Below are 72,089 nucleotides of genomic sequence, written 5' to 3'. Positions count from 1 at the left end.
CCTGAATGCGGTGAGGGTGACAGCTACATAAATCTCCACGTGTGATAACATTCCACCCAAGGCTATATATGTACACATGTACATGAAGCTAGTGAGCTCTCTCCCTAGTGCTCAACCCCACTCTGTTATTATGTAAGAGCTGCCCAAGAAGGAAATAAGTGTCTCTGTGCTACTGTGTAACTTTTGATGAATCTACTTATTTTCAAATTTAAAAAAAAAAAATTAAAAAAAGATACTGTATTATAACCACTTGCCCAATTCAGAAGTATCCCCACCCCTGCAAGAAATAAAATGTGGCAATCATCTACCCCCTTTTAATTGTAGAGCCCCAGAAAACCAATCTGGCCTGGCATGTGCAGCCCTATTTTACCTTTCATATCAACACACACACACACACACACACACACACACACACACACAGCACAGGATTCACTTTGTTTGTGTTCTAAGTGTGGTGCCAGATGCATTACCCTGAAACTTACTCCAGGTCCTTAACAAGACAGCCACACCCCTGTGCTGATCGATTTCTGTGCTGGTCATGTCTAACATAGTTCACACGTTGGCTAGGCCAGTCTGTTCATTTCTTCCCTTCTTGATGGCCCTTCAGGTTGTTTGGTTTTTTCACACTGCCAATCAGAATCCTGTTTTATTTGCAGTATGCCAAGTCTTCCAGCATTGACTTTCAAACTTCATTTTAGTAATGGGATTTTCAAGTCCAGTCCACCCATGCAGATTCGGGAGGGAAAGCGGAGCTTGCCAGGGTTGGATGGAGGCAGGGCTCTTGAAGCCCATTTGCTTCATCAGTGGTCCTGGGGGTATCCCCTGTGAACCACGAGGTCTTAGGAACTCATTGCCATTTGTTTGTCTTGTACTGCCTGGCCTACCTCTGAGTTGGCCATGTCTGCCAATCCTTTCTGAGGTCCTGCCTCAGCCTCCTTGAGAGCTGAGATTACTAGCATGTGTCACTACACTTGGAGAACTACAATCTTCTGACTCTGTGTCCTGACCTTACTGACCCGCATGGGTGCCCAAATCAGTGTCACTCCAGATCAGTGTTGACAATGTCACATCTGCCTTCTTAGAAGGCCAGCCTCCCAGCCAGAAGACTATTCAGCCATCTCTTCTGGACATACCACCTCCCCTCTCTGTACCACAATTCCATCCTGACACCAGAGGCCTATTGTGCGTCTCTACAGAGCCCTCCTTCTGCACCAAGGCCCCTCCCAGCTTTTCAACATTGCTGTCCCTGCAGTACTCCTTGGTCAGCTTAGGATTTCCCGTAAGTTCTGCAGCCTCTCTCCCTCTGCCTTGGCTCTCACACAGACAGGACCTGAAGCAAAGCCACCTCAGCTGTCCGCCCTATGCAAAGGACACCCAGACCTTCTTTGGGGTCTGATTCAGCCACATTCCTTGACTGTCCTGCAGCTCCCCAGCTGTCACTTGCTAGCCCCTTGCTAGTCCTCATGCTTAACCTGCTTGACAGTCTACCATGAGCTCTGGTCTTCCATCAGCCAGGGCTGGCTGTCCACAGTTCTTCACTTGTGTCTTGACTCTCCCACTCTGCCAATACCCTCGTCTCAGTGTTTCGGGTGGAGTCATGGCAACAGTCCTACAGGGACTTCTCTGGTCCTTCTGCTACTTCTTGTTGAGTTCCCTGCAAATACCAGGGCCACCGTCATTTCCCAGCAACACCCCCTTCTACACACCCTTTGTTTGTTCAAAAGCTTCCCGAGGAGGACTGTGCTGTCTAAAAGATGAAGCTCAAACCCTCTCCATACCTTTCCACCCCTGCCTACTGTTCAGAAGCCAAATACAAAATAAATACAGAAGCCAAATAGGCTGCTTGGTGCTCAGGCTTTAACCACACTGAGCCAATTTCCACCTCCAGGTGAGTTATTGCTTCTGCCTAAAATTCTTCCTGTCGATTTTTCTGTTTCTTCTCCAGTGCCCCTCAGTTCAGCTGTGAGTCACCTCCTTGAAGCTGCATAGCTACTGATTTACTTCCTATTCTCCTTGTTGGGAAGGCTGTCCAAATTTTCTTTCTGTCTTCCCGTGTTCCCGTGTGTGTGTGTGTGTGTGTGTGTGTGTGTGTGTGTGTGTGTGTGTGTGGTGCAGTACTATGAATATGGTAAGTTTCTTGAGCACAGGGATAGGGTCACAGCCACACAAATGCAGATTTGACCTTACTTGGTGTTGTCCTTCAGAGCTAGAATGCAATCTCCTCTCTCTCTCTCTCTCTCTCTCTCTCTCTCTCTCTCTCTATCTATCTATCTATCTTTATCTCTCTCAATCTCACACACACACACACACACACACACACACACACACCTGCATATCAGTGAATGGACCCAAAGTCACGTAGCCTATATTGAAACCACAGAAGACTGGATAGGAAGTGATTAACACTCCTGTTGACCAGCTGATGCTTCCCAGAATCATTTAAAAGGAAGCACGAGGGTTTGGCTGAGTGGAGGCCTTTTCCATCCAGTCTGGGAAGCCAGACGCAGCAAAACTGGAGCTCAGACTTCCAAGGGGTGCCAACTAGCAGGGCATACAAAGCTTTTACGGAAGTCACTCCGGTAACAATTCAAGGTGTTAACGGTGTGTTCAGTGTGTTCAGTGGCCAGAAGGGAAGACCGAGAGGACGGTACTCTCTTTTTGGAAGTAAGTAGAGACAGCAAGAGGAGCCCGCCAGGGTCGAGGTCCACAGAATGTGGCAGACACACATTCTGCAGTGGCCTTATATGGAGACAACTCTCTAGTCCCCTGTGGGGAGAAATGGGAGTTTTCTAGCTGAATCCTGCAGAGGTCACCTCACAGAAGTGCCTGAATGCACTGTGCCTGTGGCTTTGGCCATTCTTTCCTACCTTACATGCCTTTGTCATCTTTATAAATGCCCAGTGGGAGGAGCTACCTGGATGGAGGGTCCTATGAGGGCCCCAGAGGAGCCTGCAAAGCCTGCATGGCCTCTCTTTATACAAAGCCTCTGATGATGGGATTCGCTTCTGCCTGTACAGCCGTGACACGTGTGAGTCTGAAAGAGACAGAGACGAAGACAGACAGGCACCAAGAGCGTGACCTCTACAAGGTGTTCCGTGGGCATTGCCTGCCATCCACACAGAAGCCCTGCGAACTGAGTGACCTCCTTATACAAATCAGGACAGTGAGGCTTGCAGGGGGAGCCACCTTGCTGACAGGAGAGCTGGGAAGCTATGAAGCTGGACTCCGTGTGCGCCTACAATACAATGTGCAGAACACACAGCGACGCTCCTTGGGAGGACCCGTTTGGCCGCAGCACCATCTGCTTAGGAGCTCCATAACCTTGGGACCTGTGTTAGCTGCTCTTCCCGCTGGCCTAACACAATAGCTGACAAAGGTAACAGGACAGCCAGAAGGGAGGGAGGGAGGGAGGGAGGGAGGGAGGGAGGGAGGGAGGGAGGGAGGGAGGGAGGGAGGGAGGGAGGGAGGAGTTATGTGGGCTCACGGTGTGAGGGTAAGCTACATTGGCTGGGAGGTGTGGTGGGGAGAATGAGAATGGCCCCAGCTGGCAGTAGGAGTGTGAGTAGGAGTGTGATGCTGCATCCACTCACGAAGTAGGAGAACAAGAATCCTTGCTTGCTTGCTCTCTCTCTCTCTCTCCTCTCTCTCCCCGCTCTCTCCTCGCCTTTCTTCCCTCCTCTCCTCCTCCTCTCTTTCTCCCCTCCTCTCTGTCTCCCCCCCCCCCGTGTGTGTGTGTGTGGCCCAGTACCCCAGCCAGTGGAGATGGCACCACCCACATTCAAAGGGGCTCCTTCTTCCTCAGCAAAACCTTTCTGGAAACCCCCTTGGAGGTGTTTCCATGGTGATTCTAAATCCAGTAAACTTGACAATAACGATTAACCTTTACAGACCCTCTGAGCCTGAGACTCCTTGTCTGAAACCAGGCCATTGTAAAGAGTAAGCCAAGTGTTTAATATACGAGAATGTATTATGAACCGGGGAGTTTATATCAACACAGTGCATAGCTATTGGAGATCAAAGTACTACTATGTATTTAGAATGATGACATCATTGCTCAGAGTACTAATTAGAGGTTGTGGGGTGTTAATTGTACAATCTCCTTGAAAATACAAAGATATTGCATTTTTATGCCCTGCCTGGGTTAGTGTGTGTGTGAATAAATTTTGAAGTATGTTTATATTATGTGTATGTTTGCATGTGTGTGTGTGTGTTTGTACATGTGTATGTTTGTTTATGTGTTTGTGCTTGTATGTGTCTATATGTTTGTGAGTATATGTGTACGTGTGTGTGTGTGTGTGTGTGTGTGTGTGTGTGTGTGTGTGTGTTTTGCTGGGAGTTAACACCAGAATCTGGTACACACTGGGTATGTGCAAGTACTCTATAGTGAGTTACCTTTGTCTTTTGATTTTGGAGACTTTATAATTCCACTCTTGCGCCAATCAGGAGGAAATGCTACTTGTTAACATACTAATGTATGAACAATAAACTATAAACATTTAGGCCAGGGCCCAAACCTCCAGATAGAGCCTGAGGTTCCAGACAGCCCAGAAGACAAGAGACCTGAAGTGGCCAGAACTGGTATGAAAACAGCCTCAGACACACACACTTCCTCTAAGACTGGAAAACAAACATGGAAAATCCATTTGCAAGGCTTCCATAGACACATAGGAGAGATACTGGCTAGACTCTATGCGAAGGGCATCCCAACTTGTTGAAACTATTTGAGTGGTACCTACTTCTACTCTAGGGTCTAGCCCAGACCACGTCAGAACAGAAAGGAAGGGAAAGACAGCTCCTGACTGGAACACCTTCCATCTTCCTCAGTCAGTTCTCAGCGCTCACCTGTTCTCTGAAAGACCTTGGGCTGTGTTTTATTGAGAGATTCACCTTCCACAGGGAGGTTCTTCCCTGGAGCCTGGTATACAAATATATTTACTCCAGAGTGGTATACACAGCCGTTTTAGGATGTCAGAGGAAAGACGCTGATGCTGATATTATTCAGAAGCTGCTGACAAAGTGGATATGGTTAGCAGCTATCAAGCTCTTGAAATATGAAAATCAATTAAATTCAATTTGGTGAATGAGAAGCATCACCTCAAATAAGGATAATGGGGTGGATAATCCCTTATGTAAGGAAAACAACCTCCCTGTGCCTCGGTGCCTCATTTTGAGGACTGCTGGGATGCAAACAACAAGTTCATGGAGCAAGCAGTATTCATGACAACCACGACACAGTCTCTGGCTCCAACACGCTCCAGCAAGGGATGGAAGCCTAGATCTGTGGAGTTTTGTCTCAGGAACATCTCTCTGCCCCAAGCTACTTGGTGGGAAAACAGAGGAGCCTGAATGCCCCACAGCTCCCCTTTGTGGTGGACAGTGGTATATCACCTGCACCAGCCCTAGCCTGTAAACAGCAAACTTGTGATTGTTTCTCCTTTGGCACCAGTCCAAACACTACACTGCCACCCAGGAGAACCTTCCACCGCTGAGAGCATTTTTATTCCATGAAGGTTGTCTTAAAACAAAAGATGATGATGAACAGACAGGCCTGCTGAAGAAACCAAGATCAGGAGCTGGGAATGACTCTCAGAAGAGTACTTATCTATACCTCCGCATGGCATAAACCAGGCATGGTGGCACATACCCAAGATCCCAACTCCTGGATGGTTGAAGCAGGAAGATCAGGAGTTAAAAGTCATCCTCAGCCACATTCTGAAGTAGAGGCCAGCATAAGATACACCAAGACTCTGACATGAACACATGAACCAATGAATGAATGAGTGAGATGTCTTATTTGCTTGTTTTGATGAATGGGAACAAAATTAACCTTCAGAAACTTCAACATGTGATTCTTCTCCAGCTGAGTCTGCTCCTTAGAGCTATGCAGATTCATTAAGCTCAGCCAGGTACTGGCCAGCAGCTCCCAGCATGCAGGACATGCTAGGTAACCTTGACCACTGTTTCTGCCTACTTCAGCTGCTGTGGGAGCAGTCAGTGAAACCCCATCCCTTCCTGAGAATGTCCCTGACACACTCTGTCCCTCCCCAAGGACTCCAGAGTCCCTCTGACATCTTTGGATTTCTTGCTCCTACACTCCATCGGTTGAAAGTTTCCACCTGGCCCAAGGTTGCTGGCCCTGTTTCCTCCTGTGTGGCCATCGAGCTATCAAAGTGTGGCATGCGACATCCCACAGCCTAAGTAACGGTGATGAGACCTTCAATGGCCCAGACGCAGCTCAGCTGATGTATTTTCTGTTGCCCAGAAGGTGCTCAGCAAGGTTCCTGCTCCCCAACCCTATTCCAGGTCTGTTCTCTCAGAGCTTCTGCCTTGGGGCCCCTGGGGTGAGACTGGATGACCCCATCCAGCTGAAGGGAATATGAAAATCACACCCCCCTCCCTCTGTCCCAACTCGGTGTCCTCCAAGAACACAAATCCAGTTTATCATTTCCAAAGTTTTTTTTTTTTTTTTTTTTTTTTTTTTTTAATGAGCCAGATATGGTGACTCAGGTCTTTAATCTCAACACTTGGGCAACAGGCAGGAAAAGCAGAGGTTCAGGTCCAGCCTGGGCTACAGCATAAGAACCTATCTCCAGGGTCAGGGAAGACAATTCCATTGGTACAGAACTTTATTTCATTGATAACCTCAGTTTGATAGCCCGAACCCACATAAAAAGTCAAGCGTGGTGGCTACGGTGCCAGGGCGGTGAAGACAGAAGGATCTCTGCGGCTCCCTGGCCAGCCAGTGGTCGGCCAGAGCTCCTGTTTCCAAGGAGGTGGGTGGAGTTCCTGAGAATGACACCTGACGTCCTCTGGCCTCGGCAGGACGGAGCACACACATGCAATAAACAAAGGAATAAATGGAAAAGCCTTAGCTAGTGTGAACTCTGGAAAACGGGCGATGATCTGCCAGGGCAGATTCGTTGGAAAATGGGTGATGATATGCTACGGTAGATTCGTCAATGGTAACAGCTATGCCACTAAAGCGCAGGACTTTCATCGTGGAGAAAGCCAGGACCAGGGAACAGGAGTTAGATGAAACACTCTCTCTGTAAACCTGAAAGTGTTCTAAGTAGCAATGTTTTCTAAAGGCCTTTATTATTCTTTGCATTTGTTTGTTTACTTATTTATTTATTTATTGTTTTTTGTTTGGTTGTGGGGTGGGGGACGGTGTATGGAGGGATGGGGGGGAGTCGTAGGCACACATTCTTCATCTTCGTGTGGTCTGTTCTCTTCCAGGGATTGAACTCAGATTTCCGGATTTAGCAGCAAGCCCCTTTACCCACTGAGCCATCTCACCGTTGAAATGGTCCTTAATGAAACAATGATGTAGGCAATTCTCTTAAAAGTTTTTGGAGTTTTGGGAACCACACCTGCACTGAGGGAGCTGAGAGAAAACCAGGGCTGCGCTGAGGACCCTTGCAGCCAAGACCACAGGCAGGAGCCATGACTTCTGAAGCCCGGGACCCACAGCTATCGGCTCCTCCGCAGAACAGGAACCAGAACCCAGCACCTTGCAGTCCTCCTCAGGGAACTTCTATAACAACTCATTTTACCACCGATAACCCTGGAGGCAAATGCTACTATTTCCATTTTAAACCGCAGAAGAATGCAACCCTGCAAGGTTAAGCAAACTGGCAAATTATAGTCCAAGGGCCTGGATCTGTATCTGGCTTTTTCCTCCCCTGATAATAGCAAGGAAGGGTGGGTCTTAATGTGAGTCCCAAGATCTGGAAGTGGAGAATGACGTGGGGGTAGGGGGTGGAAGGAAGCTCCCAGGGAGGGTAGCTGTTAAAGGCCACCTCGTGTAGTCATTTAAAAGCCTACAATCCCAGCACTAGGTGGGTGAAGGGGTGGGGGTTTCTGAGGCAAGCGGATCTGGGCGTTCAAAGCCAGCCTGGTCTACGAAGCGAGTTTCAGGTCACCCAGGGCTACACAGAAAACCCCTACTCGAACCCTTCGCACCCCTCCCCCCACAAAAAAAAAAAAAAAAAAAAAAAAGCCTACTTGCTCTCAGAGTAATCGCAAACCCCTGGTAAGATGAAGGTGGCACTGGAGCACCGCTCAGCTCAAGGGGGTGCCTATGCGAGGCAGTCAGGCTAAACCAAGCAGCTACCAGGGCAGAGACGAGCAGCAGAGGGCGCTGTGCAGACGTGGCTGGCTGGGTTGTTTCCATCCCCACCTACTTGCGGATGCTTGCTGCATCCAGAGTATGAAAGACTGAATGGGGGACCCAGAAGAGTCTTTTTGAACTAAGTCACTGTCCTTCCTAAGACACCAAGTTACCCTGGGGAATATGATTTGGCATTGGAGAATGAAATTTGCCTCTTGCAAAATCTCAACCGCTTTTGCTTTCTCTCAAGGCTTCCCTTTGCCACAAGTGTGTGCGCAGAAAAGTGGGTGAGTCAGAACCCATGATTAACAGAGGTGTGAATTTCTCTATGAGCCTTTGTGTCGTCTTCAATAAGCCGGAAATCACAGGCTCTGTGTCATGGGACTGTTCTGAAGAACAAAACAATAGTTAAGAAATGTGTCTGTTTCTGCAATTCTTTAACTCCCATCTGATGAGACAGTACCTGTCAGTAATTCCAACCCCCTTGGCCCTGGGATTAGAACATCGTAAATTCAAGGCTATCCTCAACTTCACAAGATATCCTGTCTCATCACACCTTTTTAAATTACTGAGGACTTATTTGAGCATGACAAACTAAATTTTATTTCATCAGGTTTCCAATTAAAATGCTATTTTGTTTTTTTAAAAGCACATTTTTCATTTTTTTGAAATTAAAATATGTAGTTACATAATTTTCCTCTTTCCCTTCCCCCATCTGATCTGTTCAATGTCCATACACTACCCTGTTCTCTCTCTCCCTCTCTCTATAATTAGATATAATTATATATGTACATGTAATATATATATATATATATATATATATATATATATTCCTGAATTTGTAAACTTAGTCTACTTAGTCCATATATTAGTTTTTGAAGCATATGATTCAATGCTAACCACTTGGTACTGGATGACCAATTGGGGAAACTATTTCCCCCTGTTCTCAGTGTTCCTTTACTGCCTGTAATAATACACACCACCTAGCCCCTGGAAAACTCTAGCATATGCTCAAGAAGGTATGGGAGTCAAAGACATAAATAGCATTTTGCTACATTATGGAGATAGCTCTGACCCAGAGATTCCATAAGCAGCAGTGATTACACAGCTCCCTGAGGGTTTATGAGAGAAGTTGGGGTTGGGCAGCAGCCACATCTCATGCTAATGTTCTAGACAGCAATTCCAAGAGGATGGCCTACTGAGGAGGCAGCTTCATGTACAGAGCAAGCCTCTGCTGTGAGAGAATGAAAGATTCTATTTGGCATTCAAGTCATCAACAGGGTGAATCAGACACAGCACAGTTGGAGCTAGGCAGATACAATGTGCTACACCAAGGTGTGGCAATCCCCAACACCCGAGAGCAGCTCTGAGAACAGTTGCTTAATCAAACACTTTATTTGGAATAACATAAAGTCTGCCTTTCAGTGGCTCCCCAACTGATTTATTTCTTTCCAGCCTTGGATGATGGCAGTGTTTACTCTGCTTCTGTCTCCAACCCAGCAGGTGTCCGTATCCAAGCCTGGTGAATCCTGTGTTGACACACTGTTGCAACCTTGCAGGAACCTGGGTATCTTCCGTGGAGCTGAGCTATTCTGAGCCTGCCCAGCACAAGCGTGGGTATGAGGATGTATAAGAGCATCCCTGGGCCTCCTTCTGCAGAGGGATAAGAGCCAGCCCTTCAGCCACAGTTCCTGGGCCTTTGTCAAAGCCTGGCATGGGTCTCGGTTATAAGAGTCCACCTCCTGTGGTGTTCATCCCCTACAGCCCCCTATGAGGAAACTGCTTCTCTTTTTAACCCTCATTTCTCCTCGGGTGTCTCCTCTGCTTTCTGTCTATCCATCCAGCTTCAGTGAGGAAGCAGAGAAGAAGGAATCCTGCTAATCTCACTCCTTTAATCAGGACCCCAGCCCACAGAATGGTACCAGCCACATTTACAGTGTGCATCTTCCCACCTCACTCCAGGCTATAAACTCCCTCACAGGTACCCCCAGAGCCTTAATTCATGGTGACTCCAGGTCCCATCAAGTAAACCATGAAGGTTAACCTTGGCACCCCACCCCTCCACTTTAGCCTTCTTCCCCATCCCTCCCCTACCCTGAACACTGTGTCAAGTCCCAGGGCCGTACTGAGCTAGCTCATATAGAACTGAAACGAAATCTGAAAGTCAGTAGCATGCTATGCACTTTTCTCAGATGAGAAAGTACAACACAGAAGAACGTACACTTGTCCTGGGATTCCCTAGTATCCCCTAGCCATTTCCTTGGGACCAGGGTATGACCCCACAGCTGTCTGACGGCATCTTTTACATAGCTTCTGCCCTTGGCACTGTGCTGTCCACTGGCTTCCCTTTGACTGGCGTCACCTCACCCTGTCCCCCACAGTGTGTCTGAAATGTGCCTTCTGGCTGCCAGAGTGCCTGTAATGCAGGAGGAGCTACACTACTGTGGTGCTAGGGAGGGGTCGGTGAACCAGATTTTATCTCACACACTCTCATTCCCTTCCTGTCCACACTGACAATGGCCTTGTTCAGGCACCTTTGCCCCATCTGCTGCCCTCTCTTTCTCCCAGAAACACTTTTATCTTGAGCAGATATGGGCTAGACAAAGTTTCCTCTGTGCGGTGTCCTATGCCCCCTCGGAACCTCTCCTCCTGCAAGGTCATGCCCCTGCCATTCTTCATTGTGTTCCGAGCCACTAAATGTTAGTGGGCCAGGAGCCACTTTTTTCTTCTCTCCTTGTCACCACCTGAGAAAGCCAAGCAATATGGAGGAATGGCATCTCACACATGGCTGGCTGCCCTGCCCTCCATTGTCTGCAAAGAGCTCAAAACACAGTGAGAGGACAGCCCCGTACATGCTGGACTGAAATTAATCTCCAGAAATGAACCTGACAGAGCTTTGCTTTGGGACTTCTAGCCATCAAAATTATGAGCATCTAAAATTAAAACTGCAGTTGATGGTACTGTGGTGGTGCTGCTGGTGGTGTGTGTGTGCCAATCTAAGAAGACTGATCCTCACTCCAGTGAGGACCTTCACTGTTTCTCACAGCACCACCGGTTCCCTAGCAAGCTTGAGCATGGCCATGCCCCCCTCAGACTGGGAGGAGGGTCCCCTCTGACTGCCAGTGACTGCCAGAATGGGCAGTCTTGTTTGCACAAGAGTTGGGCGAGACTCATGGGGAATCTAAGAAGACTTAAGTGCTGTTTCCCGATTCTTCGTATTAAACCCCAGAGAGATGACACCAGTATTTGGGCTAAAGTTCTAATAAAAAAAATTCAACTCAATAAATAAATGCTAATATCATATACATAAGACATACAGGAGGAGGACCAAAAGGTAACCCTTAAGGGAAGAATATGTTTTCCTGATATCGGTAACCATGTTACATGATTGGTGAAAACATACTAAGTTTATAGTTATAATGCTCTAAGTAGTGATCCTTTTTTGTTTGGGATTCTGCTGTAGTGGTTGCTGTAAATTTGGGTGGTTTGTTTTACTGTGCTTGTTGGGTTTTTTGTTTTGTTTTGTTGTTGTTGTTGTTGGTGGTGGTGGTGGTGGTAGTGGTGGTGGTTTGGGTTTGGTTTCTTTGAGACAGGGTTTCTCTGCATGGCCCTGGCTGTTCTGGAACACGCCTCAAACTCACAGATCCACCTGCCTCTGCCTACAAAAATGCTCATATTAAAGGTGTACATCACCACCACCCAGCAAGGGGGTTTATATTTGAGCCTGCCTAGCTTTAAGCTATACAGGTAGTTTAAGATAACTTTGAACTTATGATCCCTCTGCATCCTCCTACAGAGCACTGGGATTATAGGCACACACTACTCACCCAGTTAAATAAAGTGCTGGCGGTCTACCCAGGGGCTTTTTAAGCATTAGATAAGCAGTCTAGCAACGAAACTCTATCTCCAGGTCATATACACTTTCTCTTAAGACATTAAATTTTCATAATATAGTAGTACATTTGTGAATATGGTGTGACATTTAGAAATGGCAGGTTAAAACAAAAAAATATTAAATCCTGAGACATTTTCTTTAGTGATTTATTATGTGTGGTGATTTGATTGAGAGTGGTACCCATGGGTTGTTCATATGTTTGAAAGTTTGGTTCCCAGTTGGTGAACACTTTAGGGAAAGTTAGGGCCTTGATGGGGAAAGTGTGTCACTGGAGGGTGGGTGTGAGCTTTGAAGTTTCAAAAGTCCATGTTGAGCCTTGCCTCTCATTCTGCCTCTGTCTTTCAAATCAGATGTCAGCTCTCAGCTACTGCTCGGGAGCCAAGCCTGCCTGGCTTCTCCATGTTTCTACCCATGATGGTCATGGACTCACCCTCTGGAACTGTAAACAAGCCCCAAAGCAAATGTTTCCTTTTATAAACTGCCTTGGTCATGGTGCTTCTTCCAAGCAATAAAACAGTAACTAAGACTTAAAGTGAGTGGTTTGAGAATATTGCTAACTACTGTCAGAAAAATAAGTGTGTAAGATTCTTACTAGGTAACCAAAGGTGGGGCAGAAGTCAGGCCTGGGATTGCCAAGCAGGCAGATGTAGAGAGACCCTGGAACAACCACCAGGTATGGAAGCAATAGCAGCAAAGAGAGGTAGGGCAAACCCCTTCTTGCTATATTTTAAGAGAATTATTTTCTTGGACCTTTTATGTGAAAGATTGCAATAGGAGAGTCTAATTGCTAGTAATCAGTCTTTTGCTCCTGAGTACATTTCTTTTAAGGAGATGCCATATTATGACTGAACCACAAAACTGCCTGTCTTTATAGAAATAAATGTACAAGGGAATCCATGAGGTTATTAAAATGAATAATTTATCTTATATCATCCCAATAGACCCAAAGGCTTCCCTTCTCAGATTTTTTTTTATTCCCCTTTTCATGAAAATAGATTCTTTTCTCATATAGTATACTTCTTCGGTCCATTTGCTTGGAATTTCTTTTTCCAGTCCTTTGCCTTCAGATAATGTCTGTCCTTGATGCTGATGTGTTTTTGCAGCAGAAAGATGGAGCCTGTTGCCACGTCCATTTTGTTAACGTTGTGTCTTTATATTGGGGAATTGAGACCAAGTGATAATGAAAATTATCAAGGAACAATGCTGTTGATTCCTGATATTTTGTTGTTGGTAGTGGTGGTAGAGGTGGTGTGTGTGTGTGTGTGTGTGTGTGTGTGTGTGTGTGTGTGTGTGTGGTGTGGTGTGTATTTCCCTTCTTTTGATTTTGCTAGTCTGAGATTATTTATTCTCTGTGTTTTCAAGGCTGTAGTTAACCTCCTTTCATTTGAGTTTTCCTTCTAGCACCTTCTATAGGGCTAGATTTGTAGATAGATGTTATTTAAGTTTGACATGATCATGGAATGTCTTATTTTCTCCATTTATGGTGATTGGCAGTTTTACTGGGTACAGTAGACTGGGCTGGCATCTGTACTCTCTTAGAGTCTACAGGAATCTGTCCAGGTCCTTCTGGATTTTAGAGTCTCCATTGAGAAGTCAGGTGTAATTCTACTAGGCCTGCCTTTATATGTTACTTGATCCTTTTTCCCTTGCACATTTCAACATTCTGTATGTTTTGTGTTTTAGTTATTATGTGGTGAGGGAACTTGCTTTTCTGGTCCGATCTATTTGGTGTTCTATATTCTTCTTGTACCTTGATAAATAGCTCCTTTAGGTTAGGAAATTTTACTCCTATGATTTTGTTGACATTATTCTTTGGGTCTTTGAGCTGGTATTCTTCTGCTTCTTCTATTTCTACTAGACTTAGGGTCTGTCTTTTCATAGTTTTGTGTGTGAAGTTTTTTATATTTAATGTTTGGTGAATGTATGCATTTCATATCTTCAAAGCCTGAGATTCTCTCTTAGCTTATCCCCATTATTCCTGTATAAATTTCTAACTTTTTCATTTCCAGGATTTCCTCAGTTTGTATTTTCTTTGTTGAGTCTATTTCCATTTCTGCTCTTGAACAGATTTATTCATTTCCTTGTACTGTTTGTGTGTTCTTGGATTTCCTTCAGGGATGTATTCATTTGGTCCAATTGTCTTTGTTTTCTTGGCTTCGTTGGGGTAAGGTGTGAAAGGCACCTTGGCTAGTTGTGACCAAGGGGATGTTGCTCAGATCACACCATACAACATAACTAATGCAAGAAATTTAGGGGGTGGCATCTCCGAGTAGGGTTATAAGGAGAGAGACAGAGAGAACAAAAGAGATAGAGAACAAGGGAGAGTGGAAGAGAGAGAGCCATGAAGTCTGGAGGAACCTTTTAAAGAGTGAGCGTGTAGCTACACAATACTCAGTGAAAAGGAAATGCGCTTCACCTGGCCGCAGCAGGTGATGACTTAAGCTGATGGCACTAAGTAGCTGAAAGGCAGATTGACAGAGTGCCTAATGTACAACAGATTTCCTTAAGGGGTTTGTCAGTGCCTGCTGTGGTTAGATAGCTGGGCTCTGGTGGAGACATATCATCCTGGCTGTTGCAGATTGTGTTTAACACTGGCATCTAGTTGTCTGGGTTTGGGATGAGTACAGGTCCAGGTGCTGATTCCTGGGTTCCTCTCTATTGGGCGAGTGTTTTGTTCCTTGCTTTCTGTTTCCTCTCTGGACTTTTGGAGTGTGGTGGTTATGTGTTGCTTATTTTACTTGGCTGCTCAGCGGGCGTGTTCACAGGGAATGCCTGGTGGTGTTGGAGATTGGGATGCTGGGGTGAGCTGGGGGAAGAGAAGGTTGGAGGAAAGGTGATCCACTGGGCATGGGATCAAAGAGGAAAGGGAGACCACAGGAGCTGGGGATGAGATGGGTAGGCATGGATCTTGAGGCAATAGGAGAGACATGGGTCTACCTTCAGCCTACTTGTTACCCTGGGGGGAGTGGCCCTTGAGTTAGCAGGGAGTCCCTGCTGGAGTTGGGGGCTGGGACAAAGCTCTGAGTTTGGGTAAAGAGATTAGAAAAGGAATTTGCAGGGAAAGCTGCCAGGGTTATTCCACTGCAGAGCTGGGGGTGAGACTGGGGGACTGGGTCTAGGATAAAAGAACCCTTCAGGGAATTTTCATTGTAAGTTTATACATGTTTCCTTTTGACCTACAACTGAACTGATAGACATAGACAACTGATAGACAACAGACAGACAGACAGACCAACAGACAACACACACACACACACACACACACACACACACACACACACACACTGACCAGAGCTGAGGAAAAGTTTCTTTTCCATTTTGTTCTTTTTTTTTCCTTTTCTTTTCAAGACAGGATTTCTCTGTGTAGCTTTGTAGACCAGGCTGGCTTCAAACTCACAGAAATCTGCCTTGTGAGTGATGGGACTAAAGGCTTGCACCACCATTGCTCAGCTGCCATATTGCTCTTGTAAGTTATTCTGACCCTGTTTCCTCCTACTAAAACAAGGAAGGTTTCTGGAGTTCCCTGTAGACCCAGGGCTTTGCTGGTTGCTTTTACAGATTATGCCACTAATGCTAATCTCTGTTCATGTGGGGCAGGCTTTAGTCTCTCTGTGGAGGCCAGACAGAGTATTTGCCCTACCTGAGCTCCCCAGAGCTGAGATCAGAAGCAGGTGGGCAAAGGATGGGTCCTTGGTCCCCTGCCACATTCACCTGCTCCAGAAAACCTTTACCTGGCATGTTTTATGTGATCTATAGCCTAGGACACATTAAATTCTTCTGATTCCTCATTGATTCTTTGTGGGAAAAATAAGAACAAGACAGCAACACAAATCATAACTACAGGTCTTTATTTTCATGTGACAGGTCTCAAAGTCCTGAAAAGACAGAGGTTGGAAATGAGTTCCTGTAGGTTTTAGCACACAACCTTATGCCTAACTTTTCCTTCCAGAGACTACGTAACTGTTCCACAGGAGTAAAGATCCTAAAGACAGATATTTCAATAGATCACAGGAATTGGGATTTCCCTAGGAGTCTCATGCCAGGAAGGAAAAGGCTGGGGTCTTGGTAACAGCCAGAAGGGAGTTTGTCTCTAAGAAAGGGATTTCTTGTACAGAACAGACCTGAAACAAGGGCCCTAGACAGTGATGTGTCAGTTGACCAGGCCTGCTTAGTCATGCCCTTTGTTTAAAACCAAACCTTATGTTAGGACCCCAAGGTAGACTAGGGGCTGGGTCACTAGACCTCCTTATTTGTCCATTTTCCCAGTATGGTCAAACTGGATTAATCTTTTTCTCCTTCACTATTGCATGTGTCATAAGTTGGGCTAATGAGAACAGGTGGTGGCACCAACTTGCTGAGGTGACCACAGTCCCAAACGGCAGCAACAATTATGACGATCCTCTCCTATTTCTGGTGCGTAAATGTGCTGAGGTAAGAAGCTATTTATAGCCTTCTGCGTTTAAGGACAAACTAAGAAAACCCAGAGAGCTTTGAGTCATCGAGATCTTGACTTCCATGATGTCGTTCCTTCTCACAAAAATGTAAGCCATTTGTTCCAGGAGTCCCAGGGGTCATCTGTAGCTGTTCCAACATCCCCAAGTAAATGCAGCCCTCTGAGCTCCCTTCCGACCAGAATTGCACTATAGTCAGAGTAATATCTGTGAGACCATAGAGTGTGCTATTTTTGGAACACTGAAAACAGCAGAAGTCAAAGAACAAGCTAATAAGGGAAGGCTTCTAAACACAAAGCGACTGTTTGATTTAGGTAAAATTTCACTGATGATTTCACAATTTAAAATGTAATGTGAATAATAAAACTCTATTGTTTTCTTTTACAAAACATCAGGTAGTGTGCTCTAGCTTGCATTCTTTGGAATTTTACCATGTGTCAAAATGTGTTTCCCCTTCATAACTATTCTTCAAGAAGGGGCACGCATTATTATTGCCTGCTAGAAATTAGAGCCAGGGGTTTGGGAAAGGACAAAGCAAGGAATTACTCTTCTTAGGAACGATAACCCTGCAACCAGGAGGTTCATGACTGTGAGAGAGCCCACAGTGAGAGAGCCTAAGAGAGCACAGTGCATCAACCAAAGACAGCATGCCTGAACCACAAGATAAGTAAGCAGAAAGGGCATCATTAAACATCAGGAGAGATCCTTAAGGCAAAAGAGGAGGACAGACAGCCATCATGGATAGCACAGTGTGGGGAGCAGGCTATTAGAAAAAGTACTCTATTATATCTTGAAGGGGCTGGGCTCTGTGTGTTAACAGCAGGGATTTCCAGGCTTTTTATTCAAGGAACAAACTGTAGGATCTGTGCCCTGATTTATCCAGGCTACAGATCTGATCTCTTTGAGTGACTGGCGTCTTCAGGCTCCAGGCCCACGATCTAACATCCTTCTGCGACAGAAAACCAAGGCAAATGGGAAAATAGTCCTTGCTGAGCTCATATAGCTGCAATGTGACAGAGGGGCAAGTCTGGCTGCCAACTCACTTGGCAAAGGACATCAAAAGACACTTTCCTTATAAGAACATGCCTTGTTCATATTTATGCTCTCCCTTGAGACAGAACCCAGAGATTGGTGTGTGTGTGTGTGTGTGTGTATGTGTTTGTGTTATTTGTCTGAGACAAAGTAGCACTCTGCAGCCTAGGCTGGCCTTGAACTTTGAATATTTCTGCCTCAGCCTCTTGAGTGCTAGGTGACAGGCCTTCCCTACCATGTCTAGCTTGTAGAACTCAGATATTAGACACTGCTTTAGAGTAAAGTTGTATCTGGAGACCTATGTTTTGCTTATATTTCTTTTTTATTTTAAATGATACATATAGATGGATCAGATATGTGCACATGAGTGCAGATGCCCACTGTGGCCAGAAGTAGATAACAGATTCCCCTGGAGCTGAAGTAGCTAGGCAGTTGTGAGTTGGCTGACATGGGTATTGGGAACCTAACTCAGGTCCTCCTCAAGAACAGTCTGTGCCCTTAACTACTTAGCCATGCCTGTAGCCCCAAGATCTGTAACTCTCTACCAAAGTCTCTAATGGAGTTTTATGTATTCACTGATTCTCCTGAGGAACACCATCAATCAGAGACATCTATAGGCATGTCCATGTCCGTTGTTTCTACATCCATATATACAAAGAAATGTCATAACAAGGAATTGAGTCATGTGATTATAAAAGCTGAGAAGTCTCATGGTGATGTCTATTTACAAGGTGAAGGCCCAGAGAAGGCAGACCATGGCAGGAGGGCAAATACAGAGGGTGGCATCAAGGTTAACTATTGGGTATTTTCAGAAAAAAAGACCCGAAACCACTCCCCACCAGGGTCACTTGTGTAACAAAACAGAGCATGCTCAAGAAATTTTCAGTGATCTCCAAATTATGGAAAAGTTGGTTGTGACCTTTCGGGCCTGGACTAGCTCTCTAATTCACTGGCATTCTCCATAGGGCCATTGTCATTTTTAATAATCTGCCTCTATTTTTTATGGTTATCTATACATCACTGGTCTAGTTCTTTGTTCCAGGTTGCAAAACCTGTAAATCTCAGCAAGTCCTCTCTGGAGTTAGATCCATGATTAAACAGTGCTGTTGTAATGCCAATCTGAAGGTGTGAGAGCCAGGGTACTCAAAGGGACATCCCAGTGTAGGCACAGAAGGCCAATGTATCAGCCCAAGTAACCAAAGAGAGACTTCTCCCTTCTTCTGCCTTCATGTTCTCTTCAGGCCTACAGAGAATTGTATGGTGCCCATCATTTTTAAAGAAAGCTGTCTACTTGACTCAAAGCCTTAGTGTCAGTATACATCTCTCCCAGAAATGCCCTCTCAGATCCACCCAGAAGTAACATTTAACCAGATACAATCGGTTATCACACCTTAAAAATTGATGAGCAGGGCAGCCATGCTCAACAAGAATTTCCAGGTACAGCAGGTTCTGCTGTTCTCAGCTCACACCAGAAGGCACAAGAGGATCAAAATTACTTGACATGTTTTGAGGACTGGTAAAGACAAGCCACAGTTTACGAAATTGAACAGGCCTGGGCTCAAAGTTTCGAGCCAATTCCTCCCAGGCAAATCTGGTATAATTAAGATGTTTCTTCTCTTTAGCAGAGAAAATACAACTGAGCCATATGAAATAGATAATCAAGAATAAATTCTGGAGGCCAGAAAGTGGTCAGGAATACTGGCTGCTCTTCCAGGCCATCCTTGTTCCATCCTTGTTCAATTTCCAGCACTCACATGGCAGCTCACAACCATCTGTAACTCAGGCTCCAGATGATCTGATGCTCTCCTCTGGCATCTGAGGATACCATGCACACACACATGCAGACAAAACACACATATGCACAATATTTTCAACACAATTTTTAAGAAAGAGTAAGCCCTGTATCACTTTAGGACGATCATAAATTAATATTAAAATTCTAGTTTATATAGTCACTTCAGGGTAATGTTCGTTCTTGGCACAGATCTCTAGTCATTGGACTTCCCCTCACTCTGCCACCCTTGTCCTCTGTAAAAGCAGTAAGTGCTCTTAACTACTGAGCCATCTCTCTGCTCCTTTTAATTGTCAGTTTTAATAAGCAACTCAATTATTAACTAAAATAAACATTCAATAGGAACAAATGCACGCATTTCAACATAATGAGCTGTGAAGAGACTAACAATAGCAAGAAAATAGGAGTTACTACTAGGTCCCTTGAGAAATGAATTTCCAAAAGCAAGAGCAAAATACATTCACCACTCCATATTCTTAGGGAATTGGCTCCAGGATTCCACCAATACCTGTAGATTCTTAGGTCCCTCCTATAAAGCAAAGTCATGTCTGTTGATGGAATGGAGGCTGAATTAAGGGAGAGGAGATAGGAAAATATAGGGGAAGAGCAAGTAGAGAGGGTAGACAAAAAGTTTCATTCCTGGAGGGCTTTGGGGATGGGAAAATGAGGGGGTAGAGGAAGGCTTACAAATGAAAGGTGAACTAAAAGAAAAAAACTGTGGAAACCTATGATCTTGCAACCCAAGTAAGAGATAATTAGAGGGAGCATCAGAACACAGCTGGCTTGAAAGAACAGTTGGAGGGAATACTGTGGGTAAAGGTTTAAATGGGGATGGAAGCAGGGAGATAGGAGAGATGGGGTTGGGAGTAGCTTAGTCAAACATAAGGGCATATGAAGAAACTTTATGGGAATTCATTATTTTGCAAGATAATTAAGAAACATAATATAAAACAAGGTGGTTTGGTCATTGGTACCTGCATGGTGGTACAATGCTGCTTCCAGAAGATGGGTTATTTAGGGAAATCTCAGTGTCAGCAACTACGTACCTCCCTACAGGTTTCTGGTCAGGTAGGCCTCAAAATAACACCGACTGTTGCCATTGCTCTTAATTGTTCACCATAACTAATGGTAAGAACCCCACTGATGACGACACTGTCCACTTCAGTTACAGGATATTGAGAAATCAATCTCACACTGACCAGAAAACTCTCTCCCCTATTGGTAGGTTTCCCAGAGTCGGAAGGTGCTGGGTAACTTGCTAGGGAAGAAAAGATTTTTCTTCCAAAACACTTCCAAGTACATTATACACATCTATCAAACTTTCAAAGAAAAGAATTAAGAATATGAACCCTGAGGGAGAATTGACTAGATTTCAGTAGTGCTTCTATCATTGGAAAATACAACTAAACAAGTTACTCCCTGTTAACCTCTCTCTAATTCTTCAGTTTCCTTACCTATAAAACTTTCAAGTTCTTGTGTTATGTGCAAATCCACACATTTTGCTAGGAAAGTGCAGAGCATTAGTGAGTGCTAGCTGTTGCTACCTCAGGAACGCCAGTTGGGTAGCTGTTAGGCAGTGACAAATAGCAGCAGATAGTTAACCCAGCTGCCACTCTGCAGACTTGTGTGCTGTATGTGCACATATCTTTGTACACTTTTTCTTCTTGCATTTCAGACTGTCCACCTGCTACCAATGTTCCTTTGTCACGAGCAGAAGATTGCCCCAATGAACCTTCACTGCTTCCTAAGGAAGTTACCTTCTAGGAAGGTGACTCATGGAGTTCACATATACTGTTGGCACGGGGCTGGAGTTGGTAAAACCAGTTTGGAAAAGAGCTGAGCAGTACTCAAAAGACGTTATCATGAGCACATTCCTAAGTGTGGGATCTGGAGAATATTTTTATTAAATGTGTGTTGAGAGAATATTGTTCCTTAGAGCAAAATATAAGGCTCTGAGCCAGCCCCTCCTCTTCCTTATAAGGGGTCATATCCGTACACCTGAAGCCACACCCCTAGGATGTGGCCACTCCGGCAAATTCACTGGTGGCACAAGAGGTCACTACAGTTGGGGTTATAGCTCAGCTGGTACAGTGCTTAGTTAGCATGCATAAACTAGGGCATGGTGGTGCCTGCCTGTAACCTAGCACAGGAGGAGAAAACAGGAGGCCAGGAGTTAAGGTTATCCTCGCCTACATAGTGAATTCAAGGCAACACAGGCTGAACAAGACCTTGCCAAGACAAGACAACAACAAAAAACAACCCACAAAATCTTAAGTCCTCATTAACTTAAGTATGAAAAGTTAAATTGTCTGAGTGACCCAAGGGGCAACACTCTGACTGGATGTCAAACAAATGAATAACTAAATCTGAGTGAAAAAAAAAAAATTACTGTATCATTCCATTTTCCAAAACAAAATACACAAACATCTAAACAATACAGTATTTTCACACAGGCATACATGTGGTAAAATTATAAATAAAACCAAGAGTAACATGAAATTGAGATTAATGATCTCTATGGTCATAGAAGGACCGTGGCAGAACTCATAAAAGTTTAGTTCTCACAGTAAGGAGTAAGAACAGAGACCGCCATTTGATTCTCCTTTAGCTTATGTCTTTATTTGTATGAAATATGTTGTTAATAAAGAATGGATGGAAGCTTCTAGCCAAAATGCTCCAGAGCATCGTAGCTGATTTTAAGAACACTAATTTACAGCAGACTCTAAGCTAGTGAATGGGACATTTAAACTGGTCCTTCGTGCCCCAGTGAGGGACCTATACAACAGGCTGCTGTCCCTAGCCTGAGGTTATGCAACTGGGTGACGTACTCTGTGAGCCAGTTTATCAGGGAGGCCTCCCTAGTCATCAGAGAGCAGATCACAGGGGTGCACTGACCCATGCTGCCGGCCGTCTTTATGGACAATATGTCTTGCTGTGTTTACCCACACTTGGAATGCAAAGATACAGGGGGGAAAAAAAAGCTGGTGGCCTGCAAGCTGAGCCCTTAGCTCCCCACAGATATCGTCACACAGCTAACATGCCAGAGACCTCTCCAACTCCCCGTGGCAAGTAGCCTGTTTCAGGGCTGCTTCTTTTCAGCTCTCTGTAGACACTTACGTTCATGCGACTTTGATATTAGAATGTTTAAGTGCGGTCAGCATTATATCGAGTTCTTGGTTGGTGTGTTTTCCTTTGTGACTTCCATTAGCTTTTCTCCATCTGGGCTGGAGTGTCAAAGTAAGGGTTTCTCATCCCATGTTCTGTGGGCTCCCATTCTCCTATGACTGAGCCTCTATTTCCAAATGTTTTTCTAGGTAGAAAAGTGAATTCTGGACAGAAAGTGATCACAATGGTAATGTCTGCCATCTCCTCTCCTAACTCTTTTTTTTTTTTTTTTTTTCCTGGCTAGTTTGATATCCTCTTTGCTTAAGAACAAGCAGTGATCAAATCTAGAGTTTTATATATTTCTTTGCAGAGACACCTAATCCCTCAAACAAAAAGAGCCAAATCTAAAATCTCAGAGCTCCAGACCTTCACTTTGGCAAACAGACTTCTATTTTCGCCTTTTGCCTCAGAGACATTCTACCCTAGTAAGAGGTATTTTCCTGGTAGCCTTTCTGTTATCCCTATTCTTGTTCAAAAAAAAAAAAAAAAAAAAAAAAAGAGGAAACTGATTTGAAGGTTGCAATTAAATTTCATCTTAATTTTAATTTTATTTCAGCAGTACACATTCACAAATTGTTCAGGCTGACAATTACTGAAAGCAAACATCCCACGCTCATCTTCTCTCTGGAGACATCCTCTCCCAGTTCTTTTTGCCTCTCCCAGCATTTACTCCCTGTCACTAGACAGCATGCTGTGTGGCTGCTTATTCTCCCAGCTTTGGTTACCACGAATTCTCTCCGATGGAAGATGGAAAACCAAGCTCCTATACCTCTTTCCCCTACGTGCATACCAACCCCACTCATTTCCTGAGAAAGATTCTATCATAGTGTTTTTACGTGTATGTCATTCTCTGTATAAGTATTCAACTACAGAGTGTGAGCAAGTTATTATTCATGCTCTTAGCTAACACTTTTTTTCTTTAGTGTAACAATGCCTGCATTGTGCTGTTCATCTATGTGTTTGTCCCAAGCTCTCCATCTCCATGCGTGCTCCTCCAACGGTTTCTTCTTTTTGCCACTATCCCTCCCAGAGTCCCCTGGCATTTCTGCCCCTACCTAATCTTCCTGGGAGTTGTCTTCGCCTTTGCCAGGTTCCTGTTTTCTTGGCTGCCTGTCTCCTCTCAGCTGGGAGCCACACACCAGTGCTTTCTGACCCAAGTGTAAGAGTACTAAAATGCTGAGCCCTTCTCTGCTGACGACGTCTCCCTCTGTGTTGGTGCCTGGCATCTTAGGGGTTTTCCACTGGAAGTGTGTGCTCATTGACTGGTTCATAGTCAAGAATGGGACTCGACCAAGTTGGCTAGATGCTTTCTGGGAGTGCAAGGGATGCATCAGATTGTAGGCTTCACTGTCAGGTAAATGACAGCACAGATGCCCAGATTTGGGGTTGAAGGATTCCCAATTATCTGTCAACCTTTTCTGGGATAGAGGAGATTTCCTGTAGGCAGATGATCCAGGGCCTTCCTCTGACATCTGTCTGTTTTCATTCTGGTAGCTGAATAAAAAGGAAGGTCACGGAGTCCTCATTTTATACAAACACTACCTGTAGTGCCTTCCAATGTTAGAATACAACCTTCCTTCCACCCCAAACTATGTCAGAGTCCACAACTGCGAGAGAGCCCTGACTCTGTGTTTTGTTTTTGTTGTTGTTTTTAAGAAGTTTTTACATGTATGAACATTTTGTCTACATGTCTGTACAGCATGTGCATGCCCACAGAGGCCACAAGAAGGCATAAAAGCCAGTGGAATGAAGTTGCAGATGGCTGTGAGTCTCCATGAGGGTTCTGGGAACCAAACCTGGGGTCCTCTACAAGAGCAACAAGTGCTCTTAACCCCCAAACCATCCCTCTAGCCCCCAAACGTTGGCTTTCTTTTAAGGATGAGAAAGGCATGTGTATGTGCCTGACATGAGAGGGAGTTTTCATTCAGACTTTAGAGCAGCATTTCCGGAGCTTCACAAGGGTGGTGGGGGAGGGGCACCCAGTCAACATTCCCATTTAAAGCTCTGATTAGCTGTGTAGACCTGGGCCCACTTCTTAATTTCTCTGAGCTTTCATTTCTTCATCTGTGAAATCTCTGTGCTTTCTTGTGAGGGTTATATGGTTGTACAGCACCTGCTCAGGCTTCTCAGCATGGGAGTGGCACTTGACTGTCGGGGTCAACACAATGGTCATGCGAATAAATGGTAGTGTCTGTAGCCAGTTTCTGTGGAGAGAAAGGGTCTATTTCTAATATCAAGGACTTTCTTTTTTAACACCACGTCTCATGTTCTGCCCAACACTTTCCCCAAAGGCCCAAATCAAACCACAGCACCACCCCTTTATTTTAATTGGCATCCCGGTGGGTTAGTAGGTGGGAGCAATGACTACAATGGCATCAATCCAAACCCAAGCTTCAAAGTAAAACTGAGATGTAAACCCATGACTCCACCTCCTCCCTATTCCACACACTTCCCCTAGGGAAGCAATCCCAACCCCCCCCCCCAACTCTTTGATCTTCCTAATTCCTGCCAAGAAAAACACCAAAGGCACATTCTTCAATTTTGTTACTAGAACCCCTTTCTTGGGGCAAAAATGAAATTACTCTTTACCTCTCCGTATCGTTCACTCTCTCTTTTGTCTTAGTTCTCCTCCTTTTTCGCTCGCCAACATTGTCTGCACCTGCTTTGTTCCGGGCCAGTCTTCTTCTTCAAACCAAAGTCAGCTCCTGAGTTCTTAGCATGTTCTCCAAGCTGCACGGAGGCCACCAGTAGGTTTGGCTGTGTCTCAAGGGCTTTAATGGGGAAAGGATCTGGAGAAGCTGGGGTGCTTGAGGATGTCTTGAAGTTAGGGATTTAGACTGCCTAGGGCAGAGACCTAGCATAGGATCTGATGCAAAGCATGGCTTACTGTGCTGGACAATTTTTCCCAATGTCACATCTCAGCATGCAATATTCCAGTAGAAATATTTAAATCCCAACTACTAAAAATACATCTAATGACATTTCTGAAATAGGCTTTATTAGCAAAGTCGTGGTCAATTAAATGTTGGGAACCAAGATTCGTTGGCTATGATGCAAATACAAAGTAATTTGAAGGTAGACACCAAGATTCATGAGCTCACCTGAGTAGCAGCTCCTGAACTCTTAGTTCTGTTCTTCAGCTATACACAGAAGAGAAGGCCACACTTTGCCTTTGCTTTCTGTAGACGATCTTTACTGAACACATCCCTTAATCGATCTTTGAAATTCTCCCCAGCAAAGTAATAGAGAAAGGGATTGAGGCAGCTATTGGCTGCAGCCAAGGCCAGTGTGATTACCGTGGCCTTATGTAACTCATCCCCACATGAATCTGCATTCCAAGTGACCAAGTGGAGGGTCCGCAGTGCATGGTAAGGCAGGAAACAGAGGAGGAAGATGATCATGGCAATGATGATGGTAATCAACGCCTTCCTATGAGAAGCCCGCAGACCCGACTCTGGGATCTCCACCTTCAACAAGACCCGGATGATCAGGAGGTAGCAGATGGTGAGTATGACAAATGGAAGCAGGAAGCCTGCCACTAATGCAATGTGGTTCAAAATCAGTAGCTTATTAAACTTTTGGAGATTCAGTTCCAGGCATGATATAATGTTGTCCTTCTTCTCATAGCCATTCTTCAGAAGTATGGCCGAGGAAGCCATGATAAAAACCCATATGATCCCAGAGAGGATCCAGGCACTCTTAATGCTGGTGACATGGAGCAGTTGGAAAGGGTGGACAGTGGCCAGGAAACGCACAACACTTAGCACAGTTAGGAAATAAATGCTAGTGTACATGTTGACATATAAGGAATAAGACATAATTCTGCAGGCTAGATCCCCAAATATCCAGTTGGACTCTCTGAAATAATAGTCAGCCCTGAAGGGCAGGGTGCTTATAAACAAGAAGTCTGAAATGGCGAGGTTGAGCATGAAAACATTCACAGATGTGGACTTCTTGTAAGTCTGTAGGAAGATATATATGGAAAAGCCATTTCCCAAGGCTCCCCAGATGAATATGACCAGGTATATGATGGGATAAAACTCTTTCTTGAAGCTTTCTATTGTACAGTTCCTGTCACTGTTATTGCTGAAGGGCCCAGTTGGTTCCATTTCTGATATGGAGTTGGACAGAGGCTAGGACATAAATTTTCTCTCTATATTGGGTTAAAAAAAAACACACAAAAATTACTTTGTTAAATTCCACTTTTTTTTTTTCCTGATCATCGATCAAACATTTATAGCATTCATTCTCACTTGGAGAGAAGCGAGTTCCTCTGACACCCTATTCTGACCTCTACAGGCATCAGGCATACTCATGGTGGCCCTACCAGCATGCAGGCAAAACATTCATGCCATAAAACAAAAATACATTTTAAAAAGAATAGCTAAATAAAGTTCCCCAAGCAGGAAGTGATAAATTTAAAAAGGTAGCCTTACAATATTAGAAAAAAGGAAAGATCATGACGAGCAAAAGAATCCAATGACAGTAGCTTCCCTTCCCTTTTTCAAGTTTCATTGGATTCTTGAAACAAAAACTATAACACTGTCTGATATGGCTTTAAATGGATGTAGAAAAGTCATTGACTAGTGTACCTGCATGAGAGAAAACAAAGACATATAAAGGGGGTTAGGATTCTATACCTCATTTGAACTGACAAATTATGCTGAGAGATTGTGATAAGAATATTTACATGACATAATAGCAAAACTAAAAAAAAACTATACAAAAATATATCCTAAAACACTAAAGATAAATTAAAATGGAAGTGTAAAGAGTTCACATATCAGGTAACCAATATGAAGGCAGTGAAAAGAAAAAAAGTAATATAAACAGAAAAATCAAGGCTTTATAACCCCAATATAATAATACACTAAGTATCAATGGTAAATGTACAAATAAAAAGATGGGTTGGAAGATTGAAAACAAATCGCCCTCAAAAAACTCACCTCACCTCAGAGAGGTAGAGAGGTAGAGAGAAAGAGGAAACAAAAATAAGTTATTCAAATCAAAACAAGTCGGAAATGGCTCCAGATTTAAGAGCAGAAAAAATTACCACAAAACATAAAATAAAGGAATATTCTCTACTGATGAAATAACTTCTCCACTATGAAGACCCCTGAGTTCTAATGGGATGCACCAGTCAACAGAGCTATGAATAATTGAAGCAGAACTGAGAGAGTTGAGGAGGCTAATCCACAGTTGTATTAGTGACTTTAACACCATCCCCCCCCAACCACTGATAAAGAGCAAATAAGCGCACACACACACACATGCATACACTTACACACACACTCACACACATACACACACACATGCATACACTCACACACACACCACACACATACACACAAACATGCATACATTCACACACACACATACACACACATTCACACACACATACATACACTCACACACACATACATACACTCACACACACACACTCACTACACACATACATACACTCACACACACACCACACACATGCACACATACACACACATGCATACACTCACACACAAACACATACACACACACACACACACACACACACACACACACACACACACACACCGAGAAACTAAAAGCATCTACACCAACAGGTGGAATTGGCATCTACAGAACAGTTCATTCAGCAAGAGCAGCACATACTCTCTTCTCAAGTCCCCACTGAACATATCCATCACCCCCACAATTGTCCTACCTACAGCCATGTCTTGTCTTCTGGTTTGTGAACCAATGATTTTAACCAGGATCTTTGTGACCATTGGCTTGAAACAATCCATCATAACCTGGTGGCTTCACAACTGAAGAAAACAGGCTACCTTACCTCTAAAATCCATCAGTAGCCAGTTGTTTGGCAGAGAGACATAGTCCTGTACAATCTGTGACTGGTAGTTGACAAACCCAGTCTCATACAGGTCCCATGCACCCATTCACAGCTGCTGTGGGCCAGTGTTTCCAGTAGCTTTGCCATACGCAGAAGACAATGATTTGTAGCCCTTTCCCTTCCCTTCCTACTCTCATGTAGCCTCATCATGTGTTCCCTTCACTCCCAGCTCCCCTCTGAACTTCAGGCCGATGCTACTTGGGGCTGAGCACTCAGCTGTCACTTAGTGAAAGCACCTTGAATAGCCATGGATCCCTGTTTTTACTTCAAAGAGAAGCTTCTCCGAGTAATGATGAGGTTAGCATCTCTCTAGCTCAAGTGGCTAGTAGAGTAGTATGTGTGTGCCACACATTTAAAAAATATCAGTTATTTGAATATATGTATACATCTAGATATACAAACATAAAGGCATATTAATAAAAGATCTGTTGTAGATTGGTATAGAAATAATGTATAGAACAAGCAAAGTTAGAATTTGGGTCTTTATGTAAAATAAATCTTACTTTATGTCCATGAGTAATTTTTGTCAATAAAATGGTTATTTTTTGTCTTCTTCAATATTCTTTTAAGTTTTTTTCAGAAAGATCCCGTGCTTTCCCAAAAGTCAATGTTAAGTTCCTAGCAATTATTGTTAATTGTGGTTTTACAATGTTGGCAATAATTATTTCTTGACTCTAGATAGGTAGGACTTACATCTTGTCTCTTGAACAACCAACTACTCTGGACCCTTACTTTCCCAAATCCAGGCCCCAAAACCAGAATAAGAAGGCCATCATATATGTCTTTTAGAGCTCAAAATGTCTTCAGGTTGCTACAAGTGGCCTCTAACAGATGGCCTCCTTCTTCCTATGACAAGAAAGACAATGTGAATCGTCAGATTTCTAAATATCCTTTGAATTTTAATAAATTTAAAACTAATATGAGTGTTCTTTTGTCTACTCAACTTAGTCATAAAAAGCTGATAAATAAAAATAAAGGTTGACTATATTTAAGTAAAATATGTTAATAAAAATATATTCCAAGGGTTATACTGTTGTTGTTGTTGTTTTTTTTTTTTTTTAGGCTCCTCCTAAGTTGCCCAAGCACCAGTGGATGGCCATGCATGCATGTACAGACAGCAGTGATTGCACTTGCTGGGTTGTAAAGGAAAAAAAAGTATATGAAGTTGGGAGGGAGATGAGGGGCTTCAGGGAGGAGCTGGGGAGGAATGTGGAGTGGATACGATCAAAATACATTGTGTATGTTTATCCTCCAAAAGTAGATAATTAAAATTAAACACTAAAAAAGTTAATAGAAACATGTTTATTCTTAAACAACAAACTTATTGTAACAGCTACGTACCAAATGATTTTTTTCTTTTAAGAGTTTAGGTCCACAGCATCACTTTTCTTCTTAGCCACGAAAAGTCTGAACAAGCCAGCTAGGGTGTCAACTAAACTCTAAGAGGAGCATCAGACTCCTGTCATGTGTTTCGGGTGTTTCTTAGGTCTAGTGGCCCCTGTGTGTCTGTCTTCCCTAACAGTCATATCTGCTTCAGCAGGGCTTTTGGAAGCCTTAAGCCAACTTAGCTGAGTTAGCTTTGGATCCCCCAGCTAAACGTAGTAATTTCCTTGCTGCTTTTATTGAATAGGGGGAGGAATCTCCGTCACCCATCCTGTGCTGCTTTCTTGACTTTCCTCCATGCATTGCTATAACATTAAAAAATCTGTGACCACGCACCCTTCTGCTTAGAAAAAGATATCCACAGTCTGGTACCTCTATTAAGAAATCACCATACCCTCTATGGACCTTCTAGTACCTCCTCTGATGCTCCTGTCTTAATGTTTGTGTTTCACTGATTCATAACTAAAAAAAAAAAAAAAAAAAAAAAAAAAAACTAGAAATTGCTACGATTATGTTGTCACTGACTTGAATTTACTCTTGGAATATAAATTTCTCCTAGAAATAAAATGTCTGAGTGGTTGAATAAATTGGCCTCAGGTAGACCTGACATCTAAGAAAAGATAAAAGTTATTTATGCTGATGTAAAGTATATGAATTAGGATGAATTCATGAATTTATAATGGTTAGAAACAAGATCCTTTAGGTTAAGATGGGCCATACATCTAGTCCTAGACTTCGAAGGCTAAACCAGAAATTCAAGTTTGAGGACAACCTTGGCTATATAGTACTGGAAAAGGGTGGAGGATAGAGAATGACAGGAAGAGGAAGAAGGTTTTCTAGACACCCTAAGAACCTCTATAAAACAGTAAATGAACTGAATAATCATAAGGTAATTTGCTATTATAGAAGGAGCTATATTAAAAGTTACATTTCGCAAAACTGATTCAGGATACTCCCACAACAGTTAGCAGTGACATTAAGCCAGGATTGATGGGGTAATCTAAAGGATTGCAATAAATAAATAAATATAAATTAAAAAACCAGGCACACCCTGACTACAGCAACACCACCTTCATACAGCCATACGCGCAGACCATGGACAGCCAAAGCCTTGAGATCTTCTGAGCATCCATCTCCTAAAGAACTATATAAAGGTCTATGGAGTTACTCTGGTCCTAGTTTCTCTCCAGATTGCATAAGGCCTTGTCTTCACTAGACTGCTCTGACTGTAGCAATGGGAGCTGAGGAGTAGCTTACTTCTATCTTCCCAATTCAGCAAGCTCCAAGTCTTCTCTTCAGCCAAAGAAACACATCCTTCCCTGGTACCACTGTTAAAGAACAACACAGTTTTGTCTGTTACATAGAAACTTCTTTGTCATCATCATCCACAAACATCAACAAAAGTAATGAGAACCAAGGGAATTCTAAAACCTTCAGCCTGATGATGGTGGTGCATGACTTTGATGCCAGCACTAGGAGGCAGAAGCAGTTGGAGATCTCTGGGTTCCAGGCCAGCCTGGTCTACAGAGTTTCAGGACAGCCAGGGCTACACAGAGAAATCTTGTCTCAAAACACCAAAAACTAACAAACTAAAACAAAAACAAAAACAAACAAACAAACAAAAAACAGGCTGGACTTATAGCTCACTGATAGAGTACCTGCCTGGAATGCAGGATGTCCTGGGTTTGATTCCCCAGTATGATAAAAGACAAAAGAAAAGAAAACTAAAACTCTCAACCTAAGGCTGTCTCCTGCTGTGGTGGTTTGAATGAAAATGTTCCCCCATAGGCCCACAGTGCATTAGGAGGGGTGGCTTTGTTGGAGTAGGTGTGGTTGTGTTGGAGGAGGCATGTCACTGGGTGTGGGGTGGACTTTGAAGGCTCAACTACCTCTCCAGCTCAACGTCTACACACATACCAACAAGCTTCCCGACATGATGACAATGGACTGAACCTCTGAACTGTAAGTCAGCCCCAATTAAATGTTTCCCTTTATAAGAGTTGTTGTGGTCATGGTGTCTCTTCATAGCACTAGAACACTGCCTAAGACACCTGCTATGCCACTGACCTTCTCCCTCCCTCTGAGTTCCTAAGAGGGGCTTTCTTAGGGGTTGCTTCCAATCCTGGATTCATTCTTTTATTCCCCAATGGAGGACAACAGGAAAATGGTGCCTTCAAAAGACTCCCCAGGGCTTCGGTAATTTGAATACCAGATATCTGGTCTTTTGGGAATGACATTAGAGAAACACTCATAAATCTCTACAGAAAAGACCTCAAGGAAACTGTGAGAAAGAAACCGACTTCAACATTTTAACCTTGCATCATGTTACTCAATGAAAATGTCACTTGTATTCAAATACTAGGAGTGTGGTACTTAAAGAACCCTCACTCTGAATGTTAGTGGGAGTTCCCCGGGTGCTGGGTTTCACAAGTGAGCAGCCTCTGCTATAAGTTGTGTGGCATCCACTGATTATAAAAATAGGTAGATTCACACAAGGCATAACAAAACATATGTTTTGGCCATCCTCAGTCACTCTATGATCAACTTGTCCATTATTACATTGTGGTCACCTCTATTATCTAATTCAATATCCCTTCTCTCCCTTTGTCATTCTGAATCAATTATGGTCTTTTGCTGCTCAGGAGAAGAAAGCTAATTTCTTTGCATATTTTTTTAACATGGACCATAAATACTGTTCTAATTTAACTGATTGCTCCAAAAGCTTAATAACTCTAAGGAGAAAATGCATTCTAAAAATAAATTTTCTTTCCATATCCCACTGATGCATAAATTTCTGTTGTATAATCAATTCCAGACATCAGCCTTTTAATTTTTAAAGGTATATTTATTTATTGCATGTGTGTGCAATTGCAAGTGTGCAGTCATAAATGAGGACATGTGTAAGTGCCTACACACACACTCATACTCACACTTGGATGTCATACTGTGTGTATAAATCCTGGAGGAGTTTGTTCTTTCCTTCTAGAATATGGGTCCCAGAAATTAAACTCAGGTCCTCAGACATGGCTGTAAATGCCTGTTATGAGCAGTTTTCCCACCAGCCTGGTCCCAGTGCTGTGTCAGCCCCAAATAACACACAGAGATGTTGTATTAGATATAAAGCTGTTGGCCTGTTACTAGTGTGTCTTATTGGCTAGCTCTGTCTTAAACATTAACCCACTTCTATTAATCTAAGCATTTCCACATGGTCTTGGCTTACTGGAGAAAGGGTCCGGACCTTTTACTCCTCTTGGTCTTACATTTTGACTCGCCTCATCTACATCTCCCAGAATCCTCCTTGTCTCCTAGTCCCATCTATCTTGCTTTCCTATTGGCCAACAAGGCTTTATTCATTAACCAATAAGAGAAACATATTTACAGAATGACATCTCCCATCAAACGCCTTTATGGACTGAGCCATATTACCAGCCACAGCCAACATCTTATAACCATCATATATTGACTTCACATCAACAACACACTTCTGCCAAGGTCTTGACACAATATCAGAAAAAAACTAATCTTTAAAAATGAGAACAAAAACCCCATCCTCTATTTAATTTAAAAAAAAAAAAGTCATTTCATTTCAACAATTAACTCCACAAAGCTCACTCCTGTCATAATCAATGACCATTAAATGCCCCTGATAACACAGTCTGCCCTGCTGGGACAGTCATATTGACACACAAGAGCTTGTCCTGTGAGTTCGAGAAGTTCAGATATTATAACTACCACCCCTTCTATGAACCATGTTCCCTCCTTTATCCCCAAAGGATTTGGGGAAAGCTCCAAAAAAAGCAAACACAGGATATTTGAGCAAACCACTGCTGGAAGGATCCAGACCCCTATGTTAAATATGATATGAGCAGCAGTTAGCAAAGCTGGGATGATAGAGTTAGGGATAATTATCCAGAAGTTGTGTCTGACCCCAGAGAAAGGCATCCTGGATTTTGTTCTTGTTTTAAATTTGAATTTATTAACCAAAGCTGTCAGGAGTAATCAGACATAACTAGAGTAAAAATTTCTGTCTCTTCCTGCATAAATGCCCCAGAGCAGTCCCTGAGTGTGGAAAGGAAACTTGTATGACAGGGAAGAAAATACACACATAAACACACACACACACACACACACACACACACTTGAGGAGTATATACTCATTGCCTGGGTACTAGTTTCCCTGATTCCAGAATCTATTACAGAGCTAATGACCACATTTACTTCTGGAAACTTTAGCCTTCTTTTAACTCTATTTCAAATGACTAGACAGAAGCACAAAGCCAGTAATAGCTCCTTTCTCATGCTTTCCTCCTGAAACACTCTTTTTCCTTGCTTAAATGTGAGATCTTGAAGACAGAAATACCCCTTCAACAATTAAGAGACACAGAAAATAGAAATAAAAAAAATTTCTTGCTTCTAGGCCCTTTCGTGGAAACTACAGGTAGGGAGAGAGACAGGAACTCACAGAGGAATGACTTATAGTGGAGCTATGGGAAGCAGACAAAAGATCCAGAAATAGCACTATGCATCTTCACAATGCATGTGGGGTATGGTGGACAGGGAGGGTGTATTAGCTATTTGACAGGAAGCCATCACCAGGAGGTAGAAGGGTATGGCTGCCATGTGGATCAATCACACTGAGCCTCTGCGTGAACTGCTAGGACCAGAAACTTCCAAGAGTAACTGAGTCCTGATTCAGGTATGAAAAAACTAAATGTAAGTATTTATTTTAATTAGTTCACTTATGAATTGGTGGATGTAGGTATGTGTACTGGTACCCAAAGAGCCCAGAGGTATCACCTGGAGCTGAAGTTAGCAGTTGTGAGCCACCCAATCTGGGTGCTATGAGCCTAAATCTGATTCTCTATGAAAACAGTACTTACTCTTAGCTATCTCTCTAGCCCTTACAATTGAATTTAAAATATATGCTTAGGCAACATAAAATTATAAAAACTCAGCACACCAGTAATATGCACTCTCCCACAGTACAAATCCACCAATACAACTTTGTTCTATTACAGGCATTTTCATAATTACTTTTGACTAGATGGCATTGCCCTTGAGAGTCTACATAATAATCCAAAGAATAAGAAACATATAGGAAAGCACTAGTTTAAGCTACTTAGAGATACTAATTTCAGATGCAAGAGAATGTTCTCCAATTTTCCTTCAGACACTCATGTAAAAATATGACTTACAAAAATAACTGGTTTATTATTTTTTAAAAGCACATGACATACTTGGAATAAATTACCTTTATGAAACTCATCACTATGTGCAATGAATAAACACCAATAAAAATCTTAAGCTCTAAGAAAACTATCTGGTATGAATATTGTCTCCATTAGGGTTTCTATTGCTGTGAAGAAACCATAACCATGGCAACTCTTATAAAGGAAAACATTTCATTGTGGTGGCTGTTTATAGTTCAGAGGTTCAGTCCACTATTATCATGGTGGGGAATGGTGCCTTGCAGGCAGACAAGGTGCTGAAGAAGCAGATGAGAGTTCTTACACCTTGTGGGCAACAGGAACATGGGAGAACTCAAAGTCCACTCATATAGAGACACACTCCCTGCAACAAGGCCACATCTTCCAATAGTGCTACTCCTTGTGAGCTTATGGGAGGCGGAGGGGCAATTACATTCAAACCTCCACAAATATAATGTGAAAAACATGAGTCCCATGAGATGCTTTGCTAAAGGAACAGCCATGGCCAAATCAGCCTGAGAAATACAACAATCTCTAGTTACCCTGGTGGAATACCACCTAGTGAAGAGATCCAGTAATAAGTGGGATCTGGGTCTAAGTGTTTTTACGCACTCACTATCAGGTAAATTAGCATTTCTAAGCCTTGAGATTGTGCTTGCTTCCTACGGTTATTAGCAAAGTACCATAAGCGTGGTATCTCAAAACACCAGAACTTTATTCTTACTCTTTTATGGCCCTAGGGGCTACATGTCTGTACTCAAGTTGTCAACAGGGCTATGCTTTATTCAAATACTGGAAAGAGCAATCTTTTTTTGTTATTTTTGCTGTCTAACCTCTGGTAGAAATCAGCAGTCTTTGGCAATCCTTGGTCCACAGACATACCATTCCAATCTGTATGATCAGAAGGAGCTGTTTGATTTTGTTGTCTTTCTGCATCTTGAGGTCATCTTTCTACATGTGCCGGTGCCTCTGGCCCTTTTGTGGGAAGCTTGAGCCCATAGCATACTGAGCTCACTTTCCCTGGTGTTATATCACCTTGTCCTAACCTGCATTGCCAATGGTTCTATCTCCATATAAGGTTGCACTTATAGATAAATGAAGTTAAATATGCGTGTATGCTGTTGTGCATGACATGATTCACCCCACAGCAGGGATCTATCGGTCAACATTATGAAATGATTGTGAGGAATATACAAGAGACAGAAAGGATGTGCTGCAAGTGACTCTGGGCCCTGGCTTAAGTCTCCCTCACTGCTCCACCCTCACAAATGACAGTAGAAATGAGCTAACTTGGATCCCAGTCGTTTCCCTGGTTACCATTTCACTGGTTACATGGATGAATTGCTCAACTCTCACGCTAGCTTGAGTTACTGAGAACAGATTCTCCTTGGTGTTTTTTTGTTTTGTTTTGTTTTGTTTTTTGTTGTTGTTGTTTTGTTTTGTTTTTAAGTACACTCCATGGAAATACCAATTACTCTCAGGTTATTCTAGTAAGTTTACAGGGGAAATTTGTCAAGCACTCCCTCCCTTTACCCCAAGTCTATGCTGATATTGGAATAGGGGTTCTGTTGGAATCAAAACAAAATCTAATACCTAAGAGGCCAGAGAAAGGTCTAAGAATGTAGAGAGATTTGCATGCAATCATGTCCTTAAACTCATTTACATCAATGACCTCATTCCATCTAATGTACCACGGAGCTAGTATGATGAGAACGGCCTGGGTTAGGCCACAGCCCTGGCCTCTTCCCTCACAGACGTGTGTCTGGACTTAAAGGACACTATCAGTTACAGTTCCTTCAGGGAAGAACTTATCATCAGCATGGCATGGGAGCCGGCAAATATGACCACATGCAAAAGATCATCAAAAAAGATGGGTCCACCAAGGAACAGATAGGAACAGACACATCCACCACGTACGCCACAGGAACTCCTTGAGGACTTAGGAGAAAATGCAGACTTAGCACCTGACCACAATAGAAACAGTGAACTCTGTAGCTAGAAAGAGGTCAGGTCAGTGCAGGCAGGCCATGAGTGCTAAAGAGTGTGCGTATATGGACAAATGTTTCAACACAGAGATGCTGGTCCATGGTGAATATGGGAGACCACGTCCACTGGTGAATTGAGGAACAAATCTCAAGAATAAGAAAGAAGGTTATTTTGTAACCATAGAGGGTACAATGCCCTCATGTTATGAGCAGTTTTTCCGCCAGCCAGGTCCCAGAGCTGTGCCAGCCCCAAATAACACATAAAGATGCTGTATTAGATATAAAGCTATTAGCCAGTTACTAGTATTTCTTATTGGCTAGCTCTGTCTTAAATATTAACCCATTTTTATTAATCTAAATATTTCCATGTGATCTTATATTACTGGAGAGAGGGCCCTGAATTATTCTCTCTTGGTCCTACATTTTGAATCTCCTCCCTACTTTTTCCCCTTTCCTCCTAGTCTCCTCCTCCCACCTATCTTGCTTTCCTATTGGCCAACCGTGCTTTCTTCACTAACCAATACAAGAAACATATTACAGAATGATGTCTCCCATCACCCTCATGCTCACAGAGAAGCACTAGGGAAGCCAGGAATGTTAAATGCATAGGGTTGTCTCCTCATTGGAGGAGATGTGTATCTGCTTTCCACCTAGAAGGCTGGGAATAGATGTGTTAATAGCCAGGTGACCTGTGCTATCTGAATCTCCCCAGACTGTTCTGCTTATCCCAGACCTTTCCTCCCTAGACCTTTCTCTTGAGCATTGTTCATGAGTCAATAGAACCCATTCTTGGATGACATGCCACCTGTACTTTACATCTTGCTGCCCTCTGCACGATCCATATGTCCTAGACCACACCAGATCCTTCCCTGGGCCCTTAAGTTGTAGAACCCATGTTTATTGAAGAGGTCATATGTACTTTGCAAATGAGTTTCAGTGCAGAAATACCTTAAGCTTTACTGTGCACACAGAATTGAGATCACAGTTACCCGGAGACTTTTTTCCAAACTTGTGCCATACTTACATGTTCACTGTCTGGCGTCAGACTCTAGAAGTTTGAACCAGCACTAGCTGCTCAGTCACGCTGAATCCGGTCTCCTTCTTGCCTCATGTGGATCTTTGCTCTGCCTTTGTAGCGACTGGAGGGACCCCCACATAGAACCAGGGTACAAGACAGGATCAAATCAACACCAAGGGTACCACTGAGTACCACATCTGCTTTGATTCCTTCACCTGAATTGGGTGAGTTTGCAAAACCACATTGCAGTAGCCTTTCACTACACTGTAGATGAGGAGGAAAAAAAATGTGTGGGGGGGGAGGGGTCTGCCTGAGAGATGTGATTTTAAAACCAGCAGCAACAGCAGCCAGTCCAATGAAGTGACAGGAAGCTGAGAAATACATGAAGAGGTATATGGAAGACACATTGTGGAATCATTTGGAATAATTTCCACTTTCTCACCTGAGGTAGAGAAGAAAGAGCAGGCCCAACTTACTCTACTGAGAGAGGAGCTCCGAATTAAGAAAGGATAAAGCTGACACCTACAGCCACTCTGGCAATAAAGCAACACAGAGAAACTGGACAAGACAGCAGCAGATGGAGAATGCCATATATGGATCAGGAAGACAATCAGACAGGGTGGGTGGCCAGTCAAACGCTGATGGGATGGATAGCAAAACTCCAACTGTTCTGAAGCTCATAGAAGTTGCTTTTATTTATACTTTTCTCCTGCCAACCGGCCACTTCCCAAATAATTGACTCAGAGGCTTACTATTATTTATAAATGCTTGGCCGATCGCTCAGGCTTATTACTAACTAGCTTTTACATCTTAATTAACCCATATCCCTTATTTACACTCTGCCACATGGCGTTTCCTTTATCATCTGTTACCTCTGCCCTTCTCTTTCCCATCATCCTCAGTTTGGTCACACCACCTACACCACCTTCCTGGCTATGGGCCAATCAGCATTTTATTAAACCAAGTCAAGTGACAAATCTTTACAGTGTACGAGAGGATTCTTGCACAGCACTTCTAAGCATTAAGTATTGTGAACTGAAATTCCAGGAGCAAAGCCACACCCCTGTTAAAGGCTCTACTCAGCTAATGGACTGACAAGGAACTGAACAGCACAGATCTAAAGTCAAGTTTATCTTGTGCTGTCTTTACTCCCCTCAATAGCCATTAATTGCGAACAGGGTCTAGTTTGGTCTTATGCAGGTTCCCCTGCTGTCAGTCCAGAGTCAGTGAGCTCCCACTAGCTCAGGTCAGCTGATTCTGTGGGTTTCCCCAAACTGGTCTTGACCCCTTTGTTCATGTTATTGCTCCTCCCTCTCTTCAGCTGGATTCTGGGAGCTCACCGGCCCAGTGCTTGGCTGTGGATCTCTGCATCTGCTTCCATCAGTTACTGGATGAAGGTTCTATGATGATAATACAGGTAGTCATCAATCTGATTACATGCGGAGGCCAGTTCAGGCACCCTCTCCACTGATGCTTAGGGTCTTCGCTGGGGTCATCCTTGTGTATTCCTGGGAATTTTCCTAGTGCCTTCTTCGATAGTGCCATAACGATGCCCTCAATCAAGATATCTCTTCCTTTCTCCCCTTCCCCTCCGGTTCTACTCCCCCCCCCACACACACACACATACACACACTCCCAGTTTCCTCCAGAGACCTTGTCTATCTCCCCTTTCCAGGGGGATCCATGTGTGTCTCTTTGGTTCTCCTTGTTATCTAGCTTCTCTGGGGTCATAGACCATAGGTTGGTTATCCTTTGCTTTATGTCTAATATCCACTTATGAGTGAGTATGATGGGAGTCATTCTGTAAATATGTTTCTCTTATTGATTAATGAATAAAGTCCTATTGGCCAATAGGAAAGCAAAATAGGCAGGACTAGGAGACTAGGAGGAGAGAGGTAGAAGTAGGGAGGAGATTCAAGATAGAGGACAGAGAGAGCAGAACTCCTGGCCCTCTCTCCAGTAAGATGAGACCACATGGAAATATTTAGATTGATAGAAATGGGTTAATATTTAAGATGGAGCTAGCCAATAAGAAACTAGTAACTGACCAGCAGCTTTATATCTAATACAGCATCTCTGTGTGTTATTTGGGGCTGGTGCAGCTGTGGGACCAGGCCAGTAGGAAAAAACTACTCATAACATGAGTACATGGTGTGTTTATCTTTTTGGTACAGGGTTACCTCGTTCAAGATGGTTTTTTCTAGTTCTGTCCATTTGCCTGCAAATTTCAAGATGTCATTGTTTTAAGATGCTGAGTAATACTCCATTTCTCTATCCATTCTTTAATTGAAGGGTATCTAGGTTGCTTCCAGGTTTTGGCTATTATGAATAATGTTGCTATTAACACAGTTCAACAGATGACCTTGTAGTATGAATGTGTTAAGATAACTTTTTTGACTGATTACAGACTTGAAGAAAAAAACAAAAAAATCAAGGTCTTTTCTTGGCCAATCCAAAATAAGACACAACTCACAACTCTAAAAACTTACTTGCCTCTAAAAAAAAGAAACATGAAAATTGTTATTTTAAAACCTGCTCAGTCTTAAAGGCTTACAAAAAAAAATAACTTACAGTTTACAGATAATCCCCATAAGCATTGGATTGTTTCTCTTTAACATGAACTTAAGATAAAAATTTATTATTTATGTATTATTTATTTATCTGTGCCCCTTTAGCTTTAAAGAGGGGTAAAATAACTTGAGAAAGTAGTCATTAAATGACTCTCCTATCTACTACTAAGGCAAACAGACCAAATGTAAAAGAGGAATGTTAAAGTGTAGAGACAGAAATGTCTGGCTTTCATTTGTTTTCAGTTGCCTTATAGACCTCATTTTTTAAAATCCTATTTAGGAAAAGCAAATTCTAGGTTGTTACAACAAAACTTACATTTTAACACATGGTTAACTTAAATTTGTTAAAAACAACATGTAAGTGTCACCATGTTTGGAATGTATTTATAACTATACAATATTAAAGATACAGAGTGGTAGTGTTAGCTTCCTGGGTTTTCGTTTGGAGTGTGGTTCTTATTGTACTGGTTGGCCTTGTGCCAACTTGATACAAGCTAGAGTCATCAGAGAGGAAGGCGCCTCAGGTGAGAAAATGCCTCCATGAGATCCAGCTGTAAAGCATTTTCCCATTTAGTGATCAATGGGGAAGGGCCCAGCCCATGGTGGGTGGAGCCATCCCTGGGCAGGTGGTCCTGGGTTCTGTAAGAAAGCAGACAGAACAAACCAGGAAAAGCAAGCCAGTTAGCATCTCCCCTCTATGGCCTTTGTATCAGTTCCTGCCTCCAGCTTCCTGCCCTGTTTGAAATCCTGTCTTCACTTCTGTCAATGATGAACAGTAATATGGAAGTGCAAGCTGAATAAACCCTGTCTTCCACAACTTGCTTTTTGGACATGATGTCTCATTGGAGCAATAGAAACCCTAACTAAGACAATTGTCAAGACAGAAAAAATGGTGTTCCCTGAAAATTTTCAGGGAAAATAAGAGAGGAGACCTCAAGGAGGAAATACTCACAGAAGATACAGTGTATTTTCAGTGAAAACAATTTAAGAAAAAGTCAACACTTTTACATGAGAAAGGATTTTATGTAACAAAATAAAATTTTGTTCCAAGACAAAGGATTGTTCCAGAGCAAAAATAAATAAATAAATAAATAAATGATGATGACACAATAAGGCTAACAAATGTCATCAAAAGCTTGTGGGCTATATCCTGGCTCCCTAGTCCCTACTTCACATGACCCCAACTGGGGTCAGATCTACATGACCCCAACTGGATGGCATTCCCCTACATATGGAATTGGGGTGGGGGGATGGGAGGGGAGGGTGGTTGGAATGCATGTGAGAGGGCAGAGAGGGTAAAAGGGAGGGAAGGAGGGAGGGAGAGAGTGAGGGAGGGAGAGAGTGAGTGAGGGAGGGAAGGAGGGAGGGAGAGGGAACTGGGATCGACATGTAAAATAATAAATTAAATTTAAAAAAAATGCTTTGACTCCAAAATTTAAGTTGAAGGACAAGTTCTGGGGAAAAGGATTTCTATTTTTGTTTCCACAGAAAATGAAAAGCTGTGGATTCCTTCCAGACTAATGTGGTTTGATCACACCAGACTGCCTGAAACAGAGTACAAGGTGATCCTACATTCAAAACAGCTGGACATAGCAGCCTTACAGACTACAGCCAGGATTTCTGAATCTTCTTCGAATCCCCCATGACAGCGCCCCTTACCAGCAGGAAGTAGTTTGGAAAGAACGACGCCCAAATTCCCAAATATTGTGTATAGATGTTTGTTTTCATTTAATTGGACTTTGTTATATAAAATAAATAAAAAAAGAAAGAAAGAAAAAAAGCTTGTGGGCGTTGGCATTTAAAGACAAATGCCACTTGTGTAACTGAGTTTGCTGTGGTAGGCTAGTAAAATTTCCTATGGTCACCTTGCTATTCTAAGGGAGAACTGGGCTGACTCCCCATTTATAATAAGAAAGTTACCTTAAATATTGTTCTTCTCTTAGTAACATGTATAGAAAAACTGGTTTAGAGAACAAGGGTTACCAAACGAACAGTTAAAACTTGATGATGAGATTCAGTTAAAAGCCAGTTTCGCTCTGGATTATGCCTTCACTTAATACACCGGCCCTTACTGTGTGCGCATCAGAGCAATGCTATTACAAGAATTACTACTTGTGGCATTCTCGATACATTAAATAATAATGACAAATGTAATTTAGTACAGATAGTAACAGCTATTTGAAAAATGTGTCCTAATGTAGAAACTGTTCATTGCATCATGGTCATCTGTTCTATGGGCTGGCGGTTAATTCAACAAATGACACTGACGATAAAAATTGACTAAGGCTTAAGCTATCTTGATATTTCCATCACTTTTTCTAAATCTATGGCTTGCACTTTTGGGAAGCCTCAATATAAATATGGGGTATCTTATTAAAATGGACAGAAGAGGGCTTAGAGAGATGGCTGAGCACTTAAGAGCACTTGCTGCTCTTGCAGGGGACACCTACATGTTGACTCACAAGCATCTATAACGCCAGTTCCAGGGGATTCGATGCCCTCTTCTGGGTACACATCAGTTCACAGGTATATAAACACTAGGCAAAACACTCATGTACATAAAACACACACACACACACACACACACACACACACACGACAGAGGATTGCACAAACCATCTCAGCTAAAGAGTGGCATTAGACATGCTCGTAAACATGATGTTTATGAATTCAGCTTTGATTACACCTATTACAGAGGCTTCCCATGGCAAACTCCCTGAGGACAAAGAACTAGAGGAGTGACAACCAAATGCACATGATGTCACCAACTAGAAAAGGGACCAGTTGAAGACTCAGGTCAGCTTGGAGGGAAAGGACTCTAGGAGGAGCTTCTAACCACTACCTGCCTTGCAGAACTTCAGAAGACAAACTCTCAGATTGATATTTCTCATCTCAGACTTAGTAACGTCAAAGAACACACTACACAGACCCCAGGAAACTGGATGATATTTATCTCAACTACATCAGCAGCCAGTGGAACACCCCATGTAACAGAACATCCAAACCCTCTAACACATGTCTGCTAGCTCTTGATTCTTATGCTTTGAATTCTTTTCTTTTTAGATACTTTTTTAAGTCATTTAAGATATCTGGAACTTTCTTGGGTATATTCCTAAGTGAGAGGAATAATGCTAATTTTGGTCTTAATGAAGCTATGCACCTTTTTGTTTGGTTGGTTGGTTTTTGATTTTTGAGACAGAGTTTCTCTGTGTAGCCCTGAAGAACAAGCTGGCCTTTAAACTCACAGAGATCTGCCTGCCTTTGCCACCTGAGTACTGGAACTAAAGGCATTTACCAGTACCCATGACTGTATTAACTTTTATTAATCATGTTTTTGCTGTAACTAATTCTTATCCAGACCACCAGCTTTCCTTAATTCTTCATATTTTGAACAGATTTTCCCCCACTGCATTTGTTAAGGAAGTCTCTCACAAGTCGTTGAAAATGAGACTACAGTAAATGGAACAGATGATCTTCAGTTCCGCAAGTGCTGCAGGGATTTTCACTGCTAGCTGAGTCATGGAGGGCAGACCAGTCTCTCTCTGAAGACACCTAGACTGATAATCTCCTGGCCCCAAATGACTAACAGGAAGGTAGCTTGTACACATGTGCTCACCAGAGGGGCAGGAGATCGTATCATCATTTTAGTATTTGAAACTTAGAAATCATTTCTGGAATTTCCCGTTTCCTATTTGTGAGCCACAGTTGACCACAAATAGCTTAAACCATGGATAGGGAAAGACTTCCATACGTTTCCCATGAAATTCTGGAGGAAGAGTCCTTCTACGTCTGTCTGTATAATCTTTGTCCTCCAAGTTTGGTTTTCTACTTTTAAAATGAGGCTAATAAAGTTAGTTCTTTAGGACTGTTCTGGGTTTAAAGTGAAATGATGAGTTAGCTTTACACTGCTAACCAAATGCTAGTTTCTCTCTTTTACCAGCTCTGCGACCTGCTGTACACACAGACACTCCTGAAGCCCAAGGTTAGTCCTTCACATGCTTTGGTAGATGCATCCCACTGACTGTAGAAGGAACAGCGTCCTTCCGCCATACTCAATTCTGCCAGGCCCTTGTGTGAGAGATCTTGTTTAACTGCACCATTCACCAATGGGTGCTGCCATACCTCATCCTTGGGGCATGTGTGTTCCAACACAGAAGTGGGATTTGATGGTCCAGGTGAATCCACAGTCATGTTGAGTCTCTCCTCTTCCCTTACATCTAATCTATTAGCTGTGGGGTTGGTTCCTCTGCAGTAAGAGGCTTTTGTTTTGATAATGCCCTGCGGTTCCTAACTCTCCTCACAATTTTGCTTTTTCACTTTATCCCCATGCTTCAGAATGTAAGTGGATCTTACTTCCCACAGGTACTGCACACTTCACCAAGGAACCTCCTGCTTTACAGTCCTTACAGATAGGATCACTTACTTTTCTCCATGCTGTGAACAAATAATGCCTGGCAAAAAGCAACTTAAGGATGGGAGGGTTGATTTGGGGCCATGATTTAAAGGTTTATAATCCATCATAGGCAGGAAGGCAGGGCAGCAGGAACACAGAATAGCTGGTCACATTCAATCCGGTCAGGAAGCAGAGAGCAGACAAGAAGTAAAACCCAAATGAAACCTCAGAGAGGTCACAGAGCCAAAGCTGCATCATATTAGCTGAAGCACCTTGAACAAGTGCTTCCTGTATCTGCAAATGTCGTAGTGGATGCAGCTAGCAGGAAGGTGAGGGTTTGGTGGTATATACTGCTGTTATTCAGTTTCAAATGTATGACTTAGGAAAACTATTTGGTTACTCAAACAGGTCTGAACCAGAGAGGGCTGCAAGTAAGATAAGTAAGCATGCCACCACCATCTGGGGGTCAGAGGCATCCTGACTACGGTCAAATTGCATGACTACACATTAACCAAGCCCCAGGCCCCTATCAGAGGAAGAGTGGCCACTGTCACAAAGCCTACATCATGTTTGTTCCACTCCCACAATGATTATGGTAATATTAACTAACCCTGCTTCCTTGAAATAATACAAGATCTCCTCTTGCCTCTGAAGCCTGTAAGAGTAGCCACCTTGCTTTGTCGGGCAGGACTGAAGCTATGGACATCAAAATCCCCCCATACTTCTTACTTCCGAATTGCTGAATTAAGCCAGCTAGCTCAAAACTGTCTCCCATCCCTCTCCCCAAGTCTAATATTAAGGAGGCCAAATGTCTCAGACATTGACACAAATGTGAAAACAAAGACAGAGAGACAATGTAATGATTTAGACATTGTGAAAGCTGTGCTGTTTGTTTCCTCGCAACAGCCAGAGGCAGGAAGCGAGACAGAGCAGAAAGCACAAACTGGGGATTTGAACTCTGTCCTTTCACTTACAAGCTCCATGATCCCGGGCAGGTAGTTTTGTCTCTTACCTCAGTTTCTTCTCAGTGAACTGGGAGTGATAATAATAATAATGCGTAATTCGTGGATTTGCTCGAAGGATACATGTGAATGACACAGGCCAGAGTCTGTGTCTCAGAGAACACCAGAGAAAGGCTTGCTGTGCCTGCTGTGTGTGTGTTTGTCTCTCCAAACTCCAGACAACAGAGTGATAAACTAGTAACTAATATGCCCTCAAGACAGGGAAGTGACATCAAGACTCTCCTGAAGTCTAGACTACATGGGGTAGAACTGAGCTGTAGAAGACGCCAAACTCATTTTGGAAACAAAAAACTGCGTAAACACTTCAGATTGTTTTACTCAAAGGGTTCAAACAAATTAAGTTCCTGGGGGACAAAAAGGAAAACAAAGATAAAAATAACTGTGATCGTGACGGCTTCTAAATGAGGAACTGGGCGAAACTTCCAGACTAGGGTAGGAGGAAGAACACCCTGGGCTCCATTTCCACAGACTCAGTACCCTGGGGACTTCGATGCCCCATTCTTCCATCTGTCTCTCCCAGACTGCTGCAAGGGTTCCCAGAATGGAAGCTACTCCATGGGCCACCAGACTAATGACTCTTTGCTTGCCAACTGCCATTTATGCGTAGTCGCTATCTGGATCCATGGGGAAACGGTTTGGGGGGCAGCTCCACTGGAAACCAGAACTCACTGAATAAAATGTGTGTGGCCCGGAGGCCCTGAGAGGAGGTAGTTCTCCATGTCACATGCTCTACTGCAGAGACTGTCGGTAGCTTTGGGAGGCCTTCTCTGGCGATGTCCAAGCCTGAAGTACCCGCCTCAGCGGCCTGCGCAGTCTGTGTCTCATTTTTGTTTTGTCTTCTGCAGATAGACACCAGTTCACTCCTCCTTTGTGGTTCCGTGTATCTTGATGCCATTCTGTTTTCCACCGGGGGCTGCTCTCAGGGAACAGAGAATCCTTGTGGGGCAGGTGGTAGATTGCTTTAATATACAATTGCTCAGCAGGCCAAAGTCGCTGTGTGGCTACAAATACATGGAGAAATGTCTTTCTTATAATTGCCTTATCTAATGGTTTGCTCTGCAAGTAAGATTCCCATCCACCTCTCTCAAGAAAGGATTCCTCAAGAATCCACCAGGATCGATGGAAGATGTTCAGTCATCTGCCCTTCTTTCTGATCAAATTGCAGAATGCTAATACTCTAAGAAAATTCAGAAAGCTCCCAAAATAACTTCCAAATTTCACTTTCATATGTTAGTTCTGATGACCAGGCATGTCAAAATGTATAAATTAAGTTTCCTACTTTAAATGGTTCCTAAAAGACATAGTAGTTGGGTAGTTACCATCACTGAATTCTTCAAGCTAGTGACCTACATATGTCCTTCAGTTTTTGTCATCCTCTCTATGACCCATGAGACCTTACAGATGCAACCAGACCCTTTTCCTAAACCAGATGGCCTTCTTGAAACTACAGCTGCTAGGCCCAGGTTGTGTGCAAGACCTAGACACATACACACCAGTGTATCCATCTTCCAATATAAGGAGAAATTAGTCACAGAACATGCACATGCCATCCTGTGGTGCATATAATGCAGATACAGGTAGAAGAAGAGACAACCCAAAGAGATGCATACTGCCAGAGCCACGTTTAGGGCAAAGATCCAAAAGCGGGGCACTTGAGATGCTCAGCAGGTAAAGGCACCTGAAGCCAAACTGATGACCTGAGTTAGACCTACCATTGTGGAAGAAGAAACGCAACTCTAACCTATTGTCCTCTGACTTCTGCACACATGCTATGGCACAAGCACATGCATGCACGCGTGTACACACACACACACACACACACACACACACACGATATAAACATAATAAAAATCCAAACTTAAAACAAACCTACATGCATGGAAATATATGTACCCAGAATTTGATATCGCATAATTACCCTTGCACCTTGTGTTGATCCTTTAACAATAGCTGCTCTTATGGGAAGAAAGCAGATCCAGATAGGAAAGGACTGGTAGGAATAGAAGGAAAGGAAACCATAATCAGGATATATTGTGTGAGCAAAGAATCCATTTTCAATAAGACGCAAAAAAAAAAAAAAGCTGTTCTTTTTGTTTCTTTTGCAGAATACACACACACACACACACACACACACACACACACACACACATACACATTGACATCATGTTTGGTCAGTTTGTACATTTTAAGAGATTTCTCAAAAATCTTCCTGCACACAAAATACCTATAATTGGGGATACATTTACAGATAACAACTCCCTTAAAACTAGAGTCTTTCACAGTTTCATTCATTGTTTGTTAATGTCAGGGATGAAAGCTCCCAAATTATTATTGATCCCCAGGAATTAACAGGTATTAAAACCTTACTGAAGGTTGACATCCATAAATGTGAGGGACGCCCTGACTCCAAAATCAATGGATGGCATGATATCCTTCATCTCACCTCTCCCTTTGCTAAACCCCCTTGTTCCTTCCTCTACTGCTTGCAACGCCAACTTTTCGGCCATGTTCATCCTAACCGCTAACATTCAGGTACCTCGGTAAACAGATACAGCCATACACAGAAAACACATGTAGAAGGCTCTGGCCTCCTTGAGATAAGACTTAATTTTGTAAAGCGTTATTTTTGACAAGTGTTGCCCTTCTGTATGAGTCTCATGCTTTCATCAAATTTGGCTAATACCATATGAGTTCATGTGGATTAAAACCATAGATTTAAAAACTCTGGGGCTGGTAAGATGGCTCAGAGATAAAGGCACTTGCCATGCAAACTGATGACCAGGCTTGGTCCTCAGAACTCATGCAAAATTAAAAGAAGAGAACAGACCCCACAGTTGTCTTCTGGCCGCCACACATTTGCCATGGCCTGTGCATGACCCCGCCGAGACACATACCGACACACACAGGCACGCAATAAGTCTACATTGTTGGAACCTCAACTTCCTTTTTTTCTAGTTCACTTTGTCAGCATTAAGGGAGACTGTAGATAGCCATTATTATCTGATCTAAGTGAGGCTGCTTGCTTGACTCAATTATTCTGCATTGACTCTTCCTTCCTGAGTGCTCTGACTCCTAATCAAATGGCAGAGGACTGGCAAATACTGTCTTAGAGAATGCTAAGGTATACAGGTTAGTTAACTGCTTAACTGGGATGGGAAGAGTGCCAGAGAAGAGGAGGAGATGGAGGAGAAAGAAGAAAGGGGAATGGAAGAGGAGGGGGAGGGGAAAGGAGAAGGGGAGGAAATTCTCTCTTCTGAGTATGTATTTTGAGTTCCCCTTCACAGCCTAGTTATCATTCACGCAATCTTCAATTCCTGTCTAAATATCCCCTCTTTCACACAACAGAGAGAGAGAGATTCTCTAAACCTCTAGGCCTTGAATGCCCAAGGATTTCATGTCTTTGTAGTTATCTCAAAGGGTCACAGCAGCCTCTATTCTATCATATCACCAGATTGCCTACCGCAGTCCCTCTGTAGGCCTAGCATATGACACGCAAATGTGCTGAGATAAATGACCTGAGTCATCGCTTCCTCGTTTTATGTCTTCCAATAAGCGTCTGGGAAGAAGGGGGGATTTCATGTTTCTTTTTTGCAATGAAATGCTTATAAATTTTTTTTCTCCAAAATTAAGATCAAAGATCTGTAAATGAGAAGGCAAAGTCAGAAGGGCTCAGTGGTAGAATACTAGCCTAGTATGTGTGAGGTCTTGAGTTCAGTTCCTAACACTATCAAAGGGGAAGAAGGAATCTAAGGTCCAGGACACTCGGGTAGGGCCCGATGCAAAGGTTCCGATTTTAGCATTGTAGGAAACACCCCCAGGACAGCAAATTATCTTTCTGATTCTTCATCACCCATATCCCTGACAGAGATCTGTGCCTGTTCAAATTAACATGGTAAGCCACTTCCAAATCTTAGAATCTGCCAGCAGCAGAGTTCCTGTCTAGGCAGGAAGTGAGCTTACCATACAGAAACTGTTTTCTCTACCAGGGCCCAGGAGAGGTCAAGAAGGCCTCCACAGAATCATTGGAGAAGGCTTGTGTGGGAAACAGACTTTCATGCTTTTACTTTCAAGGAAAAAAAAATGTGTTTTAATAGCAAGGGGAGAAATAGCACTGGATTAAACCTTTATATCTTCTCTATTTAATTACTATTTACATTGCCAAAATGGACAGACTCCCCTTCCCTGTCCCTCTTCAAGTCTCTCCTCCCTTCTTGCTCTTCCTCTAGGAGGCTCACTACCCGTTTATCTATTTTGAAGCAATGTTTCAAGTTGTCAAGTCTGACCTAGAACTCCTGATCCTCCCAAATGTAAGATGACCTGCATGCCCCACCATAATCCAGTGTATGTAGCATTGGGGATCAAACTCCAGGCTTCCTGCATCCTAGGCAAGCTGACGCATTAGCCAATGTTCTAAGTAGCTGCATTATCCCTTATGAGTCTTTTCCTCTATATGCTTGCTCTTGGAGGACAAGATGTCTTTGATGCCTGCGTTCAGGACAAACAAGGAAAGCAGGAGGGGTCCTGGAGTCTGGGATACACAAGGTGCTCGATATTAACCATTCCGGAGCTGATTCTGACCCATAGCAGTGAGTTCCCATCAACCTTTCTCCACAGTGTGGAGAGGGAGAGTCCTCTCAGGTCCCAGGTAGATAGAGTCTAAAGAAACTAATTTTTCAAGTCTCAGCTCTGCTTTTCTGCCGTGTTACTTCACCTCTCTAAACTTTAAAACCCTCATCTGCTGAGGGTGTGAGAGTAAATGAAGAGAATGAGGGTGACCCGTCAGCTCCCTGCCTGATATACTACGTGCTTTCTCCATGTTAGTCACAACCACAACACAGTGTGTGACAATCATGGGCAAAACTCAGAACCGAATACAAGGCTTCTTTCTAGCCAACTGGAAAAAAAGAGCTGGGGCTACTTCATCAGGAGAACGAATCAGACAGACACAGTCAATTCTATTCAATTCTGTTTAATTTACTTTTGCTTTTGTTACATGTACTATATTAATTAAGGTGGAAAAAGATAATAAGCTGAGCCGTGTAAATGGCAAGTTTTATCAATCAGACGAGTCTAAAATTTTGTACACATGCTTTTTTTTTTCTCTTTCTCTAAATACAGATAAGGATTTTGAGGAAAAATAAAAGGGAGAGTACATATTGTAATTCTGTTTTGTATTCTGCTTTTTCTTGCCACTGAGACATGATAATCTCTTAGTGATATAATACCAATGCCATCATTTAACTATCTAATAATATACAGATGTAAAAACATTCATTTAATCAATTTCATAAAGTAGTTGTTATTGGGGTTGTAAGGATGTAGCCACGTACTCTAGACTCATCAGTTTGGTTCTAACTTAGGAAATATCCTAAAATCCTATTTCTGTCATGTCAAAAATGAGAAATACTCTCCCTATAGGTAGAGACTGTTCCATGGGCCAGACCAACAGACACATGAAAACATGTTTCTATATAGTACTCCATAAATGCTTGTACTTATCAAATATGCTAAACAGACACTCTCCTCTATGGGATGGAAACAAGAAGAAATTTGTTTGCCATGCTGCTGATCAAATCAAGGTCAATAGATCCCTGTGGGAAGCTCATGGCACAGGAGGGAATGATTCAGCCTGGCTTAGGTGCCTTTCATCTGTCTACTCTTCTGATATGAAATCAGTCTATTTTATTCTTAGAAGGACATGGGGGCCCAACAGAAATTTCTTTTGGAAAGCAGGGTAAGCCATTAGATCCCGTCTTAGCCACCTGCTGTACCTACAGTGTGTTTGTAAATGGCCAGATATTAAATGTCCATGTCCTGAATTACTTTGAAAGGTTATAAAAGAAAGCAAGTCTAGCTGCCCTGGTAGATACTAATACACACTGAGATTATTGTTAATATATTTAGAACCTTCTAAGGCCTCAACTTCTCTCACTCCTACCTTCGAAAGCTATAGAAACAAATCTATTTCCTTTAAGCATTGATGAATTGAAGCTTTCAAATGGGTTCTAATCTAGGGAGTTGGAGTGAAGTAGACAACAGAAATTTCTAAAGCTCTTATATGTACCACAAATTAGCTCTATAAGTTAGATTAGTTATGTAGTAAAAAGAGAGACTTGCCTCTAATTGTATCTTATTTTCCCATTGTTATTACTCTCAGGTATATGTTAGAGACAAGCAAGAAGGTTTTTCAAAACAATCTATTTAAAAAAAAAAAAAACCTGACCATTTATTAATAACAATTGGGAAGAAATAGCAAACACACAATCCATTAAAGACCAGTTAGTACCTGGAAATCAGGTTTTGGCTATTTGAAGTGTAGCTGTCTAATCTCCTGAGAGGCAAGGGGTTCTGACGGAGGTGCAGCCCAAGCTGGAAGACCTGAGTGGATGCTCTAAGACAAAAGGATTCCAAGCACACAGCAGGCATGCTGTTCATTTGCACTCTGAACAAAACCACTGAAATATGCCTTCCAAAATGCAATCCCTCTCCCAAAAGCAAAATTTTGGGGTAGGAAAAAAAAAAAAAAACTTATGGGATAAAATAACCGAAAGAGGGAAAATGTTTAGTACTTTATATGGCAATTTGCAATTGTGGTTCTGCAGACTTCACGGCAGTATGGATAAGGCACAAGTTTTACTGAAAGGAATGAATATAACCTTGTTCATACTTTCTAGATACAACTATGAAAGGAAGCTAAAGTCATATGCATAAACAACAAAAAAGGAAGGAAATACCCCCAACTGCCAATCAAGTCTGTCTCGTGGTAGCTTTTTCTTCCTTCCATGTTGTTGTACTTTTTTTTTTTAAGTCTACCACATATGTGGTAGAACAAACTGATGTTGAACAAATTAAGCTTATGTTCCACATGCCATTCCTCTAGGAAGCATCAAAGCACAACTCTGTGTAACAAATCAACAAACGGTACAACCCACCTGTGTGTTTCCTTCCAGTGCCCGGCCTCCTCCCGCTGCCCTGCCTTCCGACTCTGCCCTCTCTCCTGGCTTTCTCCCCTATGTGATGCAGCTCGTTCATTTAAAGCAAAAGTGAAACGGCCAACTCTGTTTTATGAACAGTGTCAGCCAATAGCAAGAAAAGAAGGAACTTGGGTCAGCAGGTCCTCAGCTTGGTGGCAGGATCGTGGGAATGGGTGCTGGATTCCTTCTTCGGAAGGCAGAGAATTTCCAGTTAGTGACCATCCTACCAAGTCACTCTGGAATTGCTGCCCGCTAATGACTGTTGTTTGTTTTGTTGGGGTTTTCTTGTCTTTTTTTTTTTTTTTTTTTTTTTTTTCTTCCTTCTTTTAATCAGATGTGATGGGCAGGGAGCTGGGCGTGGGGGTGCAGTTAAGTGGCTTTTATTTCTCCGAAAGGGTTTCTGTTTGCATGACAAGCCCGCCCATCAATTCCCCTTTTCACACTCAGCCCTGCCCACAGCTTTAGATAAAGCACTCTCACCACCCTCTGGCTTTCTCTGGCAAAGGTCAAAGGTCTTCCTCACGCTGCTGAAAAGCCTCTGTGAAGGTCACCGCTGGTCTCGTTGCTCCTGTAATGTGTCCCCTTGTCCCTCTTGCTCGAACAGTTACCTGTGGCAACTCTCTCGCTATGTTTCTCAATCCACCTGGCCCTTTCCCCAGCTTTCAGCCTGATTCTCCTTTGCCTCCTGGGACTGCTTGAATGAGAAATTTCCCCCCACCCCATCCCCTCCCATAGGCGTAGGTATTTGAACATTGGGTCTACAATTACTGGTGCTGTTTGACTTGACCGGGTGGTGTAGCCTTTAGCTGGTGGTGGGGTCTGAGAGTTTATAACCCCATTCCAAGTTCCAATTCGCTCTGTTTCACATTTGCAGTTAAAGATGGGATCTCTAAGCATCCTTCTCTGACTGCCTGCTACCATACCTCCCAAGCTAGATGTGCTCACTCGCGCTCTCTCTCTCTCTCTCTCTCTCTCTCTCTCTCTCTCTCTCTCTCTCTCTCTCTCTCTCTCTCTCTCTCCTCATAAACCCCAGCAAACTTCTTCCTGAGGTTGCCTTCTTCCTGAGATCATTATATTTTATTATAGCAACAGAATGGTAACTATTGCATCTCCTTTTCAGATTCTTCCTTTCCTACTATTTTGCCAGGTGTGAGCTTTTCCTAAAGATCTGTCTTCTGATCTTTCCTTCTTTGTTTCCTCTTTTCTTGTCTATGTATAACTTATCCTCTTTTATTTGTCATCCCAGGTCTTACTATCCCTCATCTTTCCGAACCATGCCAATGGAACCACAATAAGCCACCTGGTTAATCCAACCATAAAGTCAGAAGTTACTCAATGCTTCTCTTTCCCCCACTCCCCACACTCAATGCATTCCATTTGTTCTACCTGCAAAATATCTCCACTATCCCCAACCCTGTTCAAACCCTTTTCGTTTTGTGCTGCAGAAATGGCCCACATCTATAGCCCAGGTGCAAAGCATTTGCTTAGCATGTGCAAGGTCCTGGGTTTAATTCCACAAACTAGAAAGAAGAAATAGAAAGGCAAGGGGGGGGGGGGACAAATGCAGCAACATTGGGAAATTGAAATAAAGTAAAAGTGTGTTTGTAGATTACATCATCGTGTAGATAAACACACAACACAAAACCAGTTCAAACTAATAATCAGATAGAATAAGGTTGTGGGACATTCAGTCAACTCACTGAGCAGCTGCACTTCTGTATGTTAATAACCAATCCAAAAAGGAAGCAGTTAACTTCTACAGCATCAAGAAGAATAAAATATCAACTCAACAAGAAGGTGAAAGACATATACACCAATGGCTACAAAACATCCCTCAAAAAAAAAAAAAAAAAAAAAAAAAAAAAAAAAAAACAGAATAAGTAGAAATAAGGATGCTCATGAATTGAAAAACGTAAATGTTGATAAGATTTTAATACAATACAAATTAATACAAAGGATTGCTGTGTTCTCTATCAAAATCCCAATAATAGTTTTCACAGAAGGAAAAAAAACAATTTTAAAGTGTCTGGAGGCTACAGAATAGGAAAATAATTTTTTTTTACCAACTATATATCAGATAGAGGACTAATATCCAAACTATACAAAGAACTCAAAAACTAAACAGCAACAAATGAAATATTACAATTTTTAAAAATTGGATACAGGTCTAAACAGAGAAAATTCAAATAGCTGAAGAACACCTAAAGAAATGTTTAGCATCTTTAGCCATTAGGAAAATACAAATTGAAACTTACACCCATCAGAACTGTCTTAGTTAGGGTTGCTATTGCTGTGAAGAGACACCATGACCATGGCAACTCTTATAAAGGAAAACATTAATTGAGATGACAGCTTACTGTTCAGAGGTTCAGTCCATTATCATCATGGTGGGACTTGGTGGCATTCAGGCAGACATGGTACTGGCTATATCTTGATCAGAAAGCAACAGGAAGTAAATGGAGATGCTGGGTGGTATCTTGAGCATATATGAGAACACAAAGCCCATTTCCACAGTGACACACTTCCTCCAACAAGACCATACTTACTCCAACAAGGTCACACTTCCTAATAGTGCTATCCCCTTTGAGATTACAGGGGGCCAATTACATTTAAACTATCACAAGAATGCCTAAAATCAATAAAATAAATGATAGCTCATGTTAGGAAGGATGTGGAGTAAGGGGAACACTCATCCATTACTGTAAATTTGTACAGCCACTGTGGAAATTAGTGTGTCAGTACTCAGGAAGACAGTAACCATCTACCTCAATATCCAGCATATACCCAAAGAATGCTTCATCCTATCACACAGATATTTGCCCTGCCATATTCATTGGGCTCTATTTGTAATAGCCAGAAATTGGAAACAACCTAGATGTCTGTCAATAGATGAATAGATAAAGAAAATGTGGTACATTTGTCCATTGGAATATTACTTTGTCATTAAAAAGAATGAAATTCAAAGGTAAATAATGGAACTAAAACAAACTATCCTGAGTGAGGAAACCAAGTCTCAAAAAGCTACATTCTATAGAGCCACAGAACTTATGTATAGAATTGGGGACTAAGGGGGAGTAGATCTCCCTTAAAAAGGGAAATATAATAGACAGATATGGATGGATATGGGCCTAAAGCAAAAGGATCAAGTGAAAAGACAAAGTGAAGAGGGGGACTGTTGGGAGCACAGCAAGAAGTGATCTTGTGCCCACAGATCACTGGGGAGACCAGGAATATTAAGCAGGGAAAGATGTAAAACTTGTTCTTTCATCCAGAAAGTTGGGAATGAGAGGTGATTAGTAGCCTGGTGATCTGCATTTTATCTGTTGGGCCAGGCCATATCAAGTTCCTACAACCAAGTCTGGGAGTGCCTTGTACTCTAAATGACCCTAACAGCCAAGGACTCCCCAAGCTCCCACAACCAGGACCACAGGTGGCCTAAATGACCTCTAAGCTATCTGTATGACTAAGACCAGGCCAGAGCCTTCCCTAGGCTCTTAAATTAATATAGGTAGCCTATCTCCAGAACCGGGTCTTCTTGTAAGAAATGGCATGTGCTCTGAGTTGAGTTTTGATGTAATTATGCTCTCTTATACACCGATTGCACCTTGAATTTTTTTCTTAATTATACTGGGATTAAATATGGGGCCAACAAACCACCTAGAAACAGACTGGAGACTCTGAAGTCTTGATCCAGGTTGACAGTGATTCTGAACCATGTTTTTATTCTCACCTCTTCACTATTCTGCCTGCCATAACCACCTGCAGGGTCCCCTTCAGGTGAGGAAGGAGGGAATATGAGGAGAGACAGCTGAAATTAAAGGCCATTTCAGTGATAGTATGGAGACCCAATGCAGTAAAATCTTCCTAAACTATATACATATGTATTTGTCAGGGTTCTCCAGAGAAACAGTACTCATAGAATGAATGTGTGTATGTGTGTGTGTGTGTGTGTGTGTGTGTGTGTGTGTGTGTGTGTGTGTGTGTTTTAAGATGGTCTATAGACTATGGTCTGTAATACAAATCCCTCTTAATCAACAGGATAGATGCATATATGAACTCACAGAGACTAAGGCAGTAGGCACAGGGCCTGCACAGGTTTGCACCAGATGGGTTCCTAGAGCTGAAAAGAGGACACAGCCACCATCCCTAACTCAGAAGCAATCCCTAGCTGATAATCACTTGCAGATGAAAATTTAGTTTCCTCTGAGAGAGTCTCCCTGGGGAAACAAGCTACTCGGAAGGGTAAACTGCATGCCCAGGAGTATGGTCAACTCAGTGGCATCAGTGGAGGTTCTTGCCTCATAATGTCATGCCAGGGATTTTTTTCCCTTAATTTTATCTTATTTTTCTTTTATTTTATTTATATATTTTTCTCTTTTCACCCTGCAGGTCCTTCGCATACATATCAGCCTTCCAGCTTAGTGATCTTATAGGATTACGTGAGCAAATGAATAATTCTTCCCATGTAAATCTGTTTCTTGTTTTTTCTTAGGCTCCTTTCCTTCAATATGTTTTATCTTATTCCAATGTGTTTGGTTTTGCCTTATTGTATCATACTTACTATATATTTTGTTATTATCTCTTACAACTCTGTTTTTTTTTTTTAATGAGAGAAAGAAAGGGTGCCAATCCAGATAGGAGTGGAGGTGGGGAGGAGCCAGGAAGAGTAATGGGATTGGAGCCTAATCAGGATATGTTATGTGAGGAAAAAAAAAATCTATTTTCAATAAAAGGGGGAAAAAAAGATACCATAATTACTTTGCTTTCACTATTCTTTAAAGAACTGCAAACCAAAATTACAATAAGATACTACTTTGTACCCACTGACTATTACTTTTAAAAAATACCAAGTATTGGCTCTAATGTAAAGAAATTGGAACTCAAGCTCCCTGGTAGATCATAAGACAGTGTATCTACTATTAAGCACAGGATGGTGATTTCTTTAAAGAGAGAGAGAGAGAGAGAGAGAGAGAGAGAGAGAGAGAGAGAGAGAGTACCATACTACCTCTACAGACTCTTAAGCCCCTTGGACAGAAGGGGCTAGGTGGGGACCCCACAGGTGTCAAAAAGGTTTAACTCCAGAATAGGTCCATGTTTGAGAGTAGCTCTGCACCAAATGGGATTATTCATTTTGTTCAGTAAAACCAAAACAAAATAGTATTTTAAGCCTGAGAGAGGGTGAAAATAAAACATCAAAGAGTTTGGGAGCATTGGGTAGAAATTAGCAAGCACTTAGAAAATAAACCAAAATAACTGTGTTTATTTTGCTTCTGTAGCCTCCTTACAGGAGCTAGACTAGGACATGGACACCAAAGACCCCCCACCTCTGGACCAGCTCATGTGAATGCTGTGTAAATGCAGGCTCAGAGCTCAGGACAGCAACTAAAGGGCTTTCACACAAGCTGCCAAGCTTCCATCCTACCCCACGTCCTCTGTCTCAGCTCTGGCTCTAACCTCACCTAACCCAGGCTCTCCTCCAACCCTTAAAACCACTCATTAGCATCCAGTCCCATCTGTTCCCAGCCACTACTGCCAAGAGATGAACCAAAGGAGTCTTACTCACCCCACCTGTTGCCCCTTCAACCACTCTAAATCTTGACAGTCGGGAGAATGAAGACATCTCTTTGGAAGTTCCAGACTTCTCGTGTTGTGGTGATGGAGAAAGGGGAGGTTCTTGGAAACTTAATAAATATGTCTCAAATCTCTCTGGTAATGGCTCTGGCTAGCATAATGCAGGAGCTTCCCAGCACCATGTTCCTTCTTCATGCAGCCTCAGGAAAGGGACTGGAGCCAAGGATGCCCCATCTGGAACAAGGCCCTCACCGGACCTAGGGACTCTTAATAGTTGAATATCCCATTTGGAAATCCACAGTGTGTACATTTACCAGTAAGTGGAGAGAAAGCGCAAAGATATTTAAGAAATACTTAACTCTGCAACAATCACTAGGCTAGAGGTTTTATTCCTGTAATAAAAGTCCTGTAAAATAACTGATGACCATTTGAGTAGAATAAAGTGAAAAAGAAAAATTCCAGCTCTCACTCCCCAGAGCTGCCTCCTGCAAGTGGAGTAATGCATGTTGGATGTGTACATAAGAAAGATAAGAAGGAAATGCCTCTTTTTGCCTTCTCTGTGAACTGGTAAACCAGGGCAAGGTGAAAACTCCTGACTCATGCTGGCTTCCCTTTGCATAGCCCTGGCTGTCCTGGTACTCACTCTGTAAACCAGACCAGCCTCAAACTCAAATCTGTCTACTTCTGCCTTCCAAGTGCTGGGATTTAAGGCATGGGCCACCATGCCAAGCTTTCATGCTGGTTTACAATGATGCAGCTAGGGTATGTAGTCACTAGAAACTGAACTTGGAATTTTGAATTTGCTCTTTCCTTGGCTGCTCTCTGATCTTCAGTTTCCATGGTGCACTGAGCTATTACTCCCAGAAAGTCCTTGATCATGGGGACAAATAAATAACACACCCAAATGTTATGCAGCTAAGCTGGACTCATTGGTTGGGAAAGCCTGTCACCAGTCAAGTAGCCTCTGCCCTTTTAGGGCAACCCAGCAACTCTGAGCACTGTACAGGCAAAATCTTTACTAACAAGTACCTATCCTAGTATGCTTTCTGTTGCTGTGATAAACACCAGGACCAAACACAACCTGGGGAGAAAAAGATTTGTTTGCTTTACACTTACAGGAAAACCTGTCAGGAACTTAAGGCAGAAAACAGGAGGCAGGAAATGAAGCAGAGGCCTCTGGGAGAAGGGGGCAGTGCTTGCTGGCTTGTTTCCCAAAGCTTGCTCAGTCTGCATTGTTAAACCCCACCCCAGGATCACCTACCCAGGGGTGGCACCAACCATAGTGGCTGGACCTCCAGTATCAGTCAATAACCAAGGAAATTCCCCACAGGCTTCCCTACAGGCAATCTGATGGAGGCCACCCTTCAATTAAGATTCCCTCTCCCATGATGACTCTAGCTTGTGTCAGGTCTGTGTCAAAAACAGAAACAACTCATCAACACAGAAGCCTTTACACCTTATGACATGTAACCCTTTTTGCTGTGACAATTTGGCCAGCTGCAATCAGTTGTTCCCTTTAAAGAGACAGAGAGAGACTGAAAGAGGGGCTTTTATTTTATTTTGTCTTCGGTGGCACTGGTGAGTAAACTTGAGTGCTAGGCAAGCAGACTACCTACTCCACCACTGACTCCAAAGCAGTTTCAAGTAACCTAAACAACTTTCCTTGGAGGGGTTATGTCATGCCCAGGGCATGACTTAGAAAGATTAGGAGGCGCATGTTCGGTGAAGGGCACAAACTCTCACAAACCCTCTAATCATAATCCCAACAGCCCTACCTTGAACTCCCAGCAACATGCAAATTAGGGAAATGAACTTTGCAGCAAATGAATTTTTGAGGGACCTACTCAAGCCGAAGCAACAGCATTCCAGAAAAGAACCATGCAACTAGAACCTCAGCCAAACGCACACTGTGGGAAACATTCACCACCTCGGTTCCGAACTGCTCAACAGTCCCTTCTGGTTTCTTCCGGTCCTCACTGTGAGGTCATTTGCCCTGTTATCAGAACCTTGTGTCTGCTCCTGAGATTCTAAGTCTTCAGTCTGAATAGCTGAGCCCTTCACGTCCACTTATGTGACCCTCATTCTAAGTGCTGGGTAAGAAGAAACAGAGCTGGACCGAAGCTCTGGGAGACACACAGAGACCCTTCCGCGGACTTCTGTCTACTGAGAACCTTCCGTTCTCTGGGAAAGGGGAGGGAAAATAGCCACAAGGATAATTAAGACCAGTTCCTGAACTCAAGGGATTTCTAGGGAAATCATCTTTTCTTTGCATGTAAACTAATCATGGTGACATCTCCCAAAAGACAACCTGTGGGTGGGTACATGTCCCTGTAGACACTTTGATGTGCTGCCATTTGCTCATTTACTTCTTCCTCTGCTTGACATAATTTCCATGCAGCTTTTCCCCATCTATACTGTAACACAAACATTTCCCATGCCATCATAAACACTTTAGTGAATCACATATTCAAACAAGACATGCTGAAGTTAGAAAGACCAACTGTTTTCGTTGTTAAATTTTCCCCCATACGTGGAAACTTACCCCAAATTTAAGGCAATGGGGTATGTGGATGACTCTAGGCTGCCTTTAGTAATAGAAAGCAAGCTTGCAGTAATGTGGAAAGGAAGACCTCAAGAAGAATAATAGCATGGAGCTGTACCCCAAATCTAAGTCACTTCTCACAGCTATAACAAAGTATCCAGCGTAAGCTTTCAGTAGGAAAACCACTGATGGTCTCAAAGCTCCCAGTCCCTCATGGTGTAGAGGGCAGGGCAAAACAACACAGCTCAGTGTGGCAAGTCAGGACAGAGAGAAAAAAGGAATAAGGAAAATTCCTCTGGATTTCTCCTTCTACAGTGTCCAAATCACAGCCCATGAGATGTGCAACCCACACCCAGGATGGGTCCTTCCTCCTGTGAACCCATCCAGACACCCAGAGATGTGCTTCGATCTAGGTAGTTCTAAATCCACCCTGGTTGTCCATGGACATTAACTATCCCATATTCTCCATGCTCCGTTTTCTCTGGGTCAAAGCTGAATTTGAAACCAGAATTTTAAGTGTGAGTATAGGTGACAGGAAGAGGGCCCTTTCCAATAGCACTGGAAGCCAGTCTTGGCCCCAAAGCACCCCAGGCAAATCCCTTCCTCCCAGCTACAGGCAGAGGACATGTAGACCACACTGCCAGCAGACTTCTCTCTGGATTTCAACCTGCTGGTACCTGGAAGCAGTGATCACAAGGGCAGCAGGGGTAACAGCCAAAGTGTGTTTGCTGTCTGTCATCCCCTGTCATCTGTAGACAAAGTGAGCAGAAAAATCTGTGGACTTGGAGACATGGGGAAGTGATGGACTGGAAACAAATTACCACCTAAATGAAGACTTCCTACCCCAAAAGGACTCCATTTGTTACTTCCGCCGTGGAGAGGGGAGTGGCCCAGGCCCGGGGTCTGTTTGTATGTTTGCTATAGGCTCACTTCTTCACTTGTCCTCACTCCTCTCCGTATGTGTCTGTCTCTCTCTCTCTCTCTCTCTCTCTCTCTGTGTGTGTGTGTGTGTGTGTGTGTGTGTGTTGGGGAGGGTGGAGGGCACTCCTAAAACTCAGACTCTTGTGTTGACTCAACTTCTAGTTGTACTGGGCATAGGTAGGAGGAAAGAAAATGAGCAAAACATAAAGTGTTTTTCGCCATTGGCTCAGATGACAGCATTTCTGGGGACATATGTGTCCTCTGTAGCTCCAAATCCTCCCTAGATGGCTAGCCATGGCCCCATGGTGAATGACCATCTCCTGGGGAGAAAGCTGTCTCCTTCAGTCTCCCTGTGGCCCAGTCATAGTAATGACTTCTGCTTTGCTAATCTTTATCCCTGGTTGGTCTCTCTGTTCTCCCATCTCTGTGTGAGCCATCGATGTTTAAGCTTGCTGAGTGAGTCCAAGGTCTGGGGGCGGGCGGGGGGGGGGGACTGAGGAGCAGGCTGCTCCGGTGAGCTCCCAGTCATGGGAGGAGCCCTTGTTCACCACAGTCAAATACTCCAACAGCTACAGTGTGCCTTAGTCTGCCAAGCCCCAAGATGAGAGTTTCATGTATATTTTGTTACAAGTGTTGCCATGCTGTGTGCAATACGTAGTGTCTCATTTGACATGTAAATAATGAAGAGCCTCCTATGTATGCAAAATGGCTTTTGACATTAGAAAACACTAATGATATGAACCATAGAGTAAGACTCATCTCACCACATTAGGAAATTTCTCCTTCCTGGAAAAGAAAAAAACAAAACTGTGACTCCTCTTAACACTGCTAAGCATTATACAAGGCATACATTAATTTGACACTTACACTTATGCCATAGTTAAGTTAATCCCTGAAGCGGGAACTGCGGCTCCCTCTTTAAACTGGGAATGTGCAATATGGTGCCCCCCCCAATATTCCAAGAAAACAATATCAGAAAATGTGTCACACATTTGAGGTTTAAACATATTTTTGCAGTGGCCTTAATAGCTGGAGGCCTCATTATTCCTATTCCATAGAGCTAAGGAAATTGCATTATTTCTCCCAAGTCACTAGGGAGATCCAAGCACCAAGCCACTTAGGAAAAATACAGACAAGCCAATTCACTGTGCTCTTCACAAATGAGGCACGTGAGTGACTCCCACTGGGGACAGAACAGGGTGCATTTAGTGTTTCCATCTGCTCTGGAGAAGAAGGGGACAGATGCTGTGTGATGGAGGGCTTTTCTTGCTAGGCCAATCTGGGCTCTGTCCAATGGGGTACAGCAAGTACTGCAGAAGTGGCGAGCATCGTGTAACTAAGTCATTCTAACATCTTGTTTCCCACCCTGGGGAAGGGGCTGCTTATCACTTCCTTCCTCTGACATATACCAACCCTCCCCCATGTTGAGCACGCTGACTCATTAGGAGCCTAGAAGCATGGAACCCCAGAGATCTAGAAGGTGTTTCAAGAAACCAGCTCAGTGTAGTACATGCTCAATAAATATTAGTTGTGAATAAATGAAAGAATGTAATCAAGGCGGTGCTGGGAAGATGGCTCAGCAGTTAAGAGCACTGGCTGCTCTTCAAGAGGACCCAGGTTCAATTCTCAGCACCCACATGGCAGCTCACAACTGCTGTTAACTCCAGTTCCAGGGAATCTGGTACCCTCACACTGACATCAACGCACATAAAAATGAATAAATAATTTTTAAAAGAGAATTCTAGAAAAGAATGAAATCATTTTAACCTCACAGAGATACACAGGTGGTCCTCTCTTCCTTCATCCCCCCTTTATACATTTGCTTCAAAGACCTAACACAGACCTGTGCCAATACCCTGCTAGATGAGTGTAGACATTAGCAATGAGGACCTTAGAAGGTCACCACCTGGTAAAGAAAGGCAGAAGGTTCATTACAGTGGTTCCTGGAGGAAGGATGGTTTTTCTCAGGGCCCAGATAATCTGCAGGTGCCTTGTGGGAAAATCCTCTAGGTATTAGAATTGCAACCAAATGGCCCTTCCTCCTTAGCAGGCCTGGCCAGTTGCCAGGAAACTAAGGCAGAATTTCCATTCCTCTCCTGCCTTGGCCAAGGGCATCACTGACACACTGTCCAGGTAACCATGAGTAGCTCTTCCTGAGGGAGGGAGCAGCTGAAGAGGCACCTTAGAGGCAGAGAGGCAGCAGCTGGTTCTGGAAGGGAAGCAAATACTGCAGGTGAAAGGAAGGTCGGTGAGCAAGGGGAATGGATAAAACGTCCCATCCCTCATCACCACGTCCGGTGAGCAAGGGGAATCACAGGGAAAAAACGTCCCATCCCTCATCACCACGTCCGGTGAGCAAGGGGAATCACAGGGAAAAAACATCCAATCCCTCATGATGGGAGATGTCATTCTGTATATGTTTCTCATACTGGTTAATAATAAAGCACTGTTGGCCAATAGGAAAGGAAGATAGGAGGGACTAGGAGACAAGGAGGAAATAGGAAGTAGTTAGGAGGAGTCAAGATGGAGAATCTGAAGAAAGCAGTATGCCGCCGGCTCCCTGGTAAGAGAAATACATAGATCAGCAGAAATGGGTTAATAATTAAAGGCAGAGCTAGCCGATAAGAAACAAGTAACCGGGCCAACAGTATTGTATCAAATACAGAGTCTCTGTGTATTATTTGGGGCTAGCGGCGTGGCGGCGGGACAAGACCAGCGGCGGCAGGGGGGAAAACCATACTCCTTACAGATGGCGCCCATGTGGCTAGTAAGAACTTCCACTTAAAATTTAACAAAAGGTTAAAAAAGGGTTTTAGAAACAAAAGAACAGAGATAAGCAAGGTTTCTTGGTAACAGCATTTTTCTCGGTTGAACTCTGCTTTGCAAGAGACAAGCAGATATTCGCGTGGCTCCTTTAAGGGAAGATTCCTGACTCAGCATAAGCTGCAAAAAGCTGCATGGCTTTTAAAAAGCACTGCTATCAATTTATTGTGTAGGAGAGCTGGCAATGGCATTGACCACATCTCCAAGTTGGCAGCATGCCTGCTGGACGGCAGCACTGACCATAGCTTTCATTGTTGGCGGTAAAGGTACCCGCCGCCATCTTTGATAACTGCAGCAAAAACAACAAAGACTTTCATTTTAACAATGTTGTTGTTTAACAGATAAAGACTCATGGCCAGAAAAAGATAAAGATTTACAGTAAAGACAGATTCATATTAAGAAAAACCTTTAAAGGTTTACAGTGTTTTAAAATATATGTAGGCTTGGGAGAAAAAAAAATAAAATGGTTTTTAAGAGACAAAGAGGAACTGGGTGTGGTGGCACACACCTTTAATCCCAGCACTTGGGAGACAGAGGCAAGCAGATCTCTGTGATTTCAAAGTAAACCTGGTATGCAGAGTGAATTCCAGGACAGATAAGAGTTACATAGAGAAACTCTGTCTCAAAAAATAAAAAGTAAAAGAAACAGAGTAATAATAAAGCCACATAAAGATGAAAAGCTCAGAGAGAATCTGGTTACTGTATGGCATTATATTGTCTTTATATCATTTGACTGCTGAGGAAACAACAACTGTTGAAGGAAATGCTGCTGGATTAATTCAATTTATATATTTTTAAAATGCTTTGACTCCAACTTTTAAGTTCAAGGACAAGTTACTGGGGAAAAGGATTTCTATTTTTGTTTCCACAGAAAATGAAAAGCTGTGGATTCCTTCCAGACTAATGTGGTTTGATCAAGCCAGGCCCCCTGAAACAGAGTTGCTGGTGATCCAACATTCAACATTCAAGGCAGCCTTGCAGACTACAGCCAGGAGTTCTGCGTCTTCTTAAGATCCCCATGACAGCGCCCCTTATCAGCAGGAAGTAGTTTGGAAAGAACGACGCCCAAATCCCAAATATTGTTTATAAATGTTTGTTTTCATTATTATGGGATTGGTTATAAATGCTTAATGACTACAACCAATCTTTTTAAAGGTAAAAAGGGGATTATGGCATAGATATGATTACTTTGTTTTGGAATGGATTTTCATTTATTGCTACAATTTAAGGTCAATTTTGTGATATGTATATTTCTCCTCTTGTTTAAGTATTGTTTAGAAATGCAATGTATAATTCAATACAGATTATAGATAGTATCTATGATAGTCAGATATTATAGTTAAGTTAGTTAAGTTTTCTAGATATACAGAAATGTATCTGAGATGAATAGGCATTCTTCAAACATTTCAAAGACCTACAGAATATGGCATTTAAAATGCTTTAGGGTTTTCGTGACAGTGAGACATAATTGCTCTTGGCAATACCACCTGCACCAGAAAAGAAGATGGACATTGAAGAAACTCGTTTTGGAGTTTGCTTCCAATATGGCAAGACTAGCCATTTGGACAAGATACTGCTCTTGTCTGAACTATTTGACTTTATGCTATATAAACTGGACATGCAGGACCCACAGAAAAGTGATTGCTGATTCAAGATGGACATTGCTACAGAGTTCTGCTTCATGGAAGAGTCTGCCAGACAGTCTGCAGGACACAGAGAAAAGTGACTGACAAACTGCCAAGAAGACAGTTTAAAGTTTCCTGCTTTGCTGAAGAGTCTGCCAGACACACTATGGCCTATGGGCTGAAGATGGAAGATTACAAAAGAACTTCGGGTGACCAGGCAGTGAGTTGTCTCTGTCATTTCTAGAGTTTATATACTATCCTTCTGTGGTCTTTGATGGAGTTGAAGACAAATAGTTATGGTTATAGTTTTCCTTAGTTAGGTTTAAAGATAAGTTACATATAGGACTTTAGATTCACAAATATAGGATAGATGATAGAATAGTTTCTTTTAGTCTTGCTAAATGTTAATGGACTAAATATTGTTAGCTGTGATTCTTACTTGATAACTGTTGTGTTACATATTTTGCTATGTTAAGGTTAAAACGCTTCTTTTTATTTAGACAGAAAAGAGGAGATGATGGGAGATGTCATTCTGTATATGTTTCTCATACTGGTTAATAATAAAGCACTGTTGGCCAATAGGAAAGGAAGATAGGAGGGACTAGGAGACAAGGAGGAAATAGGAAGTAGTTAGGAGGAGTCAAGATGGAGAGTCTGAAGAAAGCAGTATGCCGCCGGCTCCCTGGTAAGAGAAATACACAGATCAGCAGAAATGGGTTAATAATTAAAGGCAGAGCTAGCCGATAAGAAACAAGTAACCGGGCCAACAGTATTGTATCAAATACAGAGTCTCTGTGTATTATTTGGGGCTGGCGGCGTGGCGGCGGGACAAGACCAGCGGCGGCAGGGGGAAAAACCGTACACCTTACACCCTCATCACCACGTCCGGTGAGCAAGGGGAATCACAGGGAAAAAACATCCAATCCCTCATCACCACGTCTGGTATGACTTACCCTCTCTACTGTAGATAGCATCTGTGGTCCCCTCCCTGATACCCCAGAATCCATGTGTTGACACCTTCACCTCCAAGATGGTGGTAATAGAGGGGGATAATCAACTCAGGAGGGTCAAGCCCTGGTGCACAGAATTGGTGCCTTCCGTGAGCTGCCCAAGGGAGCTCTCATGCCCCTCCCCCATGTGAGGACACAATGAGACAACACAACACCGAGTTGTCTCCACACTAATAAGCAAGCCCTCAGCCTACACCAAATCAACAGCCCAGAACTGTGAGACTAAACCTCTGTTCTTCCTAGCCTACCAGTCTGTGGGTATTTTGTGGCAGTAGCCAAGACAGCATATGACTCTTTCTGAGCAAGCCCCTTTGCTCCCTGTGAAATGTTGATTGTAATTATACCATGTGATAATCATTATAGCACAATGAGGTTACTCTGAAGGCCAAGTCAATTTGCATATGAAGTGCTTAGCAACCATCTCATAATGGTATATGGTGAATTCTAAGTTTGGAGGCAGAAGACAAAGGGGAATTCAAAGTAAAGTCTCCCCACAAATCTATAATCCTTTTATAAAATTATTGTTGTCCCCATTTTACATCTAGAGAATTGTCAAATGACTATTTAAAGTTTATTTTGAGGGGAGGTCCATGGCGGAAGTCAAGCTTGGTAAGGAAGTCCCGAGCACAAAGCCCTGGCCTGCCTTTGCTCCCCTCCAGTAAATCACAGCTTCTGCCTTAGCACCTGAAGCTGTCTTGGGTGATTCGTGGAGTTCAGAAAGCTTTAAAACACTGAAATCGCTTAGAAGATTGAGCAGATAAACCTCAGGAGTGGGGACAGCAGAAGCAGGGAAAGTCACATTCTGGTGAATGCAAAGCTGGAAGTGACCAGGCCCATTAGCCTGAGGCTCCAGAAAGCACCCCAGCACAGACTACCGGGGCAGCTCATCCTGGGCCTGTATCACACTGAACAGTGACTCCCGGCGGAGGGCAGCGGCTGCCCTGTGTCGTCATACCCGCTTCCAGTTTAAGAACTTGCAGCCTAGCCAGTGTGCTGCCAACACACGGAGAAGCTGGAGAGGTCAAACTGGGCCCCGAGATGAGGCAGAAAGCACATGACTGCACAAGCCTTGGAGGAAAGACCTGCTCCTCCTGTAAGAGGCAAGAAGGGCCTTGCTGGAGTTCGGAGCAGTCTTGGGTGTAGTGTGGTCACCAGCAGCTTCTTCGTGGAAGAAGCTGCCGGAGAGTCATACAGAAGCCCCACAGAGCCCATGTCACTATGTTGGCCAAGCCCTTAAACCCTTCCTACTTCTGTGTAGGGTCCTCTGGCTGTGATGAGCCTCTCACATATCTGAATTCAATGCCTCTCCAACTTCTCTTCCTTGCTGTCTCTAGTCTTTGCATTTAAACATCCTTCACTTGTAAATACAATGTGCACATTTCCCTATGCTGTTTCTTCCCAATGCCTTGCTTTCTTAGGAGAGAATATCAGTTCACCATTTCTAATATCCTCTCAAATGACTGGTTTCTAATTTAAGAGATTTGTACTGAGGCAGTAACCACATCTCTCCCAAACCTTTCTTCCCCCTCTCTCCCTCTCTCTCTCTGGTCCTTGGGATGTACAGTATGACACATATGTGACACCATGCCCAACCTATTAGGTAGTTGCTGGGATCTGAACTTGGGTCCTTATGGTTAATCAGCAATCACATATAAAATATGTATGTTTGTTATGTTTGTTTAAAATGGAATAATTAGACTAAAGAATCCAGCTGTTTTATTTTTTAACCAAATTATAAATCAGTATTTCGGTTAATCAAAAATTGTGCTTCCCTTCAAAATATAAACAACTAAAATGACTTTTCAGAATCTGTTCTGGAACCTGTGGTATTTTCCATCCTTCCCCTCTTTTCACCCCCTGGCATCTTAGGGTCCAGGACTGACTCTGGCAGATACAAAGGCAAAGAGCCTGCATCCTCTTGATAGATATGTTCTCAAAACAAGCAAACAGAGCCAAGTAGCAAGGAGCTTAACACCTATAGTTCCGTATGATGTGTGCATGACGTCATGCTTCAGATGCAGTCAGAGTTCCATGAACTCTTCATGTTGATAGTCTTACAAGCAGGGGTGGTGCTTGATTTTTATATGTCATGGGGCCCAGTTACTTGTCCTAACAACAATGGCCATCTTATTGAGAAAGCGTGTCAAATATTTAAACCAGAGGTTTTAGGCACAGCAGAGGACCTTCCTTCCTGTGCACAAGCCTCTTGAGAACAAGGTCTGCGTTCTCAAGACTGCAGCCTAAAGATCAAGTTTCCATTCTAGTACCTGTGGGATCTAAACTCAAGGCAACATCATCCTCTTTCCCCAAAATATCCAACTTATCAGCATGTCCCGTTTGTTTGTTTGCTTGCTTGCTTGCTTGTTTGTTTAACTTGCCAAATTCCACATTTCATGAACAGTTCCTTAAAGACATCTCTGAAAGATTGGGGACGGAGATACTTAAGATAATTTACCGAACGATCCAACTTCAGAAACTTCTGGTGTGTGCCTCTTCTGCCTCAATGCCCTGTAGCACTGAGGCATGCCTTCCTGAGACCACACTTCCAAACATAACTTCCAAGGAATGCCCACCCTGAGCAGGAGGCAGCCAATTTTATTTGCTGTGTGGCACCCTGAAGCTGCCTGGGGTTGTTATGCGTGCTTTCCACCTTCTCTCCAGCCTGAGCACATTCCTTCCCTCACCCCTCTCAGCAACTAGCCCAGCATTTGAGATGCAGTAAGTGCTCCATACCTAAATTGACATGAGTTGAATATGTTCACATTGTTCCATTAGAAGATGTTAAGCCCCACAATAGGAGTGTCCTGGGCCAACCCCAGGGACAGAGATGATGGAGAGACTGCCTCCACCCTTTCTGCTTCTTCCTTCCCCTCCGTCCATTAAGTCTCATTCCTGCTGGCCTGGAATGACATTTCCAACAATTATAAAGGAGCCGCTGCATGGAGAGCCCTGTGTTCAATGCTGGAGGGAGAAGGAAGGATGAAAGCTCCAGGCTCTTGGATCCTTGGTCTCTACCTCCTGTGACCACCCTCCTCAGTCATCTGCCTCCCCTCTGTCTTCACCCACACCACCTCTGAAGTTCCTGTTCCCATCAGGGACTTCTTCTCAGCTACCACTTCTTCACTCGAAGCCCATGGTCCTATGTTCTAATCCCCTCCAACATCCCCAGGCTCCTGTCAATTCTCTGCTGCTGTCAAATTCACCTGGGAAAATGCCAGCCCTCAGGAAGCCAATCTGCCTCCTAACTGCTCATTCTCTGGTCACTGAAACAAGATGAAATTCAAATATTTCTCACACTGGTTACTTTTGGTTCAGGATATTCCCTAAACCAGCACTACAGTTGCCTGAGAAATACAATCCCTCTCTCTAAAGCAATGTTTCTCAACATTTCTAATGCTACAACCCTTTAATACAGTCCCTCATGTTGTGGTGAACCCCCCCCCCACCATAAAATTATTTTCATTGCTACTGTTATGGATTTTTATGTAAGTAGCTGTGTTTTCTGATGGTCTTAGGTGGCCCCTGTGAAAGGGTTGTTTGTCCCCCAAGGGGTCTCAACCCACAGGTTGAAAACCACTGTTCTAAGGAGACTATTAGGTCTCAGCTATAAATGGAGGTTTCTCTCCTGCCCAACAGTTCCCAAATAAACACTCAGAGGCTTAATATTAATTATAATTGCTTGGCCAATGGCTCAGGAATATTACTAACTAGCTCTCACAATTAAATTAACCAACTTTTACTAATCTGTGTATCACCACATGGCCACGGCTTACCAGTAAAGTTCTGGCATTTTACATCTTTGATGGCTACATAGCGTATCCCTAATTCCACCTATTTTCTCTCCATAACTCTACATTTCCAGCCAAGCTACATTCTGCCCTACCATAGGTTAAAACAGCTTTATTCATCAACCAATAAAAGCAGCACATGTTCACAGCATACAGAAGGACATACCACATCACCCAGCAGTGAGAGGAGAAGTTAATACAAGCGCTCCTATTCCTAACCCAGAAGCTATCTCCAGCTGATAACTACTCCAAAGGCAAAATAAGGTTTTTCCAACAGAGTCTCACTAGGTATACAGAACACACTTAAGGGCAGACCTCATGCCCAGAAGTAGCAGCCAACACATAATGAACTCAAATGGGAGGTGTTTTATTTGTTTGTTTTTTGTTTGGGTGTTTGTTTGGGTTTTTTCTCATAATGCTTTGTCTAGGCTTTGTTTGTTTGACCTTACAGATTTTTTGCTTTTATACTTTCAGATTTTTTTATGGGATTTCTGTGTGTGTCTCAGCATCTGTTATGTGGTTTTGCTTTTTGTCTTTTTTTCTTTTTGTCCTATTATGGTTATTTGTTTTTATTTTAATATTTTATTATTATTATTATTATTATTGCTATTATTTTATATACATGTTTGCATTCTCATAAAAAAAATAGCAGGTGTGGATTTGGATGGATGGGTAAGTGGGGAGGTTATGGAAGGAGTTGGGAGAGAGGAAACCATAATCAGAATATACTGTATGAAAAAAACATCTATTTTCAATAAGAAAATAAGATCACTAATGACCAATGTTTTGTCAAACCCAGAGGTCAACTCTTGTTGTGGTGTATTCACCAAAGAAGACTGCTCAGACATGGTTTTAAGCCAATAGAAAGACTACACTGGCTGTTTGGGATCCCAATGTAGCACCAAGATTTCTTCAGGATGAGCTT

The 72,089-nt window shown here is 42.9% G+C and overlaps 1 protein-coding gene across 2 annotated transcripts; it reads right to left on the bottom strand.

Annotated features, from left to right (window-relative positions):
* Positions 1-25,042: 25,042 nt before the first annotated feature.
* On the bottom strand, positions 25,043-53,127 carry Cysltr2 (cysteinyl leukotriene receptor 2). 2 transcript variants are annotated; one of them, XM_051195398.1, is made up of 3 exons: positions 52,843-53,127; positions 30,973-31,043; positions 25,043-26,598 (listed from the first exon to the last, which is right to left on the bottom strand). In XM_051195398.1, exon 3 carries the CDS (start codon positions 26,552-26,554, stop codon positions 25,586-25,588), a length of 969 nt encoding a protein of 322 aa, XP_051051355.1. In that variant the 5' UTR covers positions 26,555-26,598; positions 30,973-31,043; positions 52,843-53,127; the 3' UTR covers positions 25,043-25,585. The 2 variants fall into 2 exon arrangements, with proteins under 2 accessions (XP_051051355.1, XP_051051356.1); XM_051195399.1 differs by lacking the exon at positions 30,973-31,043.
* Between the last annotated feature and the right edge of the window lie 18,962 nt (positions 53,128-72,089).

The sequence above is a fragment of the Phodopus roborovskii genome, unplaced genomic scaffold (genome assembly GCF_943737965.1).
Source record: "Phodopus roborovskii unplaced genomic scaffold, PHOROB, whole genome shotgun sequence".
Lineage (NCBI taxonomy): Eukaryota > Metazoa > Chordata > Mammalia > Rodentia > Cricetidae > Phodopus > Phodopus roborovskii.
The sequence above is the reverse complement of the archived record's forward strand: the minus strand, read 5'-3'. Positions and strand labels throughout refer to the sequence as shown.

What these genes read in the sequence shown, in the direction of transcription:
- Cysltr2 (XM_051195398.1), bottom strand. Translation starts at nt 26,554, where the DNA reads ATGGAACCAACTGGGCCCTTCAGCAATAACAGTGACAGGAACTGTACA.